Source organism: Ascaphus truei, chromosome 3, assembly GCF_040206685.1.
Source record: "Ascaphus truei isolate aAscTru1 chromosome 3, aAscTru1.hap1, whole genome shotgun sequence".
NCBI classification, from domain to species: Eukaryota; Metazoa; Chordata; class Amphibia; order Anura; family Ascaphidae; genus Ascaphus; species Ascaphus truei.
In genome coordinates, this window is record NC_134485.1 from 351,406,969 (window position 1) to 351,479,057 (window position 72,089).

Consider the following 72,089-nt stretch of genomic DNA (forward strand, 5'->3'; position numbering starts at 1 on the left):
ACTGTGTGCAAAATATGAGACAACTGCCATTTTTGTGTTTTTACCTTTTCCAGAGGTTATGGGAATCAACTGAGATTGCCAGTGGCCAGTGAGGGGGGAAGATGACAGTTTTTTTGCACATGCTCAGTCACTGTTCTGAAGCTTCTACAAGCTACCTGTGTTACTGGCGGAGCCTGTCCATTGGCCAGGGAGAAAATTCCCATGCAGCGATTCGCTGCAGACTGAAAAGCTAGACGTTTGGAGATTTTAAAGGTTTGAGCAGTCAGTCAGAAAGTCAGATTCATCTAAGATTCATCAGATCCATTTAAGTTTTTCATGAGTCCATCAGTTCCATCCTGTGTGATTCACCTTAGATTCAATCCCATTTGAGAAGTTCCAGCTCTGAGTAAATCGTCTAAATTTCTCAGAGGATAAGTGACCAGAATTCAACAGCAAGAGGCTACAGGAAGGAGAAGTAGCCTGGAATATTTTGCTGTGTGTTTGCAATTAAGAAAGATTAGTTTTGTTATCCCAGCTTATAAAGTAAGTGTGTCTTTTTACTGTATTTTTGTGTAACATAGTTGTGTATGTTCGCTAGGTGAATAAACGCAATTTATTTTTATCTCTCTGCTTGCTCAATCAACGATCCCTGTAATTAAAAGTCTTAATAAGCTGGGTCTACCGTGACAGTTACCTTACTAGGGACAGTTCAGGCTGCAGCTCCCTGGCAGGGAAGTTGGTCCCTTGCTTTGGTAGACTAGAGTCCCCTGGACACTACATCTGGCACCCCATCCTTCTTAGTACTTAGACTGAAAGTATACCTTCTCTCACTTTCTTTGGCTTGCTTTGCTGTAAAAGCTTGTCCGGTTGAGCACCTCAGCAGTGCCTACAAATGTAACAGGTTTTTCCCAACCCTCTGGGAGATTACTGTATTACACAGTGTCATGTGCTTGGTACATGCTGGTTCACAGAAGCTCTAAGGTTCTGTGGATGGTATTGGGGAAGACAGGACAGCTTTTGGGGTGATAACCGGTTCTCTCTCACTGGTGCCATGCCTCCATCTGTGCTGGAGGCAATCCCTGAAGGAGAACTCTCTGAACTCCCCCTGATTGATTACAGACTCAGGCAGGAGTATATTAAAAAACAGGAACGGCTTTATTGTGTAACTGCACACAGAATACAGTCTTGTACTGATTCTCTGATCTCTTCCTTCCTCCGGATGGTCCCTGGAATCAACCCCCAGGCAAGGGCCTGATAGTCTATCTTAGCTCTTACCTTGCTCCCTGGTGCAGTAGGAGGTATAGTCCTCACTACAACTCCCCTAAGGAAGGGGATGGAAGGTGGCCAGAGCCCTGCGCACACTCTTCCGTGGGACAGTCTCTCTCAGGGGAGAGACAACTGACTAAATTTACACGTGCAGCCCCTGAAATACCCTCAGGAAGGGTCCAAGGTCTGAGCCGAGGATTGGGCAGAACACAGGCCTTGTCCTGCCCCCCCCCCCCCTGTGAGTCAAGGGAGCTGCTCACGGCAGGGGAAAACCCAGATTGGACCTAATACTGCCTGCACTGATACCAGGGCTTATGTTAAGGAGGATAGATTACTGTAGTAGCCAAAAGCAGACATGCTACACAAGTAAAACTGAGTCCTCTACCATTAGTATTGAGAGATGCCAGAAACAATTTTAGAGATTGCATGTCACCATCCCAAATGATGATTATATCATCTATGAACCTGTGCCATAATATGATCTTGTTGAAGGACTCATTGTTATGCCAAATGTATGAGTCCTCCCAACAACCCATAAAGAGTTTTGCATAAACAGGGGCACATTGTGTGCCTATTGCTGTGCCGCACTTCTGTACGTAGAACTCTCCCTCAAACATAAAATAATTGTTTTTGAGAATAAAGTCCACCCCTTGAAGAATAAAGTCTCTTTGTTTGGGGGTAGCAGACCATAGATGTTCAGATACACTTCCGTGGCCTACTTGACTAATTTATGGTTAATGCAGGTGTATAGTGCCTGTACATCACACGTGGCCAAGATGTATAGTGGTTTCCACACAATTTCTTTCATTAATTGCAAGAGATTAATTGTATCCCTAAGATAGGATTGGAGTTGGCTGACCATGGGCTGTAAGAAATGATCGAAGTATTCGGATAGGTTGGTCGAGACTGCCCCAATTGCCGAAATAATTGGGTGACCAGGGGGTGACACTAGTGATTTATGTATCTTCGGTAGATGATACATCACTGGTATGGCAGGGAATTCTATAAATAGGAATTTATATTCTTGTATGGTAATTATTCCTCCTCTTTTGGCCTGGTTGAGTATAGCTCTCAGGCCATCCACAAATGTTGTAGTGTGATCCGTTTTCATTCATTTATAAGTGTTCTCATCTCCTAGGATTCTTTGTGTTTCCATGAAATAAGCTGCCCTGTTCTGAATCACCAAACCTCCCCCTTTGTCAGCTTGTCTAGATATGATCTCCTTGGTGTCAACTAGTTTCTTAACAGTTTTTTTCTCCGCTCTTGACAAGTTTTCCCGTATATGGAGATCTTTCTTGCATAGGGCCAAAAGATTTTTGCTCATACACTGAGTGAAATTCTCAAAGCATTTACCCCTAGAATGTAAAGGGTAAAATTTGGATTTGTTCTTGAGGCCACTGTTACACAGAAAAGTATCTGTGTCCCTGAAGATACCAACAGCTGAGAGGAAAGCTGGTTTACAATAGCATAAGTAAAAATAACAGAAAAGTTGCTCCTTTAGCCACCTATAGTTATTAATGTAACTGCTCTTCATATATCGCCATCATCAGCTACCTGAACAAGCTCCTCGCCCCTACCACATGCAGCACTTATCACCTGAGATCAGACTCCAAAAGACTGTTCATGGTCCCAAGGCTCAACAAAGTATCCGGCCGCTCCTCCTTCTCTTACCGTGCACCCCAAAACTGGAACAACCTACCAGAGACTCTCACATCCACCACCAGTTTAAGTTCTTTCAAATCTAAGGCTGTCTCAAATTTTAATCTGGTCTGTAACTGTTTCATACGCCCATAACATATATTTTCTTTAACTGTGCATGCAATGTCTTGTATATAATGTATACCCTGTTCATTTATGTAACTGTATTTGTAAACATGTATTATTTGTCTTAACTCTGTGCCCAGGACATACTTGAAAACGAGAGGTAACTCTCAATGTATTACTTCCTGGGAAAATATTTTATAAATAAATAAATCTCTTGCTACATAACTGATAACTGGCAGATAAGAAACTCTCCAGTTGTGCTAGGACATATACGCCAACTGTGGGCAGAAGTAAAGATTAATACTGCAATCCATACTGTGCAATATTGTTTTACTTTGTTTTAACAGTGGAATTTTTCTGTGCTACTGTCTTAACACCATCAGTTCCCACCATTAATGAGCGATTCATGAACAAAGTACAGTACTGGCATTTTTTGTTGTTTCAGATGGCCACAGACTGGAAACTGCTGGCAAACCAATCAGTAACAGTGAGCTTATTGGCTCATTGGAAGGTCTGCAGGTGTTTAGCCATCAGAGTCATGTGGTTGGATAAGCCCTGTTTTCAACTTCTACCAAGAAGAACAAATCATCTGGGGGAGGGGGATTTAATTTTTCTGTCTCAACACTCTCAGGCATTCAGAATTACACAATTTAAATTAATTCAAGTTCGATCCATATCCTCTTAATCTGACTCATTTCCTATAGGTAATTAGTCTTTATTGTATATAATGTTACAAACGCCCCTCTTTTGTAGCGCTGACGTCTGTCTGGGCTCTTCACGACAGAGTCTTCTAGGGTTAATCAGAGAAATGACAGGATAATACAAAGCATTACATTGCTTAACTCAGGCTTCTGTCTGCTTTATTTTCATCCCACTAAGGGACTGCAGCTTTAACAGGTATAAGTAGGAGGCACTCAGTCATTAACCTTCAGCGGTTTATGTCATATGTCAGTGGTACAATATTTCACACACTGTCACTTTAAGAAACCAAAGAAATCATAAAAATAAATCCTATACCTTTCAGGGATCTAATTACACAGCAGAATAAGCCTCTCTAACTGTTGCTGGGCCAACTAACCTGGTTCCCCAGATTAAACAATACCCTTTCATTTAGGATCACTTGATGCAGCATAATAAGCACAGTCTTTAGACACAGCAATATACATTTGTTTAACTCTTATTTGTTTGTGGTGGGAACTCGGTCCCAAGTGAGTCGTTTCGGATACCACAACACGTGAAGGGGGAGTCCTCCCCAAACTGGATACAGGGGAGCTGCGATACCCCTAGCCTCCAGGCTCTAGGAGAGAGACTGTAAAAGCAACCCTCTCTGCTCTAAATACCTGTTCTTGTAATTAGGAGAGCAGGTGAGGGAAAAACTAGATCCCCTAATCTCTATCCTGGAGTTTCTATCCCACAGTCTGAGCAACTGTGAAACTGTGGAATGGATCACTTCCATACTAAGTCTGCACTTTCTTCTATAAATTAGACAGAAAGCTGCCCATTATCCTGCGACTATGACACAATAAGTATACACAGAATTGTTAAATCTGACAAATTTGGAGTGAGTATTGCTAATAGATATGTCTTGCTCAATGGAAGAGTCTCTCACTCTATGCAAAATTGTCTTGGCTTTTCCAAAATTGTCAAACTCATTTTTAGCATCGGAGGGCATACAGATTTCATTGTGCTCTATCTCCTTAATCTCTGAATTTTATTTGGAAACTTTTCAAAATGTATAATCAAGGTATTTTTCTGATTGCTACATAGTATTGGCAAGTACATGGCATGTAAGCATAGTGCGGGAATGGCAAGGGGCAGGTTAGGACATAATATTCACAAACAACCCTGAAGAAGGTAAGAATGGGAAAACAGCATTTTCTATTGAATTATTCAGTTCATGTGTTTAGTGGGTAAAGCAACAGATGGTTGAACAAGACAATGGCTGTTGTAATACACAGTTTACCGTACCTATATTGGATTAGCGCTATAAGACATGCTGTTTTTGCAATATTTTCAAAGACCCGTGTTGTAAAGGACTGCAATTAGTGTAGTTGTTAAGTACAGCAGTTATTCTGTTCTGTCTCTTACTTATTTAATAAATAAGACATGTAGAATTCAACTGAGATTTTTTTCTTTCTGGTTTTTTTATAACACACAGATCAACATTTTGATCCCCCAGAGGGATCTTCATCAGGGGGGGGGGAGGGTGTACAGTGCTACCATACCCATGAGAGACTTTATTACCTCTCCCCAGTGCTACTAACAATTGAACCCTGAACCGTTCAGCCATTTTTATTAGTGGTTCCTTCACATCTGATGGATTACTTGTGATCCTGCGCACTCTTAGCATCTGAGCGTAGGGGAGAACATTTCTTTAATGGCTGAGGATGTGACTCCTTGCATCCAGTAGTGTGTTTTTGTCGCTAGGTTTATTGAAGATTCTAGTGCAGAGCACACCATCCTCAATGTACACCACTGTGTCTAAATATGTAATTTCAGTCTTACTGTGACAGGAAGAAAAGTGAATAGTTGATGGAATATTATTCAGATGTTCCATATACTCCTTAAGTTTTTCTTCCCCACATCCCAGATCATGAATATATATCGTCTATGTAGCGGGTATAGTGTTTGATACATTCCACATGAGGGGCATCGTTCAGGAGATGAGTATGTTCATACACATCCATAAAAAGGTTTGTATATGATGGGGCCATATTAGACCCCATTGCCGTTCCCTTTAGTTGTAAATGTGGTCCTGTATGATCAGTAAATCCACTGAGTTTATTTCTGATGGCTTCAATCCCATCCTGGTGTGGTATACTAGTATACAGACTACAAACGTCTAAAGTGACCAGCATGACATTTGTTAAATTCAGTGATGTTTTTTCTAGTTTTCTCAAAAAATCAGTAGTATCTCTAACGTAAGAGAACATGCCCTTCACCAATGGCTGGAAATAGAAATCTACCAAATAGGAGAGGGGATGGCACAATGATCCCCGAGCTGAAATTATAGGTCTCCCAGGCGGTTTGGTCAATGATTTATGCACCTTTGGTATTGTACAGTATACAGGATCGGCATAACCAGATGATCCTGAGTTAGAAAACGGGCTGTATCCTTAGAGATCCAACGGTTGTTCACCCCTAATGAGAACATGGAGTCAATCTCACATTTATAAATTATAGAGGGATCTGAATTAATTTTTTATAATGGTCCTGATTGGTAAATTGGGTCATAATTTCTGCCCTGTAATCAGAGTATGTCATGGCCACTATACCTCCTCCCTTATCTGCAGCCCTGATGATTATTTCTTTGTTGCATTTTAGGGATGTCAGTGCCTGCCGTTCTTCCCTGGTGATGTTATTAAAGCTTGTCTTGTACTTGCATATGATTTTTCCTTTAGTCTCTTTCTCTATGAGACCCATAAAAGTCGATATACTGTGGTTAGTAACCTGTGGATCAAAAGAACTCTTGGCTTTTAATATCCTTCCACAGTCCATTGTAACACAATTACTACCAGTTTCCTCTCTGGGTCTACTGAAAAAGTCCATTAGACGCAATTGTCTGTTCAATTTATACAGGTCAACCTCCCAATCAAATGGGTTTTGTGAATTGGTGGGGACAGTGAATCCTTATCAAGGATAATCAGTTCAAGCAGTATGATGAGATGTTGAAGATCACGGATTCTTCCCTCCGCCCTTGGCCCCTCTCCCGGGTCTGGTCTTTGTTTGCCTTGGCAGGAACCTTTGATTTCCTCCCGCCCATCCTGGTCTTTCCCCAATGTTGCTGTCGGGCAATGGGGGTTTCTGTTGTCCTGCTGGGCGTTGTCCTAAAAAAGAATCTGCAGAGCTATTATCCTGGGAATCCGATAGATCCGTGTCACTCGTATTATAGTTGGTCCCTCCAACCGCTGCTTTCCTTGAATGTGAATAGTTTATTCGGGATCCTGGCCGTTCGTGTGGGGTATCATTCAGCCCCAGTAACCATTTATACACATGATGTTCCTTATAATCTGCCGTTACGTGTTTTAATTTACCTCCTTTGTATTTGATCAAACTTGTACGATAAACCTCCACTGCAGTCTGATTGAGGTCCTCATTGAGGCCCTTAGAGATATAGTATTTAATTTATTAATAATTTTTGCCTCCAACTGCAACAACAAACATGTTTTCTAACATTTCTGCTACACTGGGTTATACTGAAGCTGAGATAGCAAAAATAAGATACAGTACACGGAATCCGTGGAGGCAGTGTTTGGACCAGACAAACTGTCTGATGTATATAATGATTTTATTAAACTCAAAAAGAGAGAAGTCGATTTTTATTTACATGCTGTGACACTATCACACTATCATAAGGAGAAACTGCTACCTCGTGGATTGAGGATTAAAAACCAGCCCACTATAGACCGGAGTGATCCTGAATTCTGCCAAAAGTGGATAGCTATTTTAAATAAATGCTCTTTTGACTTAACAATACTTGTTATTGAACAGTCTAGCAAGGACATTGTTAGAATTAAAAAGGAGATTGAAGCAATACAAGACAAGCACGGTCATTTATTTGAAGCTGATACTGACACCAATTGGACAGATAAATTGCAGACTGCAGTGGAGGTTTATCGTGCTAGTTTGATCAAATACAAAAGTGATACATTAAAAATAGTAATGGCAGTGGGTGAAGGGGGAGGCGGGGAGAAGGCATTCGCCACGGCAGCTTCAGGCACATGGTGTGAGGTCCAGTGCTCCCCTCCTGCATTTAGCCGCTGTCGGAGCATGGCGAACATGACAGGGGTATCGCGCATGTTTCCCGGTTCATCTTACCCCTTCTTCTTCTGCTGATGTGAGCGGTGGTCCCCCCGGGCCCCTGGTTCCCGTCCTGGCCCACGTGGGCCGAGCGGAGGGAGGCGGGGAGGTGTCACTCGCCGTGGCGGCTTCGCACAGTGCACATTGTGGGAGGTCAGGTGGTACCACCACTACATACAGCCGGTAGCGAGTCGCAGCGCTCTACATATGTCCCTTCTTCGGAATTCACCTCTTCTGTCCCCAGTTACCCGGCGGCCTGGGTCGGGAGAGAGAAGCGGGGGGGGGGGGCAGCGGGGCCTGGTCCTTAGCAACGCTGTATTAAACCAAAGCGCTCTGTGCATGTCCCTCTTTGGGACTTCACCCTTCTGTCCCCAGTCACCCGGAGGCCCGGGCTGGGCATCGAGAGTGGGGGGAGGCAGCGAGGACGGGTCGCAGCGAGGCAGCTAGGCACCAATACATGAGCATCGGGCGCGGGGGGTAATGCTATGGCAGGCATCTGGAGTCCCACTCTGAGTGAGAATGGTGTGGCGTGACTAAGCTGGCTTCACTCTCCCACCCCCGTTGCAGGGCGGCATGAGAGCACGAGCTGGCCGGATGGGTTGCCGAAGCTGCTACCTTACCATTCACTTAACCGGTTGCTCCCCCCTGGCAGCATAGGCAACAGTGACTGATACATTGCTGCGCAGGGAGGGAAAAGGTTCTCACAGACCAACACACATTACCTTGTTAGCTTTCAAAATACATGACTCAGACCTCTCAATACCTGTTTACATAATGCTTAATAACCTAAAAGATTAAATCAGTTATTCAAGTTGCTTATTATGTTTACCCATATTTTCTAAGGCTAGTGGCTGTCTCTGACAAAGCGCTGGACGTGCAACCTCTTGGGTTGGAGACAGTTCAGACCCGTCGACCATCGCCACCCGGCATTGGCGGGACGTCGTCAACAGCTCCGAAACGCTTCGGTCACCGGGGGAGACCTTTTACCAGAAGGCAGGACAAGACGTTCACTCGGGCGGGGCCCGATTTATGGTTTGCATCACCAGACGGGACGCCGGTGAGTACGACGAAGATGGCAACAAAGAGTGGGGCTTGCCAGTACCCTGCCATCTCAGGTTACAGATACTGAAGCAGCCATTGATGCCGGGGCACAAATGTTTGAAACAGTAATGAGTGGTGTAAGGCAGGCCTTGCCACCCTTGGCGACAATGTTAGCTACACGTCAATTAGGAAACACAGGAGTCTCAAGCGAGGGTCAGGGGGTGGCAGCATCAGAGATAGTCATAGGGCCCCATCGAGGACTAGGAGACACAGCGGGGGGGATAGCAGAGGAGCCCGCGCAGCTCAAATCGACACAGGCAGCATTGACGATACAAAGTAGAGAACACGGGTGCATCCACTTCAATCACAACACTACCTCCTAGTCATGTTTTAGCTGAGAGCGTGGGTACATCCACATCAGCAGCAGCATTAGCTTCAGCTTTGCCTACTCAAATCATAGTTCAGAACACCAGCACAGCCACACCAGCGACAATGTCAGACGTAAAGAAGTTATCGGACGTTGTATATGGGGATCCATATACAACCATTGCCAGGTCATTAGGAGCACATTTGCTGAAAGAATTAAGGGAGAAGATTTGGGCAGGGGATTACGTGGAAATTTTAACATTGCTTCCAGGCTATAGGGAGGCATTGGCAAGGTCAACCAAAAAAGGGGAGGCCAAGAAGGAGGACGTTAAGAGATGTCTTTTTCCATGCACATACCAAAACTAGACACAAGCTTTCGGAATCTTGCCAGGCGTATAGGGGGGAAAAAGAACCACAATTATGTTCAGCACTCTTTAAGTACCAAGACATAATTAGAAACGCATACCAGAAAAACGGGGGGATGGGGGGGTGGACATATGATGAAGAATTCAGACAGGGCATGGAAGCTAACAAGGGAAAGGTATCCTGTAGACCTATTTCTAAAGCATATCTTGGGAGGTGGTGAAATGCCCTTTCACGGGCCGAGGGGTGACGGTGGGGGCACATGGCGATCTAACACTAATGCATACACATCAGGTAGGGGTCATACGCTAAGTAAACAGCCTGACGTATGTTGGGCATTTAACAAGTCCAAATGTAAATACAACTGTCGTTTCCAGCACACCTGCGCCACATGTGAGGGCCAGCATATAGGAACAGAATGCCTAAAGGAAGACACACAGGGATTTAAAGGTGCAGGGTGGAATGACCGAAAGAGTGGTGTTTCCAATAACCGCCGAAGTACTGGCGCTGTGGCTGGCAAAGTGCCCCAATAAGGAGGCAGCCCAGCTATTTATGGCAGGATTTAAGGAGGTCATTTGAAATCAGTCAGGTTAAATGATAATGTAGCAAGGGAGAAAGTGGCAGAGGAAGTTGAATTGGGGATGGTGTGGAGAGGGTCATCGCGAGTCTTTTGGTACGGGCCTAATTTAAGGAGGGTTAAATAGACCGGCCGGTGGTGGCAGTTGGGGGGTAAGTGCTTGTCCTTGCCAGAAGGGGCTCGGGGCTGATTAAGCCAGGGGTAGAAATGAGTGGGCAGAGTCACCGAGACGTAACTTCCGGGTGCCCTTTTGCGATAACAGCAAGCCCAAGGGGGCACGGCAACGGTTGATGGGGCCAGCGGGTCAAGGCCCGGCCTAGTCACTTAACATAGTAAGCAAGTATTCTGGCAGGGACTAGCAGTTACGCTATTATTATATAATAAACAAAGCCGCTGCCTTTTATACCTCCAGACCCAGTCTGTCGTTATTTGTTTGTTTTGTGTGGGTAATGGTAAAAGAGGGAAGGGGGCTTCCTCGCAGCCTCCCTAGTCATGGTCTGCGACTGCAGTTCAATTTTTTAATAGTTTCACCCAACACTGTTCAAATACTGCACAAATGTATATATATCATCTGATGTAAGTGCAGTCTGTAACATGTACACAACACTTTACCCCTGACACACACAGTGATACATGCAGTGACCAGCATACCTGCAGATGGCCACCATAAATTACACACATCATAAACTGTACAATATATTTATTTTAAAAAAAACGATTAAAAAAAAATCTATTTCAGTCTTGACAGAAATATTTCCTCAACATATAATTATTGTAATAAATACATTTAGTCTATCATTACAGGACATCAATCAATGCTGCAGCAAATATTGTGCCATAGAAAGGGAGAAGGTAATGGATGGTGTTGAGACACATCTATTGGTACCTGAGTTGATAATACAATAGACGTCATAGATTATTAACAGGCATTTACCTGTACATGCTTATTTAGAATGACAAATAATGTTTATCAGGTGAGGGAGGGAATAGGGATCAGCAGGGAGAGTAGAGAAACAGGGCTGTAGATTGAAGGAGTGAGGTAGCGTCACAGGTTGACTGACTGTTAATTAACAGATCATTAAAGGGGGGTCTTTCCACAGACCAAAGTGAACAGTAGTGACATTTTTAGGCATTAAATATAGAGGATTGACATCATAAAAAACTGAAATGAATACATGTTATTATTATTATTATTATTATTATTAATAAATGTTTAATGTCTCCATACTAACCTAATGTTTTAAAGTATTTTATGATCTTCATTGAACCTTTTTTTTTGTGAGATGACTGTAAACTGATCTATATAAATTCCATCATTAGCCAAAGAGATAAAGGTTAATAATATTAATTACTCGATAAGTTTAGAATTACACCCATCTGAAGAGTATAGGAACATAAGAAATAAGTGAAAATGTTAATTTAGAGGTGATTCAACTTTCTTACATTGTAGGAGTAACAAACAGCCTAAACATACTAACAATCAACTAGGGGGCTGACTCTACTGTATATGTGCCAATCGGCTGCTTCGGCAGATACAGTATAGGATCAGCCCTGAGAGCAGCAAACCCAGGATTATGTATTCCTGTGTGCCAGTGTTGTATGTTCTCCCACATCTACCTCCTCTCATAGGGTCACCTGTGTGCCTGTAACTGCTTATATGACTTTGTGATTCATAAGACGCACGAAAAATGTTGCATGCAACAGGAAGATTGATGAAAAGTAGCACAACTCAATATTCTACAAACGCCAACTATTACTCCTTATCACTTCTTCCAATATCCATATCTATATCTATCTATAACAGTCTAGAATAGGTTGCTTTCTGTACCAGAACAAAAACAATCAACTGAATATTGAAAATGCCTGATTTATGTATAGTAGTCATTGAAAAAAATGAATAATCCTAGCAAAAGTTCTCTTACAAAAATCCTGTGAGATTGCAGGGGGAACATGCAAAAATAAAGCAATCCTGCATTCTTGCAAATTACCTCCAGTTCACAGTGTGATCATGTTTAGGGATGAGCAAAACTGCCCCACTTTGCTTCTCAAAAGTTAGTGCAAACTTTTTAAGAAATTCCACCAAAGTCGAAGAGTTCAGCAAACTCTTTCTTAACGTTTGCCAGAAACAAATTGCACACATTAATTTTTTTTAAACTCCTTTTCATAGAAAACTCCACCACCTTCCCTGGTTTCACAGAGTGCTGTTAAACCTGAAGAGACGGTGGCTTCACGTCGGAGGGCTCACGAGGGACGCCGCAGGGCTGGGACACTGCTCCAGGACCATGGACAACACCTGAGTTGACGGTGGCGATAAGAGAGTTCACGATGTCGAGCACCATACACCTTTTTGTTTAATGTTTTTTAATATCGCACACATTGTACCAATTACTAGATTTCAATATATAAGAACAGATTACCACGGTCTTGGATTTTCCCATATAAACCTGCCACATTGTGAGTAGGCAACACATAGGAGCCAAGTTTTCTTGCAATTTACAAATGTAATACATCTACACTTAGATATGTTTTTTTGGGGGGGGGTTTGTTCTCTTTTAGGTTGAATTTCTCCTATGCTCCCCCTGGATTCTGAAGAATAAAGTCATAGCAAAGTCAACAAATTTTGTAAATAATTTGATTTTCGAAATTAACTTTGGGTGACTTTTAGCAAATATGGATACAAAGATTGTATCTCTAATTCTAATAAATTGCTGATATTGTATCCCCATGTACTGCTCTGTATGTAATGATAGTACTGTATAACTGAGAAATAGCTGAAGAACAACATCATTACACTTTTGACCTGGAGTTAGTTGACGGATATAAGGTGTGCAAACAAAACCTGTATCAGAGTTACCAATCAAAAGGTCAGATTTCTTTCAAGAGGTTAGCACAGTTTATACAGCATGAACAATTTGATGAATAGCCTCTAGAGCAGGAGTGGCTAACCGGTGGCCCACGGTCCACAATGGCATTTAAAATGATGTAGGAGCTAAAAAAACAAATCGATTAAGGAACAATGTGAAATCCTTAAAAATTAAAAAAAAAAACATGATAAGGGAAATATATATATATATATATATATATATTTATATATATATATATATACATATATATATATATATAAACATATTTGTTGAAAATGAATACAATTTAAATAACTTCTTTAACAATTACACATATAAAATGAACCAAGTCAATTTAAATAATTAAATTGCATTTAAGTTATTCCCCATCTTTGTTTTGTGAGCAGACGTTTTCGGCAACTTAGTTTTAACTTTGTTAAAAAATAAGTGCAGATCTGTACTGAAATCACATTGAGACATTTTAAATTCATATTCTTCTCTATTTTTAATTAAGATTTCAAGTGTATTCTTCTCTTCTCAAGAAAAAAAAAATTAAATATTTTAATGTTGTTGTGATTCTTGGAAAAGAAAATGCACACACTGCGCACCAGGGATCAGTATTAAAAATATAACCATTTTAATATCTGGTCAAATGACCACACACATATTATCCAGTGACAACTGAATGACACAATTACAAAAAATAACAATAAAAAACAATATAAATGAAAACACAATATAACAATTACATAAAATACCAGGACTCTCCCCGACGAGGATACTAAAATGGCACTTGCTTCTATGAAGCCTACACCATGAATCAAATTGATCTAAAAACATTCATATTAGAAGTTCAATGTTCTTCCAATTCCAGGGGGAGCATGGGATGTATTTCAGCAACAGAAAAACATAAAAAAACAGCATCGAAGTGCAGGTGTTTTATCAAAATGGTAATAAGTTGTTATCTTGGCTCATATGTTGTGCCTTCTTACAGTGTATTACCTCCAAATAGAGGTAAATGAGAATTGTAATCAGGTAGTAAAAGGACCTGCTAATGGTCATGCCTTGTTGTGGCTTGCAGTCTTATAACGCTTTGGCCAAAGGGTTTCACTAAATGACCCTTTTCAAGAGAATATATAGGTATTTCACTGTGTATTTTGTCATATTGGATGTTGCAATGAGCTTTTCTGTCTTTTGTTGTATACATTTGGCCTCGCTCAGTGGCACTCCTTTTGACACTTATATACATATATATATTATGTGGTGAGTTTTGGGGTTTCTTGAACTTGCTGGGACTTTGTGGGTTGTGTAGATATTATAATTGTTATATTTTTAATACTGATCCCTGGTGCGCTGTGTTTGCATTTTCTTCTCTTTGACTTTATGAGATCCTGTCCGGGGGTCTTGAATCTCAGGAGCGTTTGGGGAGTTGCTCCAGCGTGCACAGCTGCAAGGGGATCTTTCCCGCTGAATTTATAGGACAGCCCGAGCGCAGATTACTTATTTTTCACTTTTGTTATGATTCTTGTGCAATTGTTGGCGTTATTTTGTTTTGGTTTAGTTATTAATTTAAACCGGATGTAAGGGGCAGTAAGCTAGTGGCCCGCCTACAAATTTGTGCCCATTTATCTGCACGTCTGAAAAAAAGTTTTGTCACCCCTGCTCTAAAGTATTACTGTATATTGCTACCTAGTGCTGCAATGAAGTGGTTATAGGTTTAATTACTACTTGGGAAGGTCAGCCATAGTAAAGGAAATTTTCCATTTGGACTGAATAGCTCAGGACCACACCTCTAAGTGGAATGATTTCCTCCACCCTAAAGAGATATATACCTGCTGTGCAGAAACAGCAGTATAAAGCACATCAAGCAAAAGGTTTTTCTGTAGGCTTAGGCACTACACCTCGGTTAAAACCATGCTGAAAGATATGTGCTCAGGGGCTTCTTTACGGGCCCTACTAGCTGAATTCTTGGGCACACTTTTATTTGTTTTCTTTGGCCTTGGTAGTGCACTACCCTGGCCTTCAGCCCTTCCAAGTGTCCTGCAGATCGCACTTACCTTTGGTCTAGGTATAGGTACAATGGTCCAAATAGTGGGGCACATCAGCGGTGCGCACCTCAATCCTGCAGTGACCATGGCGTTCCTGGTGGGATCACAGATCTCACTCCTGAAAGCTATTTTCTATATCCTGGCTCAGGTGGCGGGAGCTGTGGCCGGAGCTGGGTTACTGTACGAGTTCACTCCATCGAAAGTGCGAGGAACCTTTGGTGTCAACTCGGTGAGTGCCAGGTGGGTGGAGCAGTGGGGGGGGGGGCAGTGCTATATAAAGTACCTGTACTGGTTTTGAGTACTAAAATAAACAAACATTTGAAATAAGGTGGCAAAGTTCGTTACATATAATATCAGTGTATATCAGTATAGTTTGGTATGAATATAATTTGCATGTAGTGGTTAGACTGCAGTAGCACATTTTAATCAGCTACATTTTTAAGTGCAGTTGTAAATATTGTAATGTGCTCTGTCACTGTACAGATATTTAAGCACAATTCACAGGAAATGTGGTACATGCTGTAGTTATGTATTCCCCTTCACTACTGTTAATGGATTAGCAAAATGACCACAGAAAGAGTTAACATATTAATAATATGTAGGTCTATCGATAGAGTAGGCGTTAGTGGAGCTGTAATTTGCATTATGGAAAAGGTTAATGAAACATATCCCGTATCTCTAGATTACCGGGGTACAGTAAAGTGTTTTACAGTACAAAGTATGGACGAATGTAACAGTACTGTGACAGTGATGTAGTTAATAAGAGTTATTTACATTAGATCTTTCAGAAGAAGTTGATGCTATGCAGAGGTTTCTGGTAGTAACATGATTAATACAGTGACCGTCAGGAAATCTTTCAAGTAGGGAGTAGTTTTATGGAGGGATACTCTTTAGGCCTTTCTAGTATTAATTCACACTCTCTTGTAACCGTAGCTCAGTAATGACATCAGTCCTGGACAAGGTGTTGCAGTGGAGCTCTTCCTGACCATGCAGCTGGTTCTGTGCATTTTTGGCACAACTGACGGTCGCCGAACAGACAATGTGGGATCTCCATCGATATCCATCGGACTCTCAGTTGTTCTAGGGCATCTCCTTGGGGTATGTACCACAGTAATATCCAAGTGTAGTCATACTTTGACTGCAGTGAAAGAGCAGGGGAGCTGGCGGTGGGGAAGTTGAGTAATAGCACTAAAATCTTGGGAGGAGAGTAATAGTTATGATGGGGAGGAGCATACTAACCAATTGTCCCTATTTTTCCCATGGGTGAGATCCTAATTTTTAGATAGGAAATATATAATGTTTCTTTTGCTCTGAAAACATTCCTTCTGCCTCAATGAATGTCAGTTAGAAATGTCCTCCATTTTAATCCCCAAATTCCCGGAAAATAGCTATTACATGTTGGCAAGTATGGGTGGGAGCAGAGTAAGAATGCATTGTGTGGGAAACCAGGATTAGAGGGCTGAGTGGGGTGTAACAAAGAAAGAGTACTGTGGGTAGTCAATTACATGCATTTGTCTTTATATAGTACCCTATTTGCTCCCTGTTTTAGATCTACTTCACTGGCTGCTCAATGAATCCTGCACGGTCTTTTGGCCCAGCACTGATCACAGGACAATTCAGCTTTCACTGGGTAAGAAGTTCTAACTGGGAAACATGAAGCCACTGAAGGGTCAGCTTATAGCTTTTCATCTACTGCAATATGGCACTGATGTGTCTTTTGTATTATGTGTCTCTTGTACTTTAAGGCTGTAGTCTTAATGCTGTATACTGCAGCTGTTTTATACATTGAAATGTAGAATTGAGTCTAGTGATAAAAGAGGCACATGAGAGAAACACTATACGCCAGATACACAGAAGTACATTAACTCAGTGATAAGCTGTTATCAAAATATTTAACAACCGTTATTTACCTGAGGTTGCCGCAAGTCCAGAAAGCTAATTATATGCACAAAACATAATGCCCATTGTATATCTCCAATAGCATAAGCTTAGCACCATGTTGGGGGGAGAGAGAGACTATTTTACACTCTCCCCCACCATATTTCAGCGTCTGGATGAAGGTAATGCCACCTTTAGGTATGACCGAACTAATGTCAGGTAAACTCCCTGTATTAACGGTAACGGCCCACTGTGGATAGGCATTGTGAAGGTGAGGCCTCTTTTGGATATCATTTGCACTAACAGCACTTTATTTATCACAATGCCATTTCTGGAATAAAACTACATTTAACTCTGCGTTATTGAGTTATAATGGTGCATGTTAGCAAGTAACACTACGTTATTGAGTTAGAAATATACATGTTAGCACAATGTTAAGTAAATAATGGATCTCTGAGACTCATTTGTCATGATCATAATAAACATATATAACATAACTCTGCACTTGTATGATAATGATTTAGTCTTTTAAGATAAAAAAATGTCAAAAGAAACCTTGTACCCCATGACTCTTAATTAGCCCGAAACATAGAGTATCATTGTGACCAGCAATCGTTTAGAGAACTTTCTCTTAAATCAATGTTGTATTGTTTTGTATTGTTTTTTATATATATATATTACTTTTTGCATTTGATTTGCCTTCAAAATATGCATTTCTTGCTTAATCAAAACGTTAGTGTTGTGTATTTTATTGACACTCCTACTTTTTGCCTTTTCAATAAATGACCATCTTAACATAACATTATAATGTTTGAGATCTAAAGTAAGACCTACTGTATGTCATCTTAGAAGCACATTTACTTTTATACATTATGCCAACTGAATAATGTATATATGAAGAGGCTAGTCAAAAATTAATTTACTTTCCATGTTTATTCACAGGTCTTCTGGGTGGGTCCCATGACTGGTGCAATCTTTGGCTCCCTGATCTATAACTATCTTCTTTTCCCTCTTGAAACAAGTCCACTGGACAGACTGTCCATCCTACAGGGTAACTATGATCCAGAGCATGAGCGTGAGAGAGAGGAACACCGCAAGCAGTCTGTGGAGCTGAATTCTCTTCACAGCTATCCAAAAAACATGGATAAAGTGTGTTAAAGCTGTAAATTGGATCAGCTGTAACATCCCACCCAGTGTCGCTGAGTGTTTATTCATTTATGCAACGCTTTGGAACTCTTCAAATCCTGTTGCCGTGTGATACAAATCTCAGTCAGGCGGGAGCCTGAGTGTGTCTGAATGTGGCCAAATAATGAGCATGTGTTAGTGTCTGTGTGTTTGACCAAATAATGAGCATGTGTTAGTGTCTGTGTGTGTGACCAAATAATGAGCATGTGTTAGTGTCTGTGTGTGTGACCAAATAATGAGCATGTGTTACAGTCTGTGTGTGTGACCAAATAATGAGCATGTGTTAGTGTCTGTATTATTTGGTATAGAAATATAATGAAGTGTTAACTTAAACCTCATATTTTAGTTATGTAACAAAGGTACTGGCAGCTATATAAGAGAGGGCTTGTAGCCATTCATGGCTCAGCCCCATCATACGCAAACCATAAGCAATTACAGACTCCTCATATGAAGGTGCTACAGTGCTGTACATTTAATGTAAATAGTGATATGTGATATGTATCTATCTTTAAAATGTTCCCTTCTACCACCCTATTCAATATGTTGAGAGGAGGGTTAATGCACTAACTCATTTACACTCCCTGGCAGAGTCCTATAGACTTTTGAATGAGTATGACCATACTTTGCAATAAACTACTTATTATCAAATGAACCCCGTTTGTCAGATTGGAACATTGACAGGAGGGATTATCTTGTTTTTGATATTTATTACTGTGTTTCTGTGTTTACTGTTTCTCTAGTGACTTTTGTCGCTTCACATGATGAATGTAAGAAACCCTTGTATAAAGTTTATAACACAAAGGTCTATCAATAAAATATTTACCCGTGTGAATTGAGTGCTTTTTCACTGTATTTTACATCTGTAATTGTTATAAAAAAGCTCTATGACAATGTTGGTCAAAACAAGAAATTAACACTCCATATACGTCAGGTACGTCAGATCTTTACCCGATGAACCAGTGTTTGCCTTTATTAGTTCAATAAAAGTGTTGTGGTAATATTTGATATTAGGCTTGATCAGAGACTAACGCCGGGATTCACTAAGTGCCGAAGCAGGGCACCCTGATCCAGCATTGCCTGCCATTGACTTAAATAGCAATTAACATGGGATCCGGTGTAATACCCCACATCACCCGCTTAATAAATCTCCCCCTTAGGCCCTTATTCAATACTGTGAAGCAGTGCTCTCTGTGTGATGTACTAAGAGGTCTTTAGTAATATGCATTTGAATGGAACTGAACTCTTCTCCAGAAATGGGAAGCGGCTTTCCCTATACAGCATATTAAGTAGGAGCCTTAGAGCAGGGGTGAGCAAACTGGGGGAATTAGATTTTCGGGGGGGGGGGAGAGGGATGCGCCGTTTACAGAGCCCCTGGCTTCCCCAAAGGCATTTAAATAAAATCCCGGGGGACCGTACGAGGTCTCTGTAAGTTCCCTTACCTTGGCTTCTGGCGATGACCCCGCTGCGGAGCTGAGTAAGAGGGGGGGGGGGGGGGCGCGAGCAGGGGTGGAGAGCAGGCAGGGGGGCGCAGACTGAAAAGCTTGCGCACCTCTGCCTTAGAGGGTAACGTATAAAAGGCATATATGTTTTTTTACCTTGCATCTCCTAATGATATTGTAACAAGGTCCTCTAGTTTTCAGCATTTTTGCCCCTGGTGTGTCACTGTGCGATTTCAAGAGTATCCGTAGGAGAAGTTGGGGAAGAAAGACACGATGCACATTCACAGTATGAATCAAATTGTGAAAGAATGTAAGAGTTTGGAAGAGCAAGAAATGGAAATGCATTTAATTGAATCCTATTATATATGTAATGTATGCATGGGACTATGAAATACAGCACTTAGGGTTATAACAGGTAATGGCTGCTATTGAGTAATAAAACACAAAGAAAAGCACATAACTTCTTATAGTGAGGCAAATAATAGTCTGCTTTATGATCAAATAAGTAATGCACTTACAATTAACTCGATACAAATTCCTTATGACAAGCCATTCTTGCCATCCCATACTTCTCTCAGTACTCCATGCTGCAAAAGTCTGTCGTCGTCTGCCGTTCACCCTGTTCGGAATGCTCACTGATGATATCACTCAATGTCACTGTCTAAGCAGGAGGACATGATACGACTGGCGCAAGGATGCTTCCCGATGCTTTTCATGGCAAGATTGGTACTTCATAAGGGAAATGCTGACCTGGTGGCATGCCTATCCTTATATAAAAACACAAAAGACACAGCGCACAACGCTCATAGTGCATTAAAAATATATTAAAATAACCAATCAATAAGGTAAGTAATGTGCGTACATAAAGGAAAATTCAAACAAGCATGTCAGGGATTTATTTACCCATACACCACACAGAACGCCGGATCAGATGTCAACAAGGGTATTTGGAAGCTGTTCCGTGATTTCCCGGTTCCGGATGGGTATGTAGAGAGTCCTTTAAAGTCCCCACTCGCATATGAACACTCCTTACAGTATATGCAGAGGATAAGGATAGCTTATGAATAATAGTTGGCTTTCACATTTAATAGAATATTCCTGTTAGAATTCAGAAATGATGGTTACAGTTTCCATGTTTATCCACTCTGTACCTGATAGAGTGGCCTGTAACGTTGAAACGTTTACAACCTTTCTGCAAATCATCCTCTCTCCTACATATACCTGGAGGTACAGTATACCTGTACGTGGAACGACATGTAGATAATTGCGCTGTGTCCAGCTTCAAATAAAGGTTGGAGCAGTATGTATGGAAGGGCAGTCTACTTAGCTCTAGGAACATGCTACGCCATATCACAGTAGAAATCAAATATTAATGTGGAGCATTTGGAGTTAACGTCAGCCTAGTAATGGAGGTAATCGTCAGGATAGTGGGGGTAAGTAGCCTTGTAGAACGGCAATAAAGCTCCCCAACAATATCAGTGTGGAGCACCAAACGTACTCACAATCAGTCACTGTTCCCTGGCGTCCTCCTGGCTTCAGGTGTACCTGCGGGGTGCACCCTCCCTCCGTGGCGTCTCACAGATCCGGAAGTAGTAGCAAAAGATGTAGAGGATCAAAAAAGGCAGCCGCTGCCTTTTTTTGATCCTCTTCATCTTTTGGAGCCGTATGTATGATAAATATTCTAGAGAAATGGGAAATAAAATGGTTCCATGGTTTTATGACTTGAAAGTGTCTATGTCTCCATTAGTTTATTTACAAGAACTGTTTCCTCGGTGTCCATGCCGCTAGCCGGCATGTTTTGCTTTTCATAGACAGAGGTGAACGGACAGAGGTAGTTTCTTGATCTTTTTTTTTTGGTCTGTGGTCCAGTCATAGCCCTTATTATCTGAATAATTTTCTGCTTCACAGCTGTTAAAGCCTTTATACAAATGAGCATGTCTGTGCTTTGGCTAAGTGGTTTTGCAAGTAGGCTGTGATTAATAGACTAAGAGAGGAAAAAAACGGATAAACTGACCTCCGTGATCCCTTTCATTACTCCAAAAGTAAACCAATGAGTGGTCTGGAAAAGGCAGTATCATTATATACTGACATTCACAGAAGCAACATCTCAAGACTGCATGGGATTGTTCTTCATCGCTAATGCAGCTGGAGGGGACAAACAATGCAAATACAGTATAAAATATAAAGGCACTCTGCTATATTTATATGTTGTGAAAAAGGATTATAAAACAGTGTCATAGAGATGTAACAGTGTAATAGTGTAATAGATTGGTGTTAAGTTGTTAGGTTGTTGACATGATGAATTATAACTTTTGTTAAGTGCCAGTAAGCTTTTTCCCAAGCTGTTGGGGAGACGTATGGTAAAAAGGAGATGTAAATCGTCTGGCTACTCACTTCCAGTGCTCAGTATCAATTAGAGCCTCCCTGCAGAGCTAGTATGAGAAAATGCCAGGGGAAAAAAAACTAACTGTGCTAGACAAAATAAAGACAAGGTTATTATCACAAGTCAGTGTAGCCTGGTCCCCTCTGGCACCCTAGACCTCCGTTTCCCCTTCAATTACCTCCATGGTGTGTTGGGGAGCTGCAGGGGCGAGCGCGTCGCCAGGAGCTCCCGAAGGCATCTTAGGTAGGGCGCCGCCATGTTGGTTAAGTTTGCGCATGCGCAGAAGATGTCCGGCGGCTATGTTATGGTTGGTGCGAGATCACGCATGTACATGGAGTTGCACATGCGCAGACGCGAGAATGGCGGTGGCCATTACAATGTCACGCCTGCGCAGTCGAGATTGCGCACGTGGTGGCAATAATAAAGAGGTCCGCAAGGGACTACAACACCCAGCAGCCCCTGGGGCTGCTAACCACCTGACGCCAGGGAGCCAATAGGGCTGTGAAAAAGGTGAACAAAGTATAAGTGCGCGACTACAATATATAAGTGACGTGATAAGAGTAATATAATGGAATAGGTGACCTTGTGTATATATTGAAGTATATGGAGCGTCTGCAGCTGTGACACCAGGGATGGCTCTGGTCCCCCCTATAAGCACACAAAAATACAAAAAACACAGCGCACAACGCTCATAGTGCATTAAATGATGTCTTTAGTAACCAAAATAAGGAGGTAAGTATTGTGCGTACATTTAAATAAAATAAACAAGCATTTCAGGGTTATTGTTACCCAAACACCAACGGACGCCCGTGATAGTCTCGTGGCTCTCTCCTTCTCACTCCAATAACCTCGGTGTAGGGTCTGGATAATCTCCACTCCAATCGTTGGTATTTCAGCCTCTCGCCTTGGGCACTAGATTTGCCCCCAGTTTCGCAAACTTCCTGGTTCAGCTTCAGGTGCAGTAGTTTTCCCTGTGTCTTGAATTCAGCTCTGCTGTGCAGAGCTCAAGACCGCTCAGCTCCAGAGATCTGGGTTTCTTTTGGTCAGTTTCTCCTGGGACTTAAGAACCTCTGCTCTGTCTCTCCAAAGGTCAGCTCTCAGTCAGAGCTAGGGAGGAGTTGTAACAGTGTAATAGTGTAATAGATTGGTGTTAAGTTGTTAGGTCGTTGACATGATGAATTATAACTTTTGTTAAGTGCCAGTAAGCTTTTTCCCAAGCTGTTGAGGAGACGTATGGTAAAAAGGAGATGTAAATCGTCTGGCTACTCACTTCCAGTGCTCAGTATCAATTAGAGCCTCCCTGCAGAGCTAGTATGAGAAAATGCCAGGGGGAAAAAAACTAACTGTGCTAGACAAAATAAAGACAAGGTTATTATCACAAGTCAGTGTAGCCTGGTCCCCTCTGGCACCATGGACCTCCGTTTCCCCTTCAATTACCTCCATGGTGTGTTGGGGAGCTGCAGGTGTGAGCGCGTTGCCAGGAGCTCCCGAAGGCATCTTAGGTAGGGCGCCGCCATGTTGGTTAAGATTGCGCAGAAGATGTCCGGCGGCTATGTTATGGTTGGTGCGAGATCACGCATGTACATGGAGTTGCACATGCGCAGACGCGAGAATGGCGGTGGCCATTACAATGTCACGCCTGCGCAGTCGAGATTGCGCACGTGGTGGCAATAATAAAGAGGTCCGCAAGGGACTACAACACCCAGCAGCCCCTGGGGCTGCTAACCACCTGACGCCAGGGAGCCAATAGGGCTACAGGATTCCCTGAGAGGAGAGATACATGTTGGCGCGCTCAGGACAGGAAAAGTCAGTCGGTGCCAGGAAAGGATAGCGGAGGTTGTGTGTGCAGGGGTCAGGGACCCACTGCACTCGGCCAGGTAATCCCCTAGGCCCAGCTAGGCCCCGACTCAAGTGCATAGAGTGTGGCTGCTACAGGGACAGGCCCTTAGGTAGGGACCCTGCCCCTTTAGTTGTTTGATGGTCAGGAGCGCATCGCTGCGCTGCCCTGATGGTTGTGGTCTGGGACCAGACTCTATAAGAAAATAAGAGACTGTCATCATGGTGGGGCCGTCCGGCAGGACAACACCCCACGCGGAGGCGGATTCATCGCGAGATCAGAGGATCCATTCTATTTTCCTGGCGGACCGTCCGGGTGTGGACACACTGGGCAGGTATCATACAACACATGCACCAACCAACATCTCAGCTTAGTGGGCAGCGCTGTCCCGCACATTGGGGGTTGGGTGTGGGACTCTGGGACACGGTTTGGGGGTACACGGTGGAGGGTTACACCATGCATGGTGCGTGGGTAGTTGTATCCATAGTACATATCAATATAGAGTGTTAAGATCGTTAAGTTGTCCAGTAAAGGTTACTTTTATGTCATACATTGTGTGGGTGTGTATTGAATTGTGTCCTGTGAGGGGCTCCTCCCATTCCGTTGGGATCCCTCTCAGGTGGAGGCACTGCACCGGTATTTGTAAGTATATCACCCCAGGCTCCCAGAGGCGGAGGCTTAGGCTCCTGCGAGTCAACAGGTATAGAACAGCATCAGTAGCTTCTGTGTTCAGGGGGAAACAGGGCTACATCAGTATCCTACAAATGGATGCAAATAACACATCACTACTAATGCAGGGGAGCTTAACTCCAATCCTCAAGCCCCCCCCAACAGGTCAGGTTGTCCGGATATCCCAGCTTCAGCACAGGTGGCTCAATCAGAGGCTCTGTCTCTGAGCCACCCGTGCTGAATCAGGGACTGATTGAGCCACCTGTGCTGAAGCAGGGATGGCCTGGAAACCTTACCTGTTGGGGGTGGGGAAGTTGAGGACAGGAGTCAAGCTCTCCTGTGCTAATATCCTAGGTGCTGTCAATGCTACGTATAAGAAACAATTGTTATTATTAGTATTATTAATGTTATTCATTCTATTATATTATGATTGCAAACCATTACAATAACAATGTTTGTCATTTATGTCCTTACTTTTATGACCACTAGAGGGTGCTCTTAGCCATGTCATTCTCATTAGTAACACTACTGTACACCATGAGAGCAAAAGCCATGAATGCATTTTGTTTTCTTTACCGTACCTGAGCAGAGGGGTATTCTGGGGCAGAATTACAGCTCATGGGTCAGCAGATTAAGCAACTGCTGTGGCCGATAGGAAAGGGACAAAGATCTACAGTACATCAGCTAAACTGGGGGATCCTATTAATAAAACCAGTACAGCAAACAATTTCTCTCACCATTATTCGCACTGGATCTTGATCTATGTTAATGTATGTCTTTATTTATATAGCGCCAAAAGTTTACTCAGCGCTTCACAAAGAATGCAGTACAGGGAATAAAAATTATACAATAAGTGCAGCAAAATCAGACAATGGGAAAGGAAATCCCTGCCCCGATGACCTTACAATCTAAGAGGTATGAGGGGGAACTTACAGAGACAGCAGGTGAGGGAATAAGTGCTGTGTATGGCAGTGCTTGGCCACAATGGGTGGTAGGAGTGACTGAGTGTGAGACAGTAACCATGAGTGCAGGCTGTTGGGATGCTTCACTTGTTAGTGAGTTTTAAGGTTAGTCAGTATTAAATCAGAAGGTTAACACCATTTACAGGGGAAGAGATGGCAGGCTGCATGGGTGAGATCAGGTGTGTGTCTTGGTGTCTTGATCTATGCACATGTAATGTTAGCTTTAGTTGATCTTGCACACTGTTATCAATAACCATGCTGTTACCTGCCTCTCAGAGGCAAAGACATGGCACCTGGAAGCTGTTCCATGTCACAGCTTCATGATGGGCCCTATACTATGTAGCCCCGGTCCCCTTGGACTTCCAGAGACCCCCCTCCTTGCTCGCAGCGCGGTCGCGGGTGCCGCTGGAGTCAGCGTCGGACCCGCCGGCTGTCCGCAAAGGTGGGGGCCGGAACAGGGAGCTCTCCGATGCTCGGGAGGCTCTGCGGCGCACCCGGCTAGCAGGGGCCGCCATTGTGGTATGCGCGCGCATGCGCAGTGGTCGCGCATGCGCAGTAGCGATCGGGAGCTGCGGCGGCCATTAGAAAGTTGCGCATGCGAAGTACGATCACGCACGCGGCCCCATTCAGTAGTAGCCTCCATGGGACTACAATTCCCATGAGGCTTAGGGCAAAGTACACCAGGTGCTCCCGTGTGGCCAATGAAGGCCAAGGATTCCCGGCAGCAGGGAATAGATACATTTTGCGGGCTCTGAGTGAGGCAGTTGGAGCAGGGAGCTGGGTAAGTGAGGGTGCAGGGGAGCAGTAGCCCCTTGCACTAGGCCAGTTACCCCCATAGGCCCCAGATAATGTTTACCTTGCCCCAGCTTGTGGTTGCTTCAGTGACAGGCCTTAAGGAAGGATATCTGCCCCTTTAGCTATTTAATTGCTCTAAGGATACACTCCATGGCGCGCAGCCTGATTCCTGGGTCTGGGCTAAGACCCATATAGATATATAGACTATCTTCACGGAGGCCCCTCTATATATATAACTATCTTCACGGAGGCCCTGCCAAGCAGTGACTGCGGCCTGCCGGCTGCAGACGGATCCACTCAAGGTCTAGACGGTACGGTGCATGGTGATCTTATCCACGCCGGAATTCACCCCACGCGTAGGAGGACATCGCGTCGGATCAGGCAGATCCAATCCAGTTATACTGCGGCACCCGTGGGCTGGAGCCCCGGGCAGGTACCTATGGTAGTGCACTAAACACGTCAAGGGATAGCGCTATCTCCAACACATTGGGTGGGTTTGGACATAAGGGACATCAGGAAATTGGTGCCCAGCACCCAGGTACTTTGGAGGGGGGGAGATACCTATGTTGATGTTTGCACCAAATGGAGTTCTATGTATATGGTTATATGCATTATGCTGTGTGGTACAGAGTACCGAGGTTATTAATAGTTATAGTAAAACGGTTGCTAACATATATTGTGTGCGTGTATTACTATTACTGTGTTCCTGTAAGAGGACCATCCCACTCAGGTGGGAACCCTTACAGGTGGAGGCGCTGTGTTCAAATAATCAGGTAACCCCAGGCTCCCAGTGGCGGAGGTTCAGGCCTTCCTTGAGCCTATAAGGTAACACACCACACCCGGTAACAAGTGTATTATGACATATGGTCCCCATCTGCGATAGGGGGGGGGGCAAAAGGTGTTACAACTATATAGGATTATAGAGCCTAAGGCAGTTTACCTGTGTGTGGCCAACGGAATTTTTATAATAATATTTTCAAACAAGGTTTTGTGTGTCAATTTTGTGGTGTGTATCTTACTAGCCCATACACAATGTTTTTTTTTTTCGAACAAGTTTCAATTTTATTTGGTGTCAAAGGTATATTAGGTCATGTGACTTTAGTAATCTCATAAACATGAAAAAAATGTGATTTTTGTATTGTTTGCAAAGCAGTGTGTTACAGGTATATCAGACACAGCTAGTCACAGGTATATCACTCTTAGATTCATCAGAGTTACTATCCCCCCTCCCAAAAGACCAATACCGTATATCAGGGGATAACCCAGGGGACACATTATCACTTGGGAACCTGGATAGTACAAATGTGGAGATGGTAGGGTCAATGGTAGTGACATGGGCAGGGGCAGGAGTGGGCAGCGCCGATAACTGGGCCCAATGTCCATGACCTGTCCATGTACTGTGGCTTACCCCTACCCCAAGGAGGTGGTATTGGGGCAGCATCAGGGATCCGGTGACCCCTTCCCTTGCATTGGGCCACATAGCAGGGGGCATTGGCAGGTAACAATCCTGGGCTCACCATTATTAGAGCTAGTGGTGGCTCAGTGGACTCAGTAGGCTCCTCTGTCGTCATCTTTATGACGTCAATCTTCAGCGACAGTCTCACGAGGCTGCCGGGCAAGCTCGAGTTCGGCGGCGGCGATGCGTCACATCGGTTTATTACCTTGCGGCGCACTGAACAAGACCCTGCCTGACTGCTCCTCATCCAGGTAGACCACAACTGGATCCTGTTGGGGGTAAGCGATAGGAGTCTCACCCATCTGAAGGAAAGGGACGGTTTGTGGCTCCACAGGTTCCGCTACCAATGGCGTCTTCACTGTTGCGGTATCCTCCTCGGGTGTGGGGCTCCTCCCGGGATCCGGATGGATCACGGCCTTCTGGATAGACACCTCAGGAACAGGACTCCGCCAGAGACTGTGGGTAAGCCATGGTCTTTCCTCCGCAGGTCTTGGACAGCTGGGAGCATCTTTTTCTGGGGCAGGGGAGGACACCTCACCTTCCCTGGAATCTATCAGCATGGGATAGTCGACTCACCCTCCCGGTCGTCAGGTAGTGTTGATACTGGTTCCGGTCCTGGAACCATCAGCAACGGGAATGTGGGGGTCATCTCAGGCACCGGACCACGTCTGCATCCGGGGGCCTAATACATTCTCCACGGCATAAAAGTCAGGATAGACCGGAGTAGATGAAGCGGCCGGCCCAGCAACAGGGACCGCAGTAGGACATACCATGGGTGCCGCACCGGCTGGTGTGGAAGTCCGGTCAATTGGCACGAACATGGGAGGAGGGGGTCATTGCCCCTAGGTTAGCCTGCCATAGCCTGTAGCTATCAGGACTTACATGACAGGAGGCAGAGAAGTAGTCTGGACCAGCCATGGCTACAAGTGTATGAGTGCTCTAGCACCCAGATCAAAAAGAAAAATAAATTGTATTCAGAGATATCCAGTGTGGGCTTGTTGAATACTGTAGTAAATATATATATATCCAGTTAAGAAAAGCAGTGCACAGTTGGATCCAGTAGCAAAAAAGTTGAGAAAAGCAGTGCACAAAAGCAGTACACATAACTCCTATTTTTTAATCATAAGAAGAAGGGGGTAGGATGGTCCGTGGTTCACAGCAACTTTTTTTAGCAGCCAATGCATGGATGTCTAAAAAAACTTTATTGATCGCTAGCAGCAAACATCAGGCAACCACTCTAACATGTTTCGTCCAGGCTATGGACTTTTTCAAAGAGTGCTGATAGTGTATGGCAGCCAAATAGATATAGGGAGTGGTGAGTGTATGCCACCAATAGAAACAGGGAACGTATTTAAACCTCACCTGTGGTAGATTACTCATTAAAGTGGATAACTATCTCCACAACAATCCCCATAGCAATGGCTGCACAACAAGGTTTTTACAACATACACATGAAAAATCTTAAAAACAAAACAGAACATATAATGGATAAATTTAAAAACACAACTACTGATTTTTTAAGTTACCAGCATCATTATTATTATATAAAGCTATATCAATTAATGGAAGTATACAGATGTATAACAAAGGATTTCATATATCTAGTACTTATAAAATCTTTTCAGTACTTATAAAGCATTTTCAGTATCAAGATTCACTTTAAAGGGATATAAACATTTTATCAATTTATTCACATAATTCATATCCATGAATACAGTGGCAACCGCATGACAGACAGTAACTTAATATGTCACCTCCCAGATCACAATGTAATTGGGTGAACACTGTGAACCTACCCCAAAACTTAGCCATTACCCCATCAGGAAGTGTTTCAGTTCCCACTCCTGATTGATGCCGGCCGGATGGAGTGTGTTCAGAGTGTACACCCAATACATTTCCTGTTTATTTAATACCCCCTCTCTATGGCCTCCTCTAGCGTTACAAGGGATATGTTCAATTGCCATATAGGAAAAGTTGGCTATTCCCCCTTTAGGGCATCTGGAGAAGTGTCTGGGAACTGGATGAGATACATCATTCTTTTTAATAAGCCTGACATGCTCGGCAATGCGGGTCTTGCCTGGCCGAATGGTTCGTCCCACATACAATTTTTTGCAACCACATCTCAAAAGATAAATGGTGTAGGATGTATTACAATTCAAAAATTCTTTAATAAAATATTTTTTTCCATTGATGTCAGTTTGGACAAATTTTGTACTATGAACATATTTACACATGGAACAATTTCCACATGCATAAAAACCTTTAGGAATACTACCAATTCTTTTAAGATCAGTTTTAGTTTGAAAGTGACTTGGCGAGAGGTGTGATGCTAGTGTCTTAGCCCTACGGAATGAAAATTTTGGTCCCTTCAAGGTAAACTCAGCAATATCCTTATCAAGGCACAGGGTGTGCCAATGTTTATGCACAATGTCGCATATAAGCTTGGATTGGCGACTATAAGTCGTGATGAATAATGGACTCATATCACTATACTTGCTCTTAGATTGTATGTACCCCTTATGATGTTTGTCTTTTTTCTTTTTATCGAGGATTCCAGGGCGATCCAAAGTCATAGTGTACTCGTATGCTGTCTGGATATCTGTATATTTGTAACCCCTGGCTTGGAATCTCTCAAATAGTGCTTGTGACTGCAAAGAGAAATTCTCGTCATCAGAACATATCCGTCTCAACCTTACAAATTGGGCCCTCGGAATACTTTTGATTAAAGATTGTGGATGACAACTTTTGGCTGACAGTAGTGTGTTTCGGGAGTTTGGCTTGCGAAATATGTCAGTTTGGATTAGCATGTCATGGTCTATGTAAAGGAGCAGGTCCAGATAATTGATGCAATTTATATTATGTTCATAAGTGAATTTGATATTAACATTATTGATATTAAGTGTGTTTATAAATGCTACAAGTGATGATTCATCGCCGTCCCATATAATAATGAGATCGTCGATGAATCTTTTATAGTAAATAATTTGTGAACGATAAGAATTATTACTGTGATATATATATTGTGCTTCCCATAACCCCATGAATAAGTTTGCATATGATGGTGCAAAACTTGTGCCCATTGCAGTGCCTAATAATTGTAAATAAAAACGTGAATCAAATAAGAAATAATTGTGAGTTAATAAAAAAATTTTTTTAAAAATTTAATAGATTCTAATAGAAAAGTGCAAAGTGAAGTGGACAGATGTGATAAATTTAAAAAGTGCGTGATAGCTAATAACCCGTGATCGTGATTAATGATGGAATACAGAGAGATCACGTCAAGGGTGACCCATCTGTATTCTTTTTTCAGACCAGATCCTTTACATCTACCATGAGGTCCGTGGAATCCTTAATGAATGACGGTAATGCCAGTACCAATGGTTTGAGATAAGAGTCCACATACCGCGATAACCCATCTCCCAAAGATCCAATACCTGCCACTATAGGACGACCAGGAGGGTCGACTAGTGACTTATGGATCTTTGGGAGATGGTGGAATACCGGAATCACGGGATGTGGACTTCTCAAAAATTCAATCTCATGTTTGTCTAATGTACAAAGTATCTTTCCAAATTCAATAATTTCATCTAGTTGACTAATAAAGTCCTGTGTTGGATCCTTTTTAAGAAGTTTATACTGATCCGGATTCCCTAGCTGCCGTAATGCCTCCTGTTTGTATTGTAGGGTGGATAAAACCACAAGGGCTCCACCTTTATCAGCATTTCTAAACATGATGTCTTTGTTATGTTTCAAGGTGTCTAGTTCATGAATCTCCGTGTATGTCAGGTTATTGGCATGCATAGATGAGCAGGAGAAACCTTTAGATAAAATTTGAAGGTCTCTTTCTACCAACCTTTCAAATGCCGTAATGAAAGGCCCCCTATTGGCATTGGGGCAGAAGATAGACTTCTTTTTAAATCCTGAGGAGTGGGTGCCAAAGAAAGGTTGGGAGAAAGCATTGATTTCTTCGCCTTGCTGCTCAAGTAATGCGTCCAAGTCTGATAATACACAGGTTTCCTGAAAGGTATCAAGAGAAATATTAGTTAATGCATCATTAGTAACAATATTAGGTAGTTCATCATCAATATTGGGTAATACAACATCATTATCAGAGTCAGACAAGTTATTAGTTTGAAAATGTCCTCTTGATATAAAAAACTTTTTTAAGGATAATTTGCGAGTAAACCTTTGGAGGTCAATCACAGTCTGGAACAAGTGGAAGTCCTGAACCGGGGCAAAACCCAATCCCTTATTTAGTAGAGATAATTGTGCATGGGAGAGTTCCACTCCTGAGAGATTAATGACGTTATTATCACACTCATCTATGTGTACTTCTTTCTTTTTGGTCTCCCGCGAGTTTCCACGTTTTCTCCGCGATCGTCTGGTTCGCGGCGTGATCGTGTTCCTGTGGATAAAAAAGAAGACGAAGAGGGAGCCTGTTCCTGATTTTTTGATCTGGCCCCATTAGATGTGATGGATGACCTGCTGTCGCTCCTAGATCTCCCATGGTTATCCCGTATACTCTCAGTAGAACCTTCAAAAGATACAGAGTGAGATCTCAATTCGCACTCTGAGTAGTCTGACTCCGCACCTGAGTTGTCAGCTGATCTTCCCTTTAAGATAGACTTATTAGGGTTGCTTTTAGACCATCCTTTGGATTGAGGTTTAAACCCCCTTGCTGTATTGGATCCCACATTCTCTCTTGTTTGAGGTTTCTGCCAACAATAAATTTGTCCTTTTATATAATCTACACGGTCTCGTTCGAACTTGCTGTGTTTTTTGTCACTTATTGTGTCCTCTATGGTCTCAATATTAGTCAGCAGGGTTTTGTCGTTTTTTATAAATTGATCCATTTTAATAAATGGCTTCAAGTTGTTCCTCAAAAGGTTTATTTCCAACATTAATTGCTCCTTTTCTTTTGACTTCTGCTGAATGATTAGTTCCATTAGCTTTAAGGAACATTGGTTTAGAGTATCAGTCCAGTCCTGCTCAAATTGCATATTGGTAAAGCCAAATGTTGGTGTCTTTTTTATTCGCAAACCTCGTGGTATTCTTTTACATCTAATATAGTTGTTCAATGAGGTGATGTCCCACCATAGGCGTATATTCAACACCAACAGTCTTTCTAGCTTTACAAAGTAATGTGTGAGGTCTGATGGCTCCTCACATATAACCTCAGTACTTTCATTAAACAAGTGGGCAGCTTTTTTTGAACGTTTGGCATTATCCCCGCATGCATTGACATATGTATCCACATTTGTATCCTCTGATTCAACATCAATATCTTCCATGGCAAAAAAACAATATAATAGTATTGAATTAAAAATAAAAATTATTTATTAATATCTTGTTAAAAACTCTCATGCGTTGGCTGAAGCCTAAGTGCAAAAAACAGTAATCCTTAAATTCTTGAGTAAATAATGTCCTTTATATTTTGGAATTTTCCAGGATAGTCCAAATAAGCATATACAATTTACTTATTCACTTATTCACTTGCCCGTGAGCCATCAGGTAGAAATAGATTGCTAGAGAATATTGAAGAGAGACCCAGCAATGATTAATGAAACAATAAGCCTCCGGTGACATCATTTCCGGAGGAGCACGCTGACGCCAGTTACACCAGAGGAGGAAGCCGCTGCAGAATTCCCTGCACCAACAGGGACGGCTTTTTCGTGAGTACTCCTAACCTCCACGCGGTATTTCAGGGAGATTATTGAGGAGGTTAGTGCCGGGCTGTAATTTACTTGGGGGCGCCCCTTAGGGAGGTGTCCCCCTGTACCTCTATCCGGCTTACTATTACCCAACTCCCTGTTTTCAATACCGGAGGCTTATTGTTTCATTAATCATTGCTGGGTCTCTCTTCAATCAAGTTGCCATAAAGTGTGTGCACTACCTGTTAGCAGCCTCGGTATACTGGGTAATTTCATATTCTCTATTTTTTAATCATGTTCTAAATAAGTAATTTTTTCACTGGACCCTTTCTCCTGGTTGTGCACTGCTTTTCTCAACTTTTTTGCTAATTTGTCTAAAGGACCTTTTGGCAGATTGGGCAGAGGGACTAATTGATACGGTCCAGTAGTCACTAGTCCCACGCACATGGAAAATATGGTCGTCTACATACATATGTTAATGGGCCAGCTGACAGTTTGTTTTCAATGTTGTTAAACAAATAAAACTGTGACCTTATATTTACTTCCCAAAAAAACTGTATTGTCCCCATTTATAGGTGGGTAAAAATCAAAGGGTAGGCACGTTAAGCCTTTAATGATATTATTCACACAACACTATATCTTAAACCACAGATGTGTATTACACTGTTACAATATAACTCAGTCTTTTCGCCTTGGTTCGCAATGTCCCTAAGGGACAATTTTTGAGAATCACTAGAATTTGTGATACACTTGAACAATTACAGTACAATGGTATGCTGTTGAGTTTAAAAATAATTTCATACATAGGCATTAATCTGTGGAGTTGCTTAATGGGGCAAAGCAGGTGATGTATCAATATGATCGCTTAGCTTTATTGATCAATAAGAAAAGACGTACTACAAGACATAGTAATGGTAAATCTAATATCAATTTTAGTAGCAAATATTCTACAAATGCCAAGCTATTAATAACATTACCATGAAGAAATGGTTCATTCTTCAACAGGAACAGAAGTGGCAACATGGAGTGTCTTCTTTTCCTTGATTTACATATGATAGGAGTCATAACTTGAATGATATACAGATACAACGGCCATTATTAGAACAAATCACAGAGCCGTTTTCGTGTGCGCTGCTGTACTCCATGCGACAAAAAAGGGGAAATTAGGGAGTGATCAACTAAACCATACTAATTAAATGAATAATGATAAATCAACTAATCCAATTGGTAATTATAAAGTGCAGACTGTGAACTGAAAAGTGAATCAGTGAATCAGTGAAAGAGGGAATACAAAGTGATTGTACCCCAAGGAAATTCACTTAAATGTACGCCACTAGTTAAAATATAACTTTTATTTATTTTATTACTTAAAACATATATTACCAGATGTGTGTGTAACTGTATTAAAAGGAAATTAAATCAAATAACAAATGCACCAAAAATCACCTCACATACATAAATACTCCTACTCAATAATAGTGGTAGGGTAATGGGGACTAAATGGTGCAAACAGCCAGGGCGGAGTGACCCACCAAAACTTTGAATAGCCCTAATAGAGTATTAATAGTGCAAACAGTGGAAATGGGATAACTAATGAATATATAAGTATCCCATTGAAATTAAAGCACTGCTGCCTGCATTCCGAGAGGTAACTCTCAATGTATTACTTCCTGGTAAAATATTTTATAAATAAATAAATTCCACTACCATGAATAGTGGATATATAATAATATGCACGTGCAGCAGCAGGCAGCACTAGAGTCCACAAGGTACACGGATCTGGCTAAGGTCATCAGTCCTAGACCAACTATTACCAGTAGACGGTCTAAAAATTTGCGTAACACACTAGTCCACAGTCATCAGCGGGGAAGGGTAGAGACATGGTTGAGCCCCATCAAGGGAATGTATTATTGCCAGGGCTGCAAGGCATGTAAGCACGTTACAGTAGCTAAGACCTTTGCGAATCATGACACACGCAGCATCTTACTGTGGACAGCTTTATTAATTGCAGGACAACCAATGTGATATATCTCATCACTTGCAACTGTGGGAAGAGGTATGTAGGTAAGACTACTAGACAACTTCGTAGACGCATACTTGAACATGTTAATTCTGTCAAGCACTCTGCCGAGACCCCAGTTGCGAAACATGTTGTATTACATCATAATGGAGATATAAATAGCCTTAAGTTCATGGGCATATATCAACTTAATTGCCCCGCGAGAGGTGGAAACACAGACCAGATGTTACTACGTATTGAAGCTGAATGGATATATAAGCTCAAAACCAGAAGCCCGAATGGGCTTAATGAAGGCTTTGCATATACCCCTTTCATTTGAATTTATTATTTCGATTTTAATTTCCATTATACTTTTTAGCTTTACATTCCTGCTGTTGATCTACCTGTTTAGGGTAAAGTTTTAGTATTTGCTTCTGACCAGCCTATGATTTATCCCCTCTACCAACTACGTGGGCTATTTATCCATGGTACTGACATATACTATTGAAATGGTTCTATTAATATTTCATAATTATTGACTATATTACTATTGTTATAAACCCTTTCAGGGTTTTTTTTTAAGTGTGCAATTGTTGTATACATGCAATTAACAAGATTAACTTATGAAATAATAATAGTTTTGCATATATTCAACTTTATTTCATTTTTATTTATTTTATCAATATATTTTCACTGTAATTAGTTGACATATTGCGTCTTTTTAATGAGGGTTCATGAATACGAACAACTTGATACAGGCTGATATGTGCTTTAATATCATATTGATTACATTCCCTAGGGTGTAAGCTTATATCCTCCTTTCTTTTAGGGACGATATACATACTTCAGAGTCTGTTTCCCCACACATGCGCAATAAAATCAATGCATGAGGACGATTCGTGGCATCAAGCAGAGTACTTATCTCCCCACACATGCTTATAGTTGCCAGTGAGCTACTGCACCGACACACTTTATTCGAGCAAATACCCGGTATGTACCTGGCAGATACCTGGAATGTGCCGCTCCTCACCTCTGACAAGCCCCGTTGCGTTTGCCTTCCCAGCCTGGGTTCATGCCTGGCTGATGGGCGGCTGATCTGTTAAATGATAATGATTAGGATTTAATAGGCTGCAATGCTTCGCGTGTCTACCAGATGGCATAAATTCATGAATTGTAATGCAGTATATATATATGTACTGTGCAGTATTGCAGCCAGCGGGAATAAAATGTTTCAATCCCTGCCTGGAAAATAACTCAATGCACTCGGGCAGAAAACAGTCACAAACCTCAATACACCCGGGTATACCCGAATTCGTGGGACTAGCCGAGCTCGAATAAAGTGTGTCGCCAGTGTAACCGTGTGTAGAAACAGACTCGGGCTGTGATGAATACATGGGCAAAAACAATGAATGACACTATCTCCCCACACATGCGCAGAGTAACTATTGTATATGAATTCTATCAGGTTACATCTGCGCATTGTAGACTCGTCCGCTGTGGGCACATGCGCTGTGACTAGAGGTGGGATATGTGGCTTTAAGTATAGAGCCCCTCTCCCCACGCATGCGCAGTAGCGCCATTGACCTGGTTATGTGCGGCATCGAAGTCCGACAACCATCCACTTGTGTGCTACGGTGATTTGCACACCCCTGAGGTAATGAAGACTCTAATTATATATATTACTAACACGTATTAAGCCTGTTGTCCGTTTCTGACTCTGCATGCGATTTTCTGCGCATGCGTCATTGCGGACTCTGTTTAACGTATCCATGGCGACGGTGGGGTATAAATGAGCTCCGCTTCCCCTCCTTTGCAAAATTGTCCCTGACGAAGCTCCGTAGCTGGAGGGAAACGTGCGTTGGGCACGTAATACTGTCACCAGTCTCCGTTATGGAGCTGTTTTAATAGAGTGTTCTACAGCCAGTACAATAGTGTTATAGCCTTTATTTACTATCAGAGGATTATCCATGTGTGTTGCAACAGTGAGGGAAGTGTATTTGCTTTCCAACTAGTAATATTGTATGTTCACATGGCCCCCCTGATGCACTGATGGTCTTAACAGCCCTTGATGTATTAGGACTGCTGGCGCTTTATAAGTACATTCATACTGTGCAAGGGGATATATAGATCTTCTGTTCCTTGTGGACTCTAGTGCTGCCTGCTGCTGCACGTGCATATTATTATATATCCACTATTCATGGTAGTGTAATGCGGGCAGCAGTGCTTTAATTTCAATGGGATACTTATATATTCATTAGTTATCCCATTTCCACTGTTTGCACTATTAATACTCTATTAGGGCTATTCACAGTTTTGGTGGGTCACTCCGCCCTGGTTGTTTGCACCATTTAGTCCCCATTACCCTACCACTATTATTGAGTAGGAGTATTTATGTATGTGAGGGGATTTTTGGTGCATTTGTTATTTGATTTAATTTCTTTTTAATACAGTTACACACACATCTGGTAATATATGTTTTAAGTAATAAAACTAAATAAAAGTTATATTTTAACTAGTGGTGTGCATTTAAGTGAATTTCCTTGGGGTACAATCACTTTGCATTCCCCTCTTTCACTGTACTCCATGCGACATTAACGCTGCCAATCGCCCCAGGCACACGTGTTTATCGCTGTTGCTTTGTTTGAATTTCATGTTGTGTGCAATGCAATGAAATGAATGAATTGTAATGTGTACACTCCTGTGCTACTGTGTCAATTTCAGGTGTTTAAAAACCAGAACACTAAAATGCCATTTTCTGCATTCACCTGCACTCGCGTCTTAAGGAGGGAAGGTTGGAAGACATCACGCGCCACGACGTGGGTATTCCGAGGTATACACCGCGTGAAGTGTTGGAATAATGGCCGCTGCAGCTGTACTGACAGTCTTTGTACCAATCTGTGAAAAAAAAAGCAGACAAAATAATAGTTAGCAACACCAATTAAAGGCAATTATAATAGTGGGCGTTGTGTCCAGTGCCAAAATACAAAAAATACAACTGTCTTTACACATCCAAGTCCAGGTGCACAAATAAGCAATCATCAGTTTATGATTTGTTTAATTATTTGTTCCTCCTCATAAGTTATTAAAGTTTTTACTTGTAATTGCTCTTTAATATATGTAGACTGTACTATCCGCCCATTGCCAGAACATATTCGTAAACAAAAAAATCTACTATTAGAAAAGACGACTTTGAAAGCTCACTTTAACGCAGCAGTCCAAGCTGTTTTTTTTTATTTTTTTACAATTTGTTTTTCCTTTTAATATGTGCATCAATACAATTCACACAAAGATAAGTAATTAGCTAAATTGCTGATCGATCCGTTCTCCTGTGATCAATCGGCAAAGGTTCGGCTCAAGGGTTCACTAAATAGCTGCAGTGCAGCAGAAGAGGGCCGAAGATGCAAAGTTCTTTGGGGAAGACCATGTGACCAGGCAGTCACTAGATACAATTGGTGCACTGCTAGAATGAGGGCTGGGCTCAAAAAGGGGAGTGCCAGAGCCTGTTTCAGAAGAGGAAGGGGGTGTGACTTTGTAAATGGTTAATATAGAAACAAAAAATGCTTGCTACATTATAATACATTAAAAATGTAATTTAGAGCTGGGGGGGTTTGATATGCTACAAGTATTTTCTCATAGTACAAAACTGATTTATTAAAAAAAAAAAAAACACATGTAGGTTATTGCTTGGTCTGCAGCTTTAACCAATTCCATTATGGTTCAACCTCCTCGTTGCATTTTGTAGGCATTGAACATATTTCTGTTCAGACAAGAGGGGGTGATAGATATACTGTAACAAGCTTTTACAACGGGAGATGTACAGAATACAAGAATTGAGAGCAATATCTAATTGAGAGTTAAATCTGGAATGTGATTTTAGTGTGTTTCTATAGGTCTACACAGGTGAAATAGATGTAATTAATTTAGAAGTCAATGTCAATGTCAATCAGGTGGTTGTACATGAGTTGAAAATGGCATCAGCGGATACCGAAACCGCTCAAGCATACGTGTTTTTAAGATGTAAAGATACATGTACTGTATACTTTTTTTTATTTTTTGGAGATTTATCGGCTACATTTATAATACAAAAAAAGAACCAGAAAGTCCAGCATCAGTGCTGCGGAGCCGATGTGTAGAAATATTCTGTTGCAGTAGATATAGGAACAAATGTTGATTGAGAATCTTTGCGGAGAATATTATTACACAAACCGCCATTGGCCAAAGACTCTATAATATAATCAATAAATGCCTCCAAGATAAGGCCGCGCTTATAGTGACGGCAACGGTGACGTCGCCCGAAAACAAATACATTGCCGCCGCTGCGTGCGCTTATAGTGCACGCGGCGGTGACAAGCGACGGAGCGAAAACCTGAAGCCGGCAAAATTTGATTTTTCTAGGGCCGTCGCGTCACGTGCCGACCCTTGAACAAATCAAATTGCCGGAATCCGCGACCCTGCCGCCCGGCGAAACATAACTTTCGCTGTGGCGACGGCGACGGGTGATGTCACCCGCCGTGTCGCTGTCGCCAATGACGGCACTATAGGCATGGCCTAAGGGTATGGAGTCCTTGGGGTAGAATGGGGAAACTGCAACTATCCCAGCTGGTAAAGACAGGCAGAGCGGATCCCCTCCCATCATAACAGACGAACCAGCCCTGCAGGGAATGGTGAGTATGACCCACGGTAATGATTCAGTCCTGAGAGTGTCCGATAAAAGTCAATAAAAGGAGCACACACGGCTTGGTAGTGTGACACTCCGACGGCGTGCTTCTGCTTTGAAGATCATGCTACTCGGGCACGAAACGCGTCAGAGTTTCTTCAATAAACTACTTTTTTAATGCATTTTTTTGTCTTTGCCCGTTTCTGCAGTGCACTGCGTCCTCTTTCACTTCGGTGGATATTTTTTCTACGACTAGATTTATAATACTCCCACATTCAAATACCTGAGGTGAAGAAATCTGGATTCAGGAAATTAAAGCGTGTCTTGAGACTCTATTTGCTGTTTGGAGAGATAACTGTAAGACCCACAAGACAGTTTGCAGACAATACAGAGAGCCCTGCGGAATTTTGGTGAGCTCCTTTCCTACATATATATACTTACATACATACAGTACTTGAAAACGAGAGGTAACTCTCAATGTATTACTTCCTGGTAAAACATTTTATAAATAAATAAATTACATAGTAGATGAGATTGAACAAAAACATATGTCCATCAAATTAAACCTATGTTTAATTTAGATGACAGATACTTATCCTAAAGTATATTTGTATTTACAGTATTTTGATCCAGAGGAAGGCAAACAAAAACACTCCAGTGCTGTCTTATAAGGGGGAGCAAATCATTTACTTCCTGAGTCCAATAATGCAACCAGATTTCTTCCTGGATGATTTTTACTTATTTGGTATATCCCTATATACCTTACCTTTCTAAAAAAGATGTCTAACCTTTTTTTGAAGATATCTATAGTATCTGCCATCACAGTCTCAGTGGGTATTTTTCCCCTTAATGGGTTTTTTTGTTTGCCTTCCTCTGGATCAATAAGTAAGTATAGATATAGGATAAAGTATCTGTTGTCTAAATTTAGCATAGGTTGAACTTGATGGACCTATGTCTTTTTTCAACCTCATCTACTATGTAACTATGTAATATGTAACTATGTAACTATAGTAATGAATTCCACATTCTAACTGCCCTTACTGAAAAGAATCCTATCCTTTGCTGTTGGTGAAATCTCCTTTCCTCCAACCTTAGGGGTTGACTCCATGTCATTTGAACAGCCATTAGGATGAATAGTTCTTTTGAAGTCTCCTTGTATTTACCCCAAATATATTTGTATATAGTTATCATATCCACTCAGGTTTTCCATCCCCTTTATTAATTTGGAGGCTCTTATCTGCACCTTTTCTTGCTCTATAATGCAATTTTTATGGAGTGGTGCCCAAAACTGTACTCCATATTCAAGGTGGGGTCTTACTAATGCTTTATACAGTGGCATAATTATGCTAACTTCCCTTCCATCCACTCTCCGATTAATGCAAGATGAGATCTTATTTGACTTTGCAAGCTAATGCCTGACATAGGGCACTATTAGGTGCTGTCTACAAGCACTCCTAACTCTGTCTCCATCAAGAATAAACCTAAGTTTGCCTCATTTAATTAATAAATTGTCTGTTTATTCTTGTTTTCCAAATATATAACAATACATGTATCTGTATTAAGCCTTATCTGCCATTTACCTGCCCAAGTTTCAAGTCTTGCCAAGTCCTTCAGGAGAGAAATTACATCCTGCTCTGATTTTACTACCTTTCACAATTTAGTGTCCTCAAAAAAGATGGAGACTCAAGGCCATTAGTAAACAAGCTAGAAAGCAGGGGTCCCAGTACCGATCCTTGAGGTACTCCAATTACAACTTTAGCCCAACTTGAAAAAGTGCCATTTATGACAACTCTCTATTGTCTATCATTCAACCAGTTTTCAATCCAGTTGCAAATATTTTTACCGAGACCAATTTCCTTTATTTTGTACGCCAACTGTGTGGCACTGTATCAAAAGCCTTTACAAAATCTACGTTGACCACATCAACTGCTTTTCTCTGGTATAAATTCCTACTTACATCCACAAAGAAACTAAGCTTAGTTTGGCAAGATCTATCCTTCATAAATCCATGCTGACTATTACTAATAATTTTGTTATCATTAGTTATTCCTGAATATTATAACGTACTAAACCTTCAAGTAGCTTCTCCCCTATTGATGTCAGGCTGTATTTCCCCAGTTGTGCGTCTGCCTTATGCCAATCTAGTGGTTCTAAGCCTGTTGAAATGGACACCTGGTGTCCTTGGATATTAAATGTAATGGATATTATTAAACATAATACTTCTCTTAGCTCCGCATAACCCCAGCAAGCTATAACCCCAAAACCCACCACATCAATATATATATATATATATATAGAAACACAAAAATAACCTGCACAGACCTAAAATGAAGTGTGCTAAAACCAGTTGGGTGAAGTGTGAATAATAAACACTACTGGCGGTGCTGGGGAAGGGAAATATATGAAAACTAACACAGAAAAAAAGAATCCCCTGAATAGCACTCTAACATACACAAAATGTGTCAAAAAAAGTTTATTAATCACATACACATAAATGGTTAAAATAAGGAGCAGTGGTGACGTACAAAGCTGATATAAACTGAACCTTAAGGTGTGGGGAAAAATGCTACACTGCAGTAACAAGGGCAAAGTGTGTAAATAAAGTGTAGAGGCAAGAAATCTTGCATCAGAACACTCAGACCGGCCGGTCAGGTACTACCTAAATTGAAGCCCCCTGTGTGAAGTGCTAGTATGAAAAATTGGCAGATGTAAATAACAAGCTACTTTTGCTACCTGTTTTGGCTTGTTATTTACATCTGCCAATTTTTTGCTCATCTGTGTGTGTCATATCTATAGGCTTGGATCATATAACTAACTTATATAATTAACTCTTTCCTTTCCTTGCTTGTTAGTTACACACTAGTTTTTAACCATTTATGTGTATGTGATTAATAAACTTTTTTTGATACATTTTGTGTATGTTACAGTGCTATTCAGGGGATTCTTTTTTTCTGTGTTAGTTTATATATATATATATATATATATATATATATATATATATATAATATGTGTGTGTGTCAAAAGGAGTGCTGCTGAGCGTGGCCAAATGTATACAACAAAAGGCAAAAATCCCAATGCTACATCCAATTTGACAAACTATATAGTAATTAGTATATACTGTAGTTAAATACTTCAATAATAATATTATTTTTATAAATAAGGGTCATTTAGTTACACACTTCGGACAAAGCATTCTCTTAGCTCCTTAAGAACCCTAGGTGCATACATCAGGGCCAAGAGCCTTAATTACTTTCATTTTATAAAGCCACCTATGCACTTCTTCCACAGATAACCAATTGATCGTTAATATAGAGATTGTGGCTTCCTCGAGTTGAAATATTTTTGCAATCAATATATAGATATAATAAAAACACATTTTAAAATAGGAGACATAGGGGCCTATTCACAAAGCAGTCATAAGTGGTTTAGTGGGCGATATACAGTATGCTTTATAGCGTGATACTGCCTGATCTGCTATTCACAACGCAGTGATAACAGTGCAGTATCACACTATAATGGCTTTTTATCGCCCCAAAAACAGTCAGAGAAAAGAAAAACGTCCGATAGGCCAAAAAATGGAAAACCCGCCGTTATTTGCCAGTAACTGCTATTCACAAAGCAGTGATAAGTTTATACTAGTATAAAAGCTCGCCATTTTTTTTTCACCAGCTAAAGGCTGGCGCAAAAGAGATTGAGACATCCATAAAATAATTTTTTTTCAGCTCTGGTATCAATCCTGAGGCAGGCTGGAGGTCCTTTTGTGGTCCCCGCAGGTGTCTGGTGGTCCTTGGGTGGTTTCCACGGGTGTCTGGGGATCCCACTGGTGTCCTCGGTTGGTCCCGCAGGTTTCCGGGGCCCACTAGGTGGTCCCCACGGGCCCCACGAGTGGTACCTGCGTGTCTGGGGGTCCTCGTGTTGTTCCTGTGGGTATCTGGGTGCCTCCAGGTGGTCCACATGGGTGTCCAGGGACCCCACAGGTGTCTGGGGCTCCTTGTGTTGTCCCAGCGGGTGTCTGTGGGCCTCCAGGTGGTCCCCATGGGTGTCGGGGGTCCCCACAGATGTCTGGGGTTCCACAGACGGTGCCTGTGGGTGTCTGTGGGTCCTCGGGTGGATCCAGTGTGAAATAAACAATTGAAAACACAACAAAAAATCCCATCATACAAAATAAAAACACAAAATAAATTTTAAAGCAAAGAACCAAAATACATTTAAAATAAATAAAAGCAAGCATTTGCCAAAAAATGCATTTTTTGTCACTGTATGTATGTATGTATGTATAGCCCTAAAGGGGCATACATAAATACATTGGCAATCAATGGTCAATGGAAAAAATACAAATAAAAAAATATAATGAAAAAACCTGCAAAATAAAAATTACATTCAATGGTTTTTCTTACCTTTAGATGTCTTCACTCTGATTCCCGGGGTCTCAGGAAGCTCTCGGACAAAGCCAGGATCTTAAACAGCCATGTTCTCAGGTAAAGTCCAAAGTCCTTTTCTTCTTTTTTCTTTCTTTATCTTCATCTGCTAATTGTAATCCAATTGGGGGTCTTCTTTCTTCTTTATCTTCATCTTAATCTGTACAGCCATCACACATCCATTGGGGGGAGGGAGGTGTTGCCTCTTCAGCTTCTTGTCTTCAAATGAGAATGTACAGGCTTTTATATGGCTTGTGATGTCACATACATGCCATCTGGCTGGGATAACCATGTGACTATGTATTTATTTATTTTTGGTAGTGACGTCATGTAAAGGAAGTGAAGCCAGCCAATCAGATAGGCTGTGCTTCCTTTCCCTTTAAGATGACGTCACCAAAACCAAGATGGCTGCCGTCACATGTTACTTCAACCAATCAGATTGTGAGATGTATATCCCCAATCTGATTGGTTGTAGTAAACCATGTGACAGAGTTTTTGGAAAGGATGTGACATCATCCAAAGGGACACCCCTGTGGTCCCCGGACACCCGCAGGGACAACTTGGAGGCCCACAGACACCACCCAAGGACCCACAGGGACCTGTGGGGCCCCGGACTCTTGCGGGGACCACCTGGAGGCCCCCAGACACCCGCAGGGACGCCACATGGTCCCAAGGACACCCGTGAGGCCCCCAGACACCCACAGGGACCACTTGGAGGCCGCAGACACCCGAGGGGACCACCAGAGGAACCCCCGGACACCCGTGGGGCCACCAGACACCCGTGGGGACCACCTGAGGACCGCTGCCTGCCTCAGGTATCAATCCTGTGCAGAAAAAATGCTTTTATGTGGGGTACAGGGGGTGGGGGCGTTGTGTATTGGTGGGTAATACATATTGTGATGTTTATTGCGGGCAGAGGGAGTGAGCAAAGGGCCAAGTATCCTCTTCACTCACCCCTTCAACCCCCCAATAAACCTGCTACTGAGCCTTATCCCCTTCATTGCCTTAGCGGCTATCCACTAAGGTAATGAAGCTGCTTTAATGTAATTTTTACTAATTGTGTTCGGGAGTAGGGGGTCTCCTGATCTGAACCGCTTTGATTTCAGCCTCAGGGACCCCCTGTTTCCCGAGTTACAGGCCCTGGTATGGGGCATCGGGTGCCGGTATTGCAGCCATTTTTAAATCTTCCGCGTCACGTGACCGGGGTATTTAAATAATGGAGGAGATACCGGCACCCCATACCAGGGCCTGTAACTAGGGAAGCAGGAAGTCCCTGAGGCTGAAATCAATGCGGTTCATCTCAAGAGACCTCTTGCTCCACCACACTATTAATACAAATTATATTAAAGCAGCTTCATTACCATAGTAGATAGCCGCTACGGTAACTCATTTTTTTATTTTTTTATTTGGGTTTTGATACTAGTGTGCGGGAGCAGGGGGTCTTCTGAGGTGAACCACGTTGATCTCAGCCTCGGGGATGCCCTACTTCCCAAGATACAGGCCTCGTTATGGGGTGCCGGTATCCCAGTGCAGGATTTAAATCCCACGGTCATGTGACGCGGGAGATTTAAAAGCACAGGGGATACCCGCACCCCATACCGGGGCCTGTATCTCGAGAAGTAGGGGTCCTGAGGCTGAAATCAATGCGGTTCAGCTCAGGAGACTCCCTGCTCCCACACACTATTTTCAAAATAATTTTTTTATTGCACGATCGCCTGTAAGAGCCGTGTATGGAGACGCAGCGTCTCCATTCAGCTCTTCCAGGCTGCACTTTTTTCTATCAGTTATCCCGCTATATGATTTATAGCAGATTAGCAATGATACACAAAACATGTCGGATGATAGTGCATTTTTTTTTTATCGGCCTTAAAAAATGGCTTTAATTTCCTACTGAATCCCATTGTTGGCTTCATGTCTTATAGCGTGATAAATAAATGCATAGTAGGGCGAAAATGCACTGATTTTATCACTGTTTAGTGAATAGGCCCCATAGTGACTAAACTGTCCCAAAACAAAACTCTACGGATCTATAAACGAAAAACTTTAGTTCTGAAAGATTTAAATATAGACTAATCTGGGGTGTTTTCTAACGTAATTGAGAACATTCAATCTATCCATTTTTAGGTCCCTTTTTTTGGGGGGGGTAGTGACTTTTTTAGAGGTGTATGTATAGTTTATTCAATTTTATAGATGTGATTTCTGCTTTATCCCTCTTTCTTTTCATTTTCAATCACATTACTCTGGCTTTATACATTAGTCTTGTTCTGCCACTATATATAAGGTTCGCCCAATTAATATAGAATAAAATGTTGTCATGTGCTCCAGGACAGGGTGAGCATCACGCCCTACGCAGACTGGAATACATCTTCAAAGTTGGGATACAGGGATTGTGTTGAATTAAATACACCTACCCAGGTCCTGTGAGGAAAGTAAAATTTAAAACCTACCTCCTATTAGGAACCTGGGGTCTCTGGTGCTTCTTCTCTCTTCAATATTTACAGCCTTATGCTGCTCGTAGCCGAACAACATTTGCAGTTGTTGATTAAAATCTGTCCCAGCAGAGTGCCTACGATCTAATACATACTGTATATAGTCACTGCAACATGGTAAATTAAAATATATATATCAAATAATAAAAATATATAGAAATAATAAAGTATCTCTTGATAGCTAATCATGTATAGGAGAGTAACCGAGATAACAAGGGAAAGTAAAACTAGTACCTCTTCCCAATAGTAATATAACAACTAGCATTCATAAAGATATAATATATTGTCACTTCCACTCAACAAATATCGTCATGTAGTGTTTCAAAATAAAATCCATATCACAATAGCACCCTAAGCTAAGTCCATAGCTATAAAGGTATTGATATATATGGCCATAACATGTCCAATATTATCAGTAATGTTGCATAAAATATTTATACCAAAATAGCAACATAGTTCAGGATAGAGATATTAAATGTATTAACATATAGATACATATATGATATATCGCATAACCTAACCATTGATGTCATTAGACACATAAATAATTTATAGAATATAATAGCTTCATAATCAGAAAGATAAAGAAAACCTTTGTATAGCCAGTATAATCTATATTACATTACCATGTGTGCATACACCAATAGCTAGTAATATCATTCTAGAAAAACTCATACATTTATTATACCACGATGGAGACAATCTAGTAGGTTCACTATAACAAAAACATATTTCCCAATTATATATTCACAGAAAGCATTTCAGATCCCATTCAGTGTTTAACCCTTTAGGTATGAGGGTATCCAGTGTAAATATCCAAAACATGTTCCTCCAATATAAATATCTGATCCTACTTCTCCCCGGGGTGATGGAGGAATATGTTCTATTGCTGTAGATCTGAAATCATCCAGAGTACCAATGGGACAGTTAGAGGAATGTTTGGATACTAGATGCATCTGGTCCCCCTTTCTAATTAGCCTTGTATTAAATGATACGTACCATCAACGATCTAGTGGTCAGGCCCACGTATTGCTTGAGCTAAATCAAACAATCAGTTTTGCATGTAAGATCCAACTTTTGTCTTAATTTTAAAAGACCCACTTTTCTGTAAATGAGTACATATGTTACCACGACCACACTTGAATGATCCCAGCAATGTAGGAAAGAGGCTAACAGTTCTGTCCTGACTAAAAGATTTAAACATACTGGGTGAGATAATGTTGCCCAGTGTCTGTGATCTCTTAAAGACAAACTTAGGATCAGAACGTCTATTCTTTTCATTAGAGGATACAATAGCAGATTATTCCAGTGTTTTCTAATTATGGTTGTAATAGTTGTAGCCTGTTTGCTATACTGTGTGATGATGTATGGTGGATTCAGCATAGAGAAATTATACTTGACAGTGTAACCCTCTTGAAAGGATACCTAAATATTGATGGACAGGCTCTCCAGCCAATCACTGTGAACCAAAAGAAAGGTTCATGTGATTGGGTATTAGGAGGGGAGGAGCTAAGAGGAGAGTGGCTAAGAGATCCAAGCTGAGCACGAGGGAGGCAGAGCTACAGAGACTAGGAGGATAGTGGTTCTTGTCCCAAGGAGCTGGGGAGATAAAGATCCCTACAAGAGCAGAGTCATTACAGTTCAACAAGGTTGGAGTGGCCTTCGAGAGAACAGGAAAGGTCCAAAGACAAGTTACAGCCTATTAGGTCCTGGGATCCATAAGGGGATCACACCTACAATCCAGCAGTACCATTGACAGTACATGAGAGTTTATTCAAGTCTTTTCAAAGAACCAGGCCCGCAACTGTACAACAGTCAGTGGTATATAAACAAGCTCCAATGCTGTGCCTGAACCTACAATACAAGGGTCCCCTTGAATAATACAGGCACTGATACTAAGAAAGAGGCACTGAGAGACAGTAGCACAGCGATACACACAGGGTTTCAATCTTGTGACAAACTGTATGACGTGTGATATTGGATGGGTCCTCCCGAGAGAAGATCTAATCGGGATTGTTGGGGTTGTTTCATTAATACTATACCATGCTATTTGAATATGTGTCTTGTCATATTGCCTGACATAGTCAGACTCCCTGCCGGTTTTCTAGTACTACTTACATATTGGGGAGTAGGACTCAGGCCCGCCCTGGTATATGTTTAAATCAAGCAAGGGTAATAAAGAGAGGTTACAACTGTATTTCTATTATGTTTCTTTGGTCAAAATATAAAGATGAAGCTGAATAAATATTTCCTTTCCCTAGATAATGCATATGCAAATGGCTCCTATATTGTGTATCTGTTGTACCCTCTGTCAAGAAGTGTTTGAAAACGACCTTCAGATCTAATTTGAAAGTCTTCAATTGTCGAACAATTACATCTAAGATGCAAAAAGTGTCCTCGAGGAATACCTCGGAATAGAAACGAGCATGACAGCTCTCTGCATGTAACAAACAGTTCCTAGAATTCTCTTTTCTGACAATATCTGTGTGAACTATCTTACCAGGATCCACATATAACAATAAATTAAAAAATTGAATGTGGTGAAAATGAGATTGATGGGAAAAGTTTAACTGATACTTTTTTTACTTTTCTTCTGGTCTTCTAGTAGGTGTTGATGCGTTGTCTCCTTCCTGTCAAAGGATACATGACAGGCCTTATTTAAGACCTTTGACGTCACAATTGACAGTCACATGGTACATCCACAAATCCTATGGTAAACATGTGAACATACATCAGGTTTGGCTGAGAATGACCTCTCAACCAAACTTTATGGAATCACATGGTGCAATAGAAACACTGACTAACACCAGGTCCAGATGGAAGTCGTGGATCAGTAAGTCCCCAATTTGCGTGCACTCAACCCAATACATGTTAATAGCATATTATAGTATTGTAACTACTGTATGTGATTCTAAATGCTAGAACAATTGAACCACACAAAAGATGAAGCAAGTGCCAGAGAATATGTAATGATTAAATTGTATTGTATTGTATTGTATGTCTTTATTTATATAGCGCCATTAATGTACATAGCGCTTCACAGCAGTAATACATGTGGTAATCCAATAAATAACAGATAATATAAATAACAGATCATGGGAATAAGTGCTTTAGACATTAAGGAAGAGGAGTCCCTGCTCCGAGGAGCTTACAGTCTAATTGGTAGGTAGGGAGAACTTACAGAGACAGTAGAAGGGAGTTCTGGTAAGTGCATCTGCAGGGGGCCAAGCTTTATGTGCCATGTGTTCAGAATAGCCACAGTCCTATTCATATGCTTCTTTAAGCAAGTGTGTCTTAAGGTGGGTCTTAAAGGTGGATAGAGAGGGTGCTAGTCGGGTACTGAGGGGAAGGGCATTCCAGAGGTGAGGGGCAGTCAATGAAAAAGGTTTAAGGCGGGAGAGGGCTTTAGATACAAAGGGGGTAGAAAGAAGACATCCTTGAGAAGAACGCAAGAGTCTGGATGGTGCATAACGAGAAATTAGGGCTGAGATGTAAGGAGGGGCAGAAGAGTGTAAAGCTTTAAAAGTGAGGAGAAGAATGGAGTGTGAGATGCGGGATTTGATCGGAAGCCAGGAGAGGGATTTCATGAGGGGAGATGCTGAGACAGATCTAGGAAAGAGTAGAGTGATTCTGGCAGCAGCGTTAAGGATAAATTGTAGGGGAGACAGGTGAGAGGCAGGAAGGCCGGACAGCAGGAGGTTACAGTAATCAAGACGGGAGAGAATGAGGGCCTGAGTCAGAGTTTTAGCAGTCGAGCAACAGAGGAAAGGGCGTATCTTTGTTATATTGCGGAGGAAAAAGCAACAGGTTTTAGAAATGTTTTGAATGTGAGGGGCAAATGTGAGAGAGGAGTCGAGTGTGACCCCAAGGCAGCGTGCTTGGGCTACTGGGTGAATGATCGTAGTTCCAACAGTAATGTGGAAGGAGGTAGTAGGGCCAGGTTTGGGAGGAAGTATGAGGAGCTCTGTTTTAGCCATGTTGAGTTTAAGGCGGCGGAGGGCCATCCAGGATGATATAGCAGAGAGACATTCAGAAACTTTGGTTTGTACAGTAGGTGTAAGGTCGGGTGTTGAGAAATATATGTGTGTGTCGTCAGCATAGAGGTGATAATTAAACCCAAAAGATGTTATTAGGTCACCTAGAGAGAGTGTATACAGAGAAAAGAGAAGAGGTCCCAGGACAGAGCCCTAAATGATATTGTGGGACACAAGCGTAGCTATAGATATATGTGTCAGACTCCTATGCATATACGTTACCATGGGTGTTGTCAGGGGTCCTCCAATCAGAGGGTCACTGTACTACTTTATTGTGTTCCTAGCTAAATATACATATAAAGTACCGTTGCCCCAAAAGACATTTGTCGCCTTTGTATTGTTTGACCTGAGCCAGGCTCATTGCCTGCTGCCCGCTGTGACGTCATGCGCGGACCCGTTTTTTGACGGGAATTTCGTTATGAGATGTTTTCTTCTGCTGTGTATATATAGAGGGTCCCTGGTTAAATACCGCATACTCCTTGATAAAGCACATTTGTGTGTGAAATGCGTAGGAGGTCCTACACCTCCTTTGGGTGATGTTTATTATTGAATACATTTTTTTTTTTATATCACCTGGCTCCCTGGGCAGTGCTCTGCTTTCTTTTTTGTTGCCCATTGCTGGCTGACCAGTCTCATTCAGATCCAGGGGGAGTAGATTCAGACCCTCACCCTAGTGCACAAACGACAGAAGTAATCCTCGCTCAGCCCTAGTAATATACAAAAAATGTGAAGAGAGATTGGTGCTCAACTAAAAGGCAAATATTATAAGTGCCAAAAAAAGAGAGAAAAAGTACCCTAGTGCTAGTGGCCCTCAATCACAAATGCAAGTGGAGAGGAATGGATGTGTGGAATTAAAACATAACTTTTAATCAAATCAATAGTCAAATAAAAATATTTGTTAATTATTCATTTGTTTATTTGCGTATGTGAGCCTTCACCAAAGGCATTTTGACTATTGATTTCATTAAAAGGGTATGTTTGGAGGGGCGCATGCACACAATTTAGGAAATGGCCGTGCCGTGAAAAAGCTCCATACAGGAGGGAGACAAAAGCTGAGAAAAAGATTGATCACACTGACAAGAGGTCTCTGAAACTGCTCCCAAACAGCACCAGAATGTCCCGACCACCCAGCCATGCCTCTCAAGCCCCCCAAACAACCCTCTCAAGAGGTCTCACAATTCTTTCAGAGGTGGACCGCGATGCTGATGGAAGATGGCTGCTCTTCAACATTTGAGAGAAGCTCTGACGGAATCAGTTTCTGAAGGTAAGTCTCCTACTGTCTTAAAAAGAGAAATGGAAAGCTAAATAAAAGAGACCAAAGCAGCAATGCATGCTGAATCTCAACCACTATATAAAAGCCTTAAAGAGGAGATTAACTCCATTATAGAGCACATTAATGAAATGGATGAATAAATTGAGGCCACAACACACAGAGGCTAAACACAGAATATTGCCAAAGTGCAGATGCAGGTAAAATCAATCCTGGAAAATATAGAAGATGCTGAAAATAGATCCAGACACAATAATATAAGGATCAGAGATATGTCTGAGGAAATAGGCAATGATATTCTGGATTCTTATCTCTCTGCCTCTTCACATTACTTGTCCCACCCTTAACAGAAGATCTTCTCCAAACTGACAGCACTCACAGGGACCCAAAGCCCCAAAAAATCTGATGGCTGACAAGCCTCAAGACATTATTGTCCAACTTCACTACTTTCGAACGAAGGAAGAAATCCTAAGATCCTCCAGATCCCAAAAACAAATACATTTTGATGGATCCACCTTACAACTTTCCCTTGACCTGACTCAAGCCACGCTAGTCAAAAGGCAAGAATTCCGCATTGTCACAAACATCCTTTGGGAAAACCAAACCATATACAGTACAGTTGTGTGAAAAAGAAAGTACACCCTCTTTGAATTCTATGGTTTTACATATCAGGACATAATAACAATCAACTGTTCCTTAGCAGGTCTTAAAATTAGGTAAAACAGGGGGTAGAGGGGTGCTCCACTAAGACAAACTTCATCCATAAATACATAAGTCTTCAAGGACCCCAATGTTGCGGAGTGGGTTAATATAAAGAATGGCCTGTGAGTCACTCATAACATAATGTGAAAACGCATCCTAAAAGCATAAACAGTCCAAGTCAGAGTACTCAACTATGATGGTCAAACATAAGAAAATATAGATTCCTTACCCACTCCTGCAATCTCTGGGAAACCACTGTGGCGTGCCAGCCATGGAGATGAGGATCCAGATACAAATAGAACAAAAGCAAATAGCGCACTGCCAGGGATTCAGGTGGTGAAAAAGTACAAATCCCATTTATTTCAGTGCATAACTGATAAAAACATCACCCCAGGGGGGGGTAACAAACAGCCTCCTACGCGTTTCGGACGGGTAGGTCCTTTATCAAGGAGTGTGATAAAGGACTTACCTGTCCGAAACACGTAGGAGGCTGTTTGTTACCCCCTCTGGGGTGATGTTTTTATCAGTTATGCACTGAAATAAATGGGATTTGTACTTTTTCACCACCTGACTCCCTGGCAGTGCGCTATTTGCTTTTGTTCTATTTGTACTTAAAATTAGGTAAATACAACCACAGATGAACAACAACACATGACATATTACACTGTATCATGATTTATTTAACAAAAAGAAAGCCAAAATGGAGAAGCTATGTGTTGTATATGTAATGTGACTGTTGTTGTTTGTAAGAATTTTGACACAAAATGGTTGTTCCCCCCTCCCTCTTTATTTATATATCCTTCCCCTCCCCATTTATATGTGAAAAAAATAATAAAAATAAAAGTTTTTAAAAAAAAGTATTTTATGTGTTTTTTCCTTTCTGGGCAAATCAGCGAGCAGGGATTGCTAGGGTATGAGTTTCAAGGGGGGTTTGCAGAGGAACCGTTGTCAGAATGTGCTTAGTATGTTGGGGTCCGGAGTTGTCGGTTCCCCTCTAAATGTACCCGGGAATCATGCCTGATTCTCGGATACATGTAGGCACATTGTCCCGTTAATATCTCAATTTTATACTGTGTCTTTTTTGTATTTCTCCCACTGCATAGAAAAGACGGGAAATAAAACAATAATATTGCCAACAGTATTTACTAACACTGGTTAGAAATAAAAAATATACTTAAATCGAATATAATTTAACTTGCATCGCTCAGGTATTCAACAAATTATCATATTGCAATGCATTAAAACTCCTTTTAATGCATCAAAATTCCTTTTAATGCATAGGTGTCATATGTATGAAGTCACATAACGACCTTCATACATACGACTCAAATTTTATGAAGATGTCTACTACTTTTTAGCACTATAAAAATACAAATATGATCTTAGTCCCTGGTTCTAATGTCTTTAATTAAACATGTGGATAAAAGCAAAACATATACCAGGTAAAATGTACGTAATCACACAACCTTTCTTGTTCTCAATGGAAGGTATTCTGGAAGTTGGCACTTGAGGCAGATGAGTAACATTGCAGTTGACCTCTCTACCTGATGCTGTATAGGTATTATTACAACCGTCCTTGTCTCATTTATACTTGATTATCTTATGCACAGCAATGGAATAACTGGTTCAATTGTATGGATCAATTTCAGGTTGTTAAAGTCAATATAGGTGTGCTAGTTTGTTTTATTTGAAATCTAATACACGTTCATCTAAGTCTATCAAGTTCAACTATTAATAAAAACTTGTATTTCGTTGTTTTTTTGTTTGTTTTTTTAATTGAGCGGTAGGAATTATCGGAGGTGAATACTTGCCTATTAATAATGATTCATTACTACTAGGGGATAATCAAAAAAGGCAATGTGATTAAAAGACTCAATAAAAAGCCCAAGTAGGTTTTGATCCGGTACATAAAGCTTTATAACATCACTAAAAAGCACAAGGTACCAGTGAGATGACAGACCGATTACAAAGAAATTAATTAAAATAATCTGATTGATACACTATTCCTCACTATGTACATTGAGTCATATCAGTCATTTATATTAGCGTCACCCTCATTATGTTTCAATAGTTAACTACTGGTACACTCAACACAAACAAACAAAAAATTCCTGTTCAAAATAATTGGTCTGTAACATCCACCATGTCTCTCATATTGAACTCTATGCAGTAACAAAAGAGAGAGAATGAGTAGGTGTTATGATACCTTTTATTAGACCAACAAGAAATAATAATAATAACTTTATTTCATATAGCGCTTTTCTCCCAATGGGACGCAAAGCGTTCACAACTACAGTGATATGCAGCACATAGTCCCTGCCCAGATGAGTTTACAATATATGTTTTGGTGCCTGAGGCACAGGGAGATAAAGTGGCTTGCCCAAGGTCTCAAGGAGCTGACACCAAGTTGTTGATACCTTACAACTTTCAAACCTCTTAGGGTCCTTCATCAGGTGTGACAGAAAAACAATCACATTATATACAGTATGTAATTTAAGAGGGATATCTGGTTAGAATGGATGTTGAGAGAAAGTGGGAAATAAGATAAGGTAGAAACAGATGGCCTAGTGTGAAAATTAACAGTAGAGACCTAAAAGGATTTTCTCTATTGAAATGCAAAAGTAGCCTAGAAACTAAGGAGACTTGAGGGGGAAGTGGCATGGGAATAATAACGTCTCGATATCTAGATAAAGAATGTTACCAAGGAAAGATGCATGCGTATATACATACATACATACTGATGGGGCAGCCGTTATTCGAACGGATCTCGAATCAGTTTTCGTGTTGACCACTGTATTCCATTCGGTATTTCCACGTTTTGACCACTATTCGTGCCGTGTTCGCGCAATCCGGCACCGGGCAGCCACACGCGGTTGATCTGTTTAATTTAATGGTTTATTGTTTCTTTGGATGCAATTCTTCGCATATCCGCCATGTGGCAGAAGTTAATGAATTATAATTTGGTTGCTATTCTTTGCGTATCCGCCAGGTGGCAGAAATTAATGCATTTAAGGAATTGTATTGAATTGTAATGTGCATGGTACAGTGCTACAGTATACAGTACTTTGCTACAATGTAAGGGTGCAGGTGTTTAAAACAAATAGCACCCACGTCTATACTGGTACATACTTACAGTAGCCCATTGTGAATTGACCTTGATTTTTTGAAGACGTTATCAAATTAGGTGTTCTTAATAAAAAGCTTTAAATACTCAATGTGTGCCTTTTTTTTACATTCTTTCCCCACACAACTGCTGAGTGGACATTATGGCTACACCACAGGCGTATAAAAAACCTGACTGTAGTTATGCATTTTTAATATATTCGGCAATAAATGCTGCAGCAGATAAAATGGCGACTGTATCTGAAATATATGAATATTTAATATCGAACTACGATTTTTACAAGTTTTCACCAGACGTTCATGGGTGGAAGCGTGTGATAAGAAAAACCTTAAGTAACGATCAGTGTTTTTTTCGCATTGCCCCTCCTGCCGGAGAGATTTGCGGGCATTGGGGTGTCATGCCAGAATTTCACAGTATGTTTGATCATGGCAATTTCAAAAGAAGAAAGGTCGGTTTTAACCCATATAAGAATCGTCAATCCCAATCCAGCTATGTGCCGGCAACAGAACCAGCACCGGCCGGTCCAACCGTCAGTGATAACCTGGTGAACGGCACTCCTTTGTACCTGTCCCCGCCTGAATATCTGGAAAATTTCCAACCTGAACATGATTTTACGTACAAGTACCAGCAAGCTTGCATTTACCAGTACCAAAATGATTTACAGCTTCATCAGCTGTCAACTACAAGTGTACCAGGTCAGCTGTCACCTGTAAACTATAATGCAGACTTGAGGAATCACAGTGAGTCATCACCTCCCGTTTGGCAAAGTTTATAATGAACGTAAATATACAGTACAGTAATGTACTACACTGTATTACACTATACTGTACTGTACTGTACAGTACATGTGGTGATATATTGAGTGCAATATAGCACTCGTGTGACAAAAGAAATCAAATTAATACATGTGACAATTAAAAACCTGTGATACAAAAGTCCAAAAGATTGTCATGGAGCTGCCCAAAGGTTGTTCTGGTCTCTCCCAACCAGAAGTAGATATATGGATGGAAAGAACCTCCTGTGGCGCTGAGGTAAAAAAATGGATGTGGTCGTGGATAAAGTTCTTTTCTTAGACAGTTACCTCAAGAAAAAAGACAAAACATACAAAAAAACACTGCAATAGTGCATTACCCAGGGACAAAATGGATCAAATATAATGGAGCAAAACATAATATAATAATATGACAAACATATATCAATGGATGCCAATGTAAAATTTCCTGTGCGTCTGAGGAATGAACTTGCTCCGCCTTGATAAAATTGAAATCCTACTCACCAAAGGTGACTAGGACATGCACATTTGTTTTAAGGTCTTTCTCGCTAGGTAAACCGCTCGCCGTGGGGTGAAATAAGCCAGACGCTGAGGGAAAAATCGCCTTCAATACTCGGAGTCAGCTGCGACCAGAGTCTGGTCGATCGGCTCCTCCGCTGACGTCACCTCCTGTATCTCACTGCTACAGTGTCCCTGCGATGCCAAAAAACCTCCAACGTGTTTCGAAACTCCTAATAGTGGGTTTCTTCGTCAGGGATCTGTACAGTACATGACAGTATTACTGTAAGTTTAGAGCTGCAGTTCAAGCTTGCGTGTGTCAAAACAAAAAAAAAATTTAAACAATACTGTACGTACTGCACCGACACACTTTATTCGAGCAAATACCCAGTATGTACCTGGCAGATACCTGGAATGCGCCGCTCCTCACCTCTGACAAGCCCCGTTGCATTTGCCTTCCCAGCCTGGGTTCATGCCTGGCTGACGGGCGGCTGATCTGTTAAATGATAATGATTAGGATTTAATAGGCTGCAATGCTTCGCGTGTCTACCAGATGGCATAAATTCATGAATTGTAATGCAGTATATATATATATACTGTGCAGTATTGCAGCCAGCGGGAATAACATGCTTCAATCCCTGCCTGGAAAATACCTCAATGCACTCGGGCAGAAAACAGTCACAAACCTCAATACACCCGGGTATACCCGAATTCGTGGGACTAGCCGAGCTCGAATAAAGTGTGTCGCCAGTGTACTTTACAGTGCATCAATACAATACTGTATGCGAGTTGAGGGGACAATACAATACTGTATGCGAGTTGAGGGGATGTTTCTCTGTTGAGTGCACTTTGAAGAATGATTTGATTAGCCGTCGAAGTACGTGACGCTGCAGCTTAAAAATGTAGGGAGAGGGTGGGGCTGAAGAGTCTCATCCTACAGACACAGATGCAGGATATTGCTTGAATGGCTGCTTTAATTCCCAATGACACGACTTGACGCATGCGCAATACCGGTAATAATAGCATATTTGTTTGTTTTTCCCCAGAAAAGAAACTTTGACATCAAGCGGAAAAAGACAAAAGAAGGGATTTGGATGGACCTCCAATATCACTTTTTTTTAAAGTTGCTTGTGCATTGTTTGCCAAGTAGGCAAACATTTAGTGACAGTGCCATTTTTATTGATAGAACAATTGTGAGCTTTATAGAAAACCTTATACTGTACAGTATGCTGCTTTTTTAATCTTCAAATTTTTTTTTACATTGTACAGTACTGTCATCTTCACAACTTTTCTTATAAACACCAAAAATAAAAATGTATATCTTTTATTCTAGCAACAATAGAAAAATGAAACCCCTATAATGAGAGCACTCTAAACAGATATGTACATAAATATGTTCATAAATGTTGCTATATGAGTTTGTTGCTACACCACAGTTACCACCGTGACATGGAGACATTGTGTCAGACATTACTAGTCTGTCACTCTGTCCAGTCACACATTTTTTGCAAGCTACCTAATTTGTGCAAGAATCTAGAGCTTTTATCCGGATATATTCTCTATATGGGTTAACTTAGAGACATTTTGTCAGACATATTCAGCCTGTCATTTTGTCCATGTTATCCAGCTTTGAAACTGATAAAAACTGAGCTAATTGGTTACATGGAATATACTGCTATGTACCTGTGAGGTTTATTGTATCATACCTCCCAATTTTAATTTGTTTGATTGTTACACCACAGTTACTATTGTGACAAGGAGACACTGCGTCAGACACTACAAGTCTGTCATTCTGTCCAGTCATATATTCTCTGTTAACTACCAAGTTTATGCAGCAGTCAAAAGCTTTTATCTAGATATATTTACTATATTGGCTAACTAAGAGACATTTTGTCAGACATATTGAGTCTGTCATTCTGTCCAGCTATATAGCTCTGAGACTGAAATATGTGCTCACATGAGGTTTAAATTGCACAGGAGCTACAATGTTTCATCATCTGTGTGATACTATATGAGGTTAACTACAACGAATGTTTACACTATGAGTGATATTAACGCTCCAACATATATGTTCATTTAACAAGGATCTAGGCGTTTATTGAAGTGTGCACTAAAGTGTTCACACTACACTGCACTACCTGCTAGGTGGGAGGCCAGAGCTGATATAAGTGTTATACTGTATATTGATATTCATTTACATATTTGGCCACAAGCATTGCACCCCCACAGTGCAGCAATCACTGAGACTCTCTATGACAGTAGATCCTTTAATTTCTCTGTATAGGTTACTCATTAACCATTCAGAGTCTGGTATTTAGCTACACTTATTTAGATGTGGTTTTGCATCTAAACGTGATGGCTTTACAGTCCTACTTATACGTTATATTGGGACTTTATACCCCAGTCTATACCCACTCCATTTTAAATTCGCACTTTAGATTAGGCAAGCCTCAGAGGAGGCATAGCTTCACTTACTTGCAATATTTTCATTTTGAGGTATCTCCTAATAAAGATTATTTTAAATAGTTCATCAATTCATTATATCATTAGATTCCTCTGGTGTCATCAGTGTACATATCCTGTGAGTCACTCATAACATAATGTGAAAACGCATCCTAAAAGCATAAACAGTCCAAGTCAGAGTACTCAACTATGATGGTCAAACATAAGAAAATATAGATTCCTTACCCACTCCTGCAATCTCTGGGAAACCACTGTGGCGTGCCAGCCATGGAGATGAGGATCCAGATACAAATAGAACAAAAGCAAATAGCGCACTGCCAGGGATTCAGGTGGTGAAAAAGTACAAATCCCATTTATTTCAGTGCATAACTGATAAAAACATCACCCCAGGGGGGGGTAACAAACAGCCTCCTACGCGTTTCGGACGGGTAGGTCCTTTATCAAGGAGTGTGATAAAGGACTTACCTGTCCGAAACACGTAGGAGGCTGTTTGTTACCCCCTCTGGGGTGATGTTTTTATCAGTTATGCACTGAAATAAATGGGATTTGTACTTTTTCACCACCTGACTCCCTGGCAGTGCGCTATTTGCTTTTGTTCTATTTGTACTTAAAATTAGGTAAATACAACCACAGATGAACAACAACACATGACATATTACACTGTATCATGATTTATTTAACAAAAAGAAAGCCAAAATGGAGAAGCTATGTGTTGTATATGTAATGTGACTGTTGTTGTTTGTAAGAATTTTGACACAAAATGGTTGTTCCCCCCTCCCTCTTTATTTATATATCCTTCCCCTCCCCATTTATATGTGAAAAAAATAATAAAAATAAAAGTTTTTAAAAAAAAGTATTTTATGTGTTTTTTCCTTTCTGGGCAAATCAGCGAGCAGGGATTGCTAGGGTATGAGTTTCAAGGGGGGTTTGCAGAGGAACCGTTGTCAGAATGTGCTTAGTATGTTGGGGTCCGGAGTTGTCGGTTCCCCTCTAAATGTACCCGGGAATCATGCCTGATTCTCGGATACATGTAGGCACATTGTCCCGTTAATATCTCAATTTTATACTGTGTCTTTTTTGTATTTCTCCCACTGCATAGAAAAGACGGGAAATAAAACAATAATATTGCCAACAGTATTTACTAACACTGGTTAGAAATAAAAAATATACTTAAATCGAATATAATTTAACTTGCATCGCTCAGGTATTCAACAAATTATCATATTGCAATGCATTAAAACTCCTTTTAATGCATCAAAATTCCTTTTAATGCATAGGTGTCATATGTATGAAGTCACATAACGACCTTCATACATACGACTCAAATTTTATGAAGATGTCTACTACTTTTTAGCACTATAAAAATACAAATATGATCTTAGTCCCTGGTTCTAATGTCTTTAATTAAACATGTGGATAAAAGCAAAACATATACCAGGTAAAATGTACGTAATCACACAACCTTTCTTGTTCTCAATGGAAGGTATTCTGGAAGTTGGCACTTGAGGCAGATGAGTAACATTGCAGTTGACCTCTCTACCTGATGCTGTATAGGTATTATTACAACCGTCCTTGTCTCATTTATACTTGATTATCTTATGCACAGCAATGGAATAACTGGTTCAATTGTATGGATCAATTTCAGGTTGTTAAAGTCAATATAGGTGTGCTAGTTTGTTTTATTTGAAATCTAATACACGTTCATCTAAGTCTATCAAGTTCAACTATTAATAAAAACTTGTATTTCGTTGTTTTTTTGTTTGTTTTTTTAATTGAGCGGTAGGAATTATCGGAGGTGAATACTTGCCTATTAATAATGATTCATTACTACTAGGGGATAATCAAAAAAGGCAATGTGATTAAAAGACTCAATAAAAAGCCCAAGTAGGTTTTGATCCGGTACATAAAGCTTTATAACATCACTAAAAAGCACAAGGTACCAGTGAGATGACAGACCGATTACAAAGAAATTAATTAAAATAATCTGATTGATACACTATTCCTCACTATGTACATTGAGTCATATCAGTCATTTATATTAGCGTCACCCTCATTATGTTTCAATAGTTAACTACTGGTACACTCAACACAAACAAACAAAAAATTCCTGTTCAAAATAATTGGTCTGTAACATCCACCATGTCTCTCATATTGAACTCTATGCAGTAACAAAAGAGAGAGAATGAGTAGGTGTTATGATACCTTTTATTAGACCAACAAGAAATAATAATAATAACTTTATTTCATATAGCGCTTTTCTCCCAATGGGACGCAAAGCGTTCACAACTACAGTGATATGCAGCACATAGTCCCTGCCCAGATGAGTTTACAATATATGTTTTGGTGCCTGAGGCACAGGGAGATAAAGTGGCTTGCCCAAGGTCACAAGGAGCTGACACCAAGTTGTTGATACCTTACAACTTTCAAACCTCTTAGGGTCCTTCATCAGGTGTGACAGAAAAACAATCACATTATATACAGTATGTAATTTAAGAGGGATATCTGGTTAGAATGGATGTTGAGAGAAAGTGGGAAATAAGATAAGGTAGAAACAGATGGCCTAGTGTGAAAATTAACAGTAGAGACCTAAAAGGATTTTCTCTATTGAAATGCAAAAGTAGCCTAGAAACTAAGGAGACTTGAGGGGGAAGTGGCATGGGAATAATAACGTCTCGATATCTAGATAAAGAATGTTACCAAGGAAAGATGCATGCGTATATACATACATACATACTGATGGGGCAGCCGTTATTCGAACGGATCTCGAATCAGTTTTCGTGTTGACCACTGTATTCCATTCGGTATTTCCACGTTTTGACCACTATTCGTGCCGTGTTCGCGCAATCCGGCACCGGGCAGCCACACGCGGTTGATCTGTTTAATTTAATGGTTTATTGTTTCTTTGGATGCAATTCTTCGCATATCCGCCATGTGGCAGAAGTTAATGAATTATAATTTGGTTGCTATTCTTTGCGTATCCGCCAGGTGGCAGAAATTAATGCATTTAAGGAATTGTATTGAATTGTAATGTGCATGGTACAGTGCTACAGTATACAGTACTTTGCTACAATGTAAGGGTGCAGGTGTTTAAAACAAATAGCACCCACGTCTATACTGGTACATACTTACAGTAGCCCATTGTGAATTGACCTTGATTTTTTGAAGACGTTATCAAATTAGGTGTTCTTAATAAAAAGCTTTAAATACTCAATGTGTGCCTTTTTTTTACATTCTTTCCCCACACAACTGCTGAGTGGACATTATGGCTACACCACAGGCGTATAAAAAACCTGACTGTAGTTATGCATTTTTAATATATTCGGCAATAAATGCTGCAGCAGATAAAATGGCGACTGTATCTGAAATATATGAATATTTAATATCGAACTACGATTTTTACAAGTTTTCACCAGACGTTCATGGGTGGAAGCGTGTGATAAGAAAAACCTTAAGTAACGATCAGTGTTTTTTTCGCATTGCCCCTCCTGCCGGAGAGATTTGCGGGCATTGGGGTGTCATGCCAGAATTTCACAGTATGTTTGATCATGGCAATTTCAAAAGAAGAAAGGTCGGTTTTAACCCATATAAGAATCGTCAATCCCAATCCAGCTATGTGCCGGCAACAGAACCAGCACCGGCCGGTCCAACCGTCAGTGATAACCTGGTGAACGGCACTCCTTTGTACTTGTCCCCGCCTGAATATCTGGAAAATTTCCAACCTGAACATGATTTTACGTACAAGTACCAGCAAGCTTGCATTTACCAGTACCAAAATGATTTACAGCTTCATCAGCTGTCAACTACAAGTGTACCAGGTCAGCTGTCACCTGTAAACTATAATGCAGACTTGAGGAATCACAGTGAGTCATCACCTCCCGTTTGGCAAAGTTTATAATGAACGTAAATATACAGTACAGTAATGTACTACACTGTATTACACTATACTGTACTGTACTGTACAGTACATGTGGTGATATATTGAGTGCAATATAGCACTCGTGTGACAAAAGAAATCAAATTAATACATGTGACAATTAAAAACCTGTGATACAAAAGTCCAAAAGATTGTCATGGAGCTGCCCAAAGGTTGTTCTGGTCTCTCCCAACCAGAAGTAGATATATGGATGGAAAGAACCTCCTGTGGCGCTGAGGTAAAAAAATGGATGTGGTCGTGGATAAAGTTCTTTTCTTAGACAGTTACCTCAAGAAAAAAGACAAAACATACAAAAAAACACTGCAATAGTGCATTACCCAGGGACAAAATGGATCAAATATAATGGAGCAAAACATAATATAATAATATGACAAACATATATCAATGGATGCCAATGTAAAATTTCCTGTGCGTCTGAGGAATGAACTTGCTCCGCCTTGATAAAATTGAAATCCTACTCACCAAAGGTGACTAGGACATGCACATTTGTTTTAAGGTCTTTCTCGCTAGGTAAACCGCTCGCCGTGGGGTGAAATAAGCCAGACGCTGAGGGAAAAATCGCCTTCAATACTCGGAGTCAGCTGCGACCAGAGTCTGGTCGATCGGCTCCTCCGCTGACGTCACCTCCTGTATCTCACTGCTACAGTGTCCCTGCGATGCCAAAAAACCTCCAACGTGTTTCGAAACTCCTAATAGTGGGTTTCTTCGTCAGGGATCTGTACAGTACATGACAGTATTACTGTAAGTTTAGAGCTGCAGTTCAAGCTTGCGTGTGTCAAAACAAAAAAAAAATTTAAACAATACTGTACGTACTGCACCGACACACTTTATTCGAGCAAATACCCAGTATGTACCTGGCAGATACCTGGAATGCGCCGCTCCTCACCTCTGACAAGCCCCGTTGCATTTGCCTTCCCAGCCTGGGTTCATGCCTGGCTGACGGGCGGCTGATCTGTTAAATGATAATGATTAGGATTTAATAGGCTGCAATGCTTCGCGTGTCTACCAGATGGCATAAATTCATGAATTGTAATGCAGTATATATATATATACTGTGCAGTATTGCAGCCAGCGGGAATAACATGCTTCAATCCCTGCCTGGAAAATACCTCAATGCACTCGGGCAGAAAACAGTCACAAACCTCAATACACCCGGGTATACCCGAATTCGTGGGACTAGCCGAGCTCGAATAAAGTGTGTCGCCAGTGTACTTTACAGTGCATCAATACAATACTGTATGCGAGTTGAGGGGACAATACAATACTGTATGCGAGTTGAGGGGATGTTTCTCTGTTGAGTGCACTTTGAAGAATGATTTGATTAGCCGTCGAAGTACGTGACGCTGCAGCTTAAAAATGTAGGGAGAGGGTGGGGCTGAAGAGTCTCATCCTACAGACACAGATGCAGGATATTGCTTGAATGGCTGCTTTAATTCCCAATGACACGACTTGACGCATGCGCAATACCGGTAATAATAGCATATTTGTTTGTTTTTCCCCAGAAAAGAAACTTTGACATCAAGCGGAAAAAGACAAAAGAAGGGATTTGGATGGACCTCCAATATCACTTTTTTTTAAAGTTGCTTGTGCATTGTTTGCCAAGTAGGCAAACATTTAGTGACAGTGCCATTTTTATTGATAGAACAATTGTGAGCTTTATAGAAAACCTTATACTGTACAGTATGCTGCTTTTTTAATCTTCAAATTTTTTTTTACATTGTACAGTACTGTCATCTTCACAACTTTTCTTATAAACACCAAAAATAAAAATGTATATCTTTTATTCTAGCAACAATAGAAAAATGAAACCCCTATAATGAGAGCACTCTAAACAGATATGTACATAAATATGTTCATAAATGTTGCTATATGAGTTTGTTGCTACACCACAGTTACCACCGTGACATGGAGACATTGTGTCAGACATTACTAGTCTGTCACTCTGTCCAGTCACACATTTTTTGCAAGCTACCTAATTTGTGCAAGAATCTAGAGCTTTTATCCGGATATATTCTCTATATGGGTTAACTTAGAGACATTTTGTCAGACATATTCAGCCTGTCATTTTGTCCATGTTATCCAGCTTTGAAACTGATAAAAACTGAGCTAATTGGTTACATGGAATATACTGCTATGTACCTGTGAGGTTTATTGTATCATACCTCCCAATTTTAATTTGTTTGATTGTTACACCACAGTTACTATTGTGACAAGGAGACACTGCGTCAGACACTACAAGTCTGTCATTCTGTCCAGTCATATATTCTCTGTTAACTACCAAGTTTATGCAGCAGTCAAAAGCTTTTATCTAGATATATTTACTATATTGGCTAACTAAGAGACATTTTGTCAGACATATTGAGTCTGTCATTCTGTCCAGCTATATAGCTCTGAGACTGAAATATGCGCTCACATGAGGTTTAAATTGCACAGGAGCTACAATGTTTCATCATCTGTGTGATACTATATGAGGTTAACTACAACGAATGTTTACACTATGAGTGATATTAACGCTCCAACATATATGTTCATTTAACAAGGATCTAGGCGTTTATTGAAGTGTGCACTAAAGTGTTCACACTACACTGCACTACCTGCTAGGTGGGAGGCCAGAGCTGATATAAGTGTTATACTGTATATTGATATTCATTTACATATTTGGCCACAAGCATTGCACCCCCACAGTGCAGCAATCACTGAGACTCTCTATGACAGTAGATCCTTTAATTTCTCTGTATAGGTTACTCATTAACCATTCAGAGTCTGGTATTTAGCTACACTTATTTAGATGTGGTTTTGCATCTAAACGTGATGGCTTTACAGTCCTACTTATACGTTATATTGGGACTTTATACCCCAGTCTATACCCACTCCATTTTAAATTCGCACTTTAGATTAGGCAAGCCTCAGAGGAGGCATAGCTTCACTTACTTGCAATATTTTCATTTTGAGGTATCTCCTAATAAAGATTATTTTAAATAGTTCATCAATTCATTATATCATTAGATTCCTCTGGTGTCATCAGTGTACATATCTGTTTAGAGTGCTCTCATTATAGGGGTTTCATTTTTCTATTGTTGCTATTCTACATCGCCCCTGATTATAGCACCTCCATCCAGGCTGTAGCGAGGGTGTTCTTTCCCTTCGCCCCTTTCCCCCCCTTTCCCTGAAGTGTTTGATATCTTTTATTCTATACAGTATGTATTATTTATTATTCAATGCTTTCATCTTTTGCAACAGTACTACTGTTTTTCTTTTACTGTTATGCGCATGCGTGTACATTAGATACTGTGCTGTGTCTCATTTTGACATTTTTTTTAATAACAGGTAAGAGAAATGCCTTTGCATTACATTACAGTATGTGAAGTGCAATGCTTTGTTGAACTGTTAATAAGAATTTCAGGTCTGCAATAGGGGGTCGGTCAAAAAATACATTTTATTTTTTAATTCAAGTTTTACAAATATATATTTTTGGGGGTTATCGCCATGGGCTTGCATAGCAATTATGGATATTATGAAATTCAAACAGTACTGTTGCTTTTTAATTCCACACTAGTCATGTACGTTCTTTCTGAGGTGGGTGGCATACTGTAGTACTGTGATTTTTATTTGGGGGTGTGGGGATCAAAAGATTATGATGACCTGTTGAGAATATGTCTTTGAACTACAGCTTTGAACTTCATACAGCTCGCACAGCTTGCACACACTCCCCCCCTCCCCAGCCCCGCACACACACACAAGGCTTAAGGATTTCAACTTCTTATCAACACCTCTGACAAACCATGCACCATGCCACGCATGCGCAAGTGCGATAAGCTAAGCCCTTCTAACTTGCTTTTTCTTCAACACAACACTCCCCCCCCACTAGTAATAAGATTAACATGTTGTGTGAGATACAGGCCTAGCTAAGCAAGCCCTTCTAAAACTGCTATTGTACTGTAGAAAAACAAGTCAAACTTAAGTTCAAAGCTTATCAACAACACAACAACAGAGCCCTCCAACAGAGCCATTCACGTAAATGTACTGTTGCCTGATTATCATGAGCTGGGCAGAAGACGTGTTGGATAATCCTTAATGCAGGAAAATAGTATTTTTCTATAGAATTTTATTGCATTATTAACAGAAATGATTGATTAAACAATAAAAATATAATAATTTTTATAAAACATTTTTTGTTTTTATTTATATGTTTTCCCAAACTAATGTGAAGTGCAATGCTTTGTTTGTTGAACTGTTCATAAGAATTTCAGGTCTGCAAGAGGGGGTCGGTTTAAAAAATAGATTTGATTTTTTAATGCATAATACAGTACAAAATTACAGTACAGTAGCTCTTGTCTTTCTCTTCGTTATGGCATTGCGAGATGGGGGGGAGATCGTGGAGAGAGGTGGCTACAGCTCTAAACATACAGTATTTCAAAAGATTTTTTTCAAAACAAATTTTTTGTGGGGCAAAAACTAATTTCTATACAGTAACTACTGAGAGAGGGTGGGAGAGGGGGGTTTGTGTAAGATACAGGCTGGTTTGTACATGAACACCGTCCTATTATCTTACACACACCCCCCCCCCTTCCTTTTTTCATTGCGGCAGTTCTGAAAATGAAAAGAAACAATAAATGCAGACATGGTTAGTTTAAGTGCCATACAGTACTTACAGTGCTGTAAAATGCCTGTATAAACTTACCTGTGCCTGATTAACATAAATAAATGATTAAACAATAACAATACAGTATTTATTTCAAAAGATTTTTTTTAAAACACTTTTTTTTTTGCAAAAACGAATTCATACTTACCTGTGCCTGATTAACAGAAATAAATTATTAAACAATAACAATATTTCAAAACAATAAAAATAAAATGATTAAACGCATTAAACCATAAATCCATGTTTTTTTGGTAAACATTTGCACTACAGTAGAGTTTGGGAAAAGTCATTAGCAAGAGGGTTGTCACTCCAAGCACGAGCCCTTGTATGCCTCAACAGGCCATTTATAGTGTCTCTCACAGTTCTCATAATTGTTGGGTTAACACGGAAATAACGCTCCACTTCATTCAAAATGGTCTTTCTTAAATTTGCTGGCAGAGCCTTCTTTCTTTTATTTCCTTCATAATTTACATTGTGGATCCAACGGCTGTACATCTCAAAACTGACGTGGTGTTTAAATATTGACAGGGCAAATTTATGGGCTGCACCAGCACTTCCAGTCTTGTATTTCTCCCGGGCGTGCTGGGTCAGGTCGGTCAAGATGATGTCCGGCAGCGTTACAATCCTGGGTGCTGATATACTTCTGGCAGCAGGCGAGGGTAGGCGGTCTGGGAGGATGCTTTCCTCCTGTCGTGGCCTTACCGGAGTTGTCATCTCATCCTCAAAGGCATAATGGTACAGACGATCTGCTGATGGATGGGGTGAGCGTGGGGGGCTTGGTGAGGGAAGCGTGAAGGTCACATCATGCAGGTCACCCTCCGGCTCCTGCGTCGGACATACAGGGACAGGGACAGGGACAGGAACTCGCAGGAAAGAATACATCCCCACAATCTTCCTTTCCATCTTCTCCATGTTCCTTTCCATCTTCTCTATGTTCCTTACATTTTCTCCATGCGCATATTCATACTCAACATGGTCTCCAAAAGAAGATCAACCTTTTGCTCCGTGCTGTAGACATATGCGTAGGTGGGTGGTGGAGGAGGTGACCAGGGGGTGGCCAGGAGAACAGCGTCAAGGATGGTTGGTGGAGCTGGTGACAAAGGGGTTGGCAGGAGAACAGCCTCAATGATGGGTTGTGGAGCAGGTCGGCAGGGGGTTGACAGGAGAGTAGCCTCAATGATGGGTTGTGGAGCAGGTCGGCAGGGGGTTAACAGGAGAGCAGCCTCAATGATGGGTTGTGGAGCAGGTCGGCAGGAGGTTGACAGGAGAGCAGCCGCAATGATGGGTTGTGGAGCAGGTCGGCAGGGGGTTGACAGGAGAGCAGCCTCAATGATGGGTTGTGGAGCAGGTCGGCAGGGGGTTGACAGGAGAGCAGCCTCAATGATGGGTTGTGGAGCAGGTCGGCAGTGAGTTGACAGGAGAGCAGCAGCGTCGAGTATGGGTTGTGGAGCAGGTCGGCAGGGGGTTGACAGGAGAGCAGCAGCGTCGAGGATGGGTTGTGGAGCAGGTGAGCAGGGGGTGCAAGGAGAGGATCGGACTCCACTTGACTTGCACTGTGCTAAGGGCGCCGAATTTCTTCTTCACAAAATAAGGCCAAGGGGTCTTAACCTTTGGAGCCTTAGGAACATTTTCTTTATTCTGCTTTGGTTTTCGCTTAGGATTTGGCTGGGAAACAGCTTCCGCCTTACGCTTGGCCGGCACGGCAGAAGCAAGCTGGTTCCTGCGTCCGTAGAATCGGGGGCGATCCATGAAAACAGAAGGACGAATGCACAATACAGTATCTGGACAAGAGCAAGTTCAGATAGAGATCAGTGTGTGAGAGTCTATGCAATTTGTCTCAACTTTTATTTGAAATTTTTAGCGGGCATGGACACGAGGTGCAGGTGTTAAAAGTGTACAAATCCTGTCGAGTTACATTGAGGCACATTAAATTAAAGTATAAATACACCATCCATTTTGTGTATTCAATGCACATTCAATAAACATCAAATTCACATCGAATTGCTCTGTGTGTGCTCGCATTTTTTTTTTTAACAGCAGAGATGCCAAAGAAAAGGATTTTAAAATATCTCAGCTTGAGAATAAAGGATATGTACCAGAATGGACACCGCATTCTACAGATCCAACGCTTGTTACTTGCTTCGGGCTTCGTTTTAGCAAAAAGCACTGTTAGTTATCATGCGCATGGGAAGGCCAAAAACGTCAAAAGAAATCCGACCATCACTACTGAGTAAGTTCTTGTCCTCCATACTGTAACTCTAACAACGTCTTGTACTGTTCTGTATGCCTGTGTTTGCCTGTGTGTTCTGTATGCCCGTGGTAACTAATAATCCTGCATTTACTGTACACACAGACCCACAAAGCATCAACAGTACAGTACTGTATGTCACCAGCCTTTATGCCAGTGATTGGGTGGTACAGTAGGAGTGACTGAGTGTGTGACAGTGCAGTCTATTGGGATGCTTTATTTGAGGGAGGGATGCTTAATTTGCCTACTGTAACAAATGGTTCTGTTTTTCTTTACACTGTAGGGCGACAACACTTCTGGTGGACCAAATAAGTGAACAGAATGATGAGACGTGTGCCACAAGGGTAAAGAATGCACTAGAGGCAATTCACAAAATAAAAGCATCTGTGACCAGCATCAGGCAGATGAGACGGAAATTGGGATGGAAATATGGGCGTGTTAAGTAAGTACTGTACAGTACTGTATACCCCCACCTCCCTCTCCAGACTTGTGATTTCTTGTTTAGCCCTCTATTTTCATGTTAGGCTCCCTCCTAGCCTACTGTACAATTGGGTTGGCCAACTGTACTGTGTGTAATACTGTCCATACTGTATACTGTATTGTTTCAATACATTACAGTTAGTTTTATATACTGTACAGTAGATGTCTTTGACTTATTTTTTCATTTTTTGAGTGCTGGGAACCATCATACTGTATCTCCAGTATTTAGTACCTCTAACATTATTCCTTGTCATTACAGAGCGTATCCTATGATAATGGAAGCCAACAAAATAAAAAAGAGTGGACCAGGCACGGGCATGGATTGAAAGTGGCGAGACTTTCCAGGATGTCATCTTTACTGACGAGACAACTGTAGCGCTTGAGAGATTTGCCCGTTTTGCATTCAACCAAAAAGGACGTCTATCTCTGAAGCCGTGTCCCAAGCACCCAGTGAAGATGCATGTGTAGGGTGCCATCTCTAGACAAGGACCAGGATGCATCATTATCTTTGAGGGTAAAATAATGCACAAATACACATGCTGTGCCTGTGGCCTTGCCTCATGCACTGGACAGCTGTACAGTACAGTATTTTGCACCCTAATGTTACTGTACATTTTTCTTTTCTTGTTTCCAGGAATCATGAATAAAGCGTTCTTCCAAGATCACATAATTACACATGTTGTCGAATACATTAGGAATGATTTCCCATCTGGTCACCGGTTCTTCCGAAACACACCGCGTCAACAGCTCACATTCTTGCCAGCGGTATCAACTGGGTTAAGACGCCAGCGGAGTAAGTTGGGTAACCATTACTCATTGTTTTACACAGTTTATATCTATTACAGTAAGTAATTAACTTTTTTTCTCCACTCCTACTGTATTCCAGATCACCAGATTTTAATCCCATCGAAATGGTATGGCATGAGTTGAAGGATTATATCAGAAAAGTGTGGAAACCATCAAAAAAGGATGAATTGGAGAAAGGGATACTGCATTTCTGGAACAACATACTCACTGTAGCCAGATGTAATAAATATATCGATCATATTGCGACTGT

General features: G+C 41.1%; 1 protein-coding gene across 1 annotated transcript; it reads left to right on the forward strand.

Annotated features, from left to right (window-relative positions):
- The first annotated feature begins 14,829 nt into the window (after positions 1–14,829).
- On the forward strand, positions 14,830–18,762 carry LOC142490100 (aquaporin-2-like). Its single transcript, XM_075591899.1, has 4 exons — positions 14,830–15,276; positions 15,981–16,145; positions 16,597–16,677; positions 17,868–18,762. Exons 1-4 carry the CDS (start codon positions 14,914–14,916, stop codon positions 18,081–18,083), a joined length of 825 nt encoding a protein of 274 aa, XP_075448014.1. The 5' UTR covers positions 14,830–14,913; the 3' UTR covers positions 18,084–18,762.
- Positions 18,763–72,089: the final 53,327 nt, after the last annotated feature.

Coding starts and splice junctions, on each gene's coding strand:
- LOC142490100 (XM_075591899.1), top strand. CDS start 14,914: ATGCTGAAAGATATGTGCTCAGGGGCTTCTTTACGGGCCCTACTAGCT. Junction 15,277..15,980: donor GAACCTTTGGTGTCAACTCG/GTGAGTGCCAGG, acceptor TTGTAACCGTAG/CTCAGTAATGACATCAGTCC. Junction 16,146..16,596: donor TTCTAGGGCATCTCCTTGGG/GTATGTACCACA, acceptor TCCCTGTTTTAG/ATCTACTTCACTGGCTGCTC.